The sequence below is a fragment of the Aplidium turbinatum genome, chromosome 10, assembly GCF_918807975.1.
Source record: "Aplidium turbinatum chromosome 10, kaAplTurb1.1, whole genome shotgun sequence".
NCBI classification, from domain to species: Eukaryota; Metazoa; Chordata; class Ascidiacea; order Aplousobranchia; family Polyclinidae; genus Aplidium; species Aplidium turbinatum.
In genome coordinates, this window is record NC_137481.1 from 16,592,144 (window position 1) to 16,664,232 (window position 72,089).

Consider the following 72,089-nt stretch of genomic DNA (forward strand, 5'->3'; position numbering starts at 1 on the left):
TGCGTCCGCCCCGTTAGCTCAGTGGTTACGCGTCGGGCTCAAGATCACGCGGCGCTGGTTCGACTCTCGGGGTGTGCGCTTGAGCAACGCATTTCAGGACTGCTCTCCATTCAGCGGCACCTAGTGAATGGAATAATTTCTCCGCAACAACACTTCAACAATCGGAAAACTTCACTCTGCCAATCTCGGTAACCGGCCCTGCGTCAAGAGCCTCTACAAGTATGCGAACAAGTACCAGGAGTAACTAATCAAGGCTTTGTCAGTCCGAGGATAAAGATTCAAAAACCATTCAAAAACCAAACCATACAATACCCCTATCCCCTCCAGTGCTGCTGTTGCAAGACTGCTCTCCCTTGGAAAGGATATTTTGGAGCCAAAGCAAGCTGGACTTAGCGATCAACATTAATTTTGAAAAAGATCTTTCTGAAAAGAAATTGATGTTGTGACTCTTTGTCAATTGATGTCAGTTAGGCAACAGCTACGAACAAAGTATCATCTTGCCCTTTATCATGTATTTTTTATCTTGTACTTCATAGAAAGAAGAATAGTTCTAGATCAGTAGGCTACTCATATACATTCATTTTCTTTGAAAAGTAACTGTAACTAGTAACTGTAACTGTAACTAGTTACTTTTTAAAAAACGGTAACTGTAACTGAAACTAGTTACTTTTTGAGCGAAGTAACTGTAACTGTAACTCAGTTACTTTCAAAGTAACTAGTGCCCACCACTGACGACACGTCGCAAAGGGGGGTGAGAGCTTCATCAACAACACCATCAGGACATCATCATCTACCAGCTCATCCATTCCATCACCCACCAGGACAAGAAACAATACCTTAAACTGGATAACAAACCTCAATCGTCTTAGGCTACTGTGTGATGTGCAGTCTAACCATAGAAAGAGCTCAACACCTGCTCTCCTGGGCCACATTGAAACGGGCTTTTGCCTGAGGATGGGTTTCTTTTATGTCCGATTTTCTTACTCCATCCTATTATTATTATTATGACTGCTCATCTACTTCAATATTGGAACTGGCAAATTTAATCCACAACACTTTTCATTAGGCTGTCATTCATTACTACATGTGTGCTTCTCTGTTTTTGTTTTATTTTTTGCTATTTGTTTTTTTGGGTTTTGTGGCCGTGCTAACTACCAGTGATGTACGCGCATACAAAAAATATTGACGCCGTCAGCGCAAACGCAAACGTTTGAAAAACTATACGCCGCATACGTCAACGCAACTTGTAAAAAAAGTTGGCGGCGTCAGCGTTAGCGCATACTCTAGCGCATACTCATTTTGTTTGCTAGGTGCCAAACATTCACACGGTATAAACCACTCGAAACAACACACTTTTCAAGCCACTTCGCGATTTCTCGTTACAAGAAATTATCTTTTTGGCCGGAAGGCACATCTGGCATTAAAAATATAAGTTTTTGCCTTTCGAAGAAGAGCTTAAAATACTTTTCCATGTAGGGCCATGGATTTGTATTATCATGCTCCATTTCACTTGGAGATTAGTATTACCGTAAGTTATTCCCTGAATAGGCCTACAATAGTGAAGTGTAAGAAACTGTAGCATATGCCTATCAAGAAAATTCTATTATTAGGCTATACTAACTGTCGCTCCTAGTAATATACTAACTGTCGCTCCCTAAAAATCCATTATAAAAAACACTCTTTTTAAAATAATTCCGTTTGAATAAGACTAATATTGCTTTTAATGCCATAATTCTCTCAGTAAGCTCCATGCTTTTTTCTGATAAGATTTTTAAAAAGTGGGTTAATGGAAGACAAAACTGCCAGACACAAGCAAGTTTAGATTCTGAACTGCACAACTCTTTGTTATTAGCATTCAGGGATAGTTAGCATTACTAGTGTTATTAGCAGTAGGCTACTCAAAAGCCTCTCACAATTGGCCTCTGGATGCATGTTTTGCTAAACTGCTCATCAAGTTACAAAACATATATAATTACATACTTACGCAACAGAATGTATAAATTGTCAAGTAAAAATTACCTTAGCTTGATAGCCTACTGTATGTAGGCCTACACATTACTACGCAGTCTACGCTACATAGCCTAGCCTACAACAAGAATAATCGGCAAAGTAATGTACTACATATAACATACAGAGTACAACATCATGCAAGCAATCACGGTCGGAGACCAAATATTTGAGTTTGTTTAGATACATAGGATGCACTGCTCATTGCCTGAGAAGTTTCTGATTTGCCCCAAAATGCAAGACTTAACTAATATAAATTAAAGTGCTCACAATTGCTTACAAACGCCTTCAACACTGCTTGCCTAAAAAAACTTCACACTACGAAGCCAAGTCATTGTTTACATTTTACATGGAGCGGCATTACCAACCTACCTACTTGCTTGCTTACATTACATTCCTGTTTTGACCCGTAATTTACTAAGTAATTTCTCAGTAGGCCTAAGTTGTTTTAACTAATTCTTTCTTTTTTTCTGCAAGACTTCAGTCTCCAAGTGGGACTCATAGCGTCAAAGGCAGTGCGATATACAAACAAACTCCAGCTGACTGAACAATAGATGACACTGTGACACAACACTAGAACAATGGGCAATTGCAAGACGTTAACATTTTGCAGTTTGACAAAAAAAATTGCAAACAACAACTAAGACATTAAAAAGTATGCGTTGACGCTATGCGCTAAAAAACCGCGAAAACTTTACGGCGCATCCTCAAGCGCAAACTATCCAAAAAAATGTGGCCGCAAGCGTTAGCGCAAACAAAAAGTCTACGCCGCATGTATGCGGCGTAGAATTTGCGGCGCATACGTACATCTCTGCTAACTACTGATATATAGCCTACTACATAATTTTTCATTCAGGCACGTTTTAAACCTTTCAAGGTTTTGCCATCTTTTCCCGTTCGTTAATGTGCTGGTAGGTTTATATCGATTTTTGTAGTTAGTATCTTTTTCGTCCCGGACGCGTTAATGACGAAAAATAAAATGATTGATTGATTCTTCGTTGTGTGTCACACGGCGTAGCCCAGGGCAGGAAGGAACTACGGTCGCCTGCAAAAGTAAAGTTTTATTTATCGTCTGCAGCTCGGTTTTTAGAAAACCAGTGATTAGTGAAATCACCCAAGCATGGTCAAAGGCAGGGGTCACCAAACTTTTTTCTCTGAGGGCCGGATTGCTGCGAGATTCAGCTGCGGGCCGGATGCAAATTGCAAAAAGATATACAACTATTTAGAATCTCCATTGACTTGAATTGAGCACACTAAATAACAAAGTCAGCGGTGGAATAACAAAGTTGTGATGAAAATCGAAAGGTAGCTGGAAAAGTTATCCCATGCTGTGATACACTACAGGGCATCGTGCTCTTGAAAAAACAATACAGTGATGAAACATTGGTGTTTTGAGCAATCAATCATTTTGTTTTTCGTCATTAACGCGTCAAAAATTTGGTAATTTTTTTCCTTAACAGTTGTAGTGCAGCTGTTATTTCCGCAATTTGGTAACCCCTGGTCTAAGGGATTGAGTACTGATTCTCGAATGTCTGACGTCCGTCCCGTTAGCTCAGTGGTTATGCGCCCGGCTCAAGATCACGCGGCGCAAGTTCGACTCTAGGGCAGTGGCGCCGCCAGACCTTCTACATTGAGGGGGCAAAATATTAGCCTACTGCAAGACAGTGATAATGTTTAATTTCTCTTGTTTTCTACTGCTAATGTCTATTGCAGTGGCGTAGCCAGGAATTTTGAAAGGGGGGGAGTTGACGGCCGGCGGGCGAAGCCCGACAGCGTGTTTGCCTTACACGACACTCAGCGGCTGGGGGCCTTCTCCAGAAAATTTAGAAAAATTACTTTGAATTAGGTGCATTCTGAGAGCATTTTCAACAAAAATGTGGGTATGAATATTCCTGTAAAATGGTGCTGTCCGGTGGCATAGCAAAAGGATAAGATCATGTTTTCTTCGGCATTTTTTGGAAATAAAGCTAAGTCTCTATGTTTTCTTATTGCTAATTCCTGGCTAAGATATTTGAATGTTTGGTATTGGCAAAACTCGCTCTTTTAATGCAGTTGCGTTTAAAATTAGGCAACCTTTGTTTTAGAGATATAAAGAGACTGAAAGCACCATTCTCAATATCGTGACGTCACACGCGTGCCAAAGTGGGGGTTGAAACTCCCAACCCCCTTCCCCCCCCCCTTGGCTACGCCACTGATTATATCCTTATTATGAAAACATTGAATGACCCAATGCTGTAGGCCTATGCACTGCCACTACTCTACTAACTTAGAAAAGCAGTCTCTCACATAGCTATACATTTCCACTCGATTCAACGACCTTGCTGCTTACGAAATAAATCCTTAAATAAGACGTGAAAAATCATGCCCTTGTTGCACTCTCTGCTGTTATGTCAAATAATTGCTAGCATTGTCTCGGGTTTTTCCACCATGTGGTAAAAAGAACAGCAGCAAGAAGAACAAAGTTAAAATAAAAAAAAAATATTTTACTCCTCCACCCTTGCAACTTGAGTTGACTTCAGGTTGGGATCCAAATAGGCTATTAAAATAATAAAATAGTCTAATAATAATATGTAATAAGATAAAAAAATTAAAAAGATGATGCCAAAAACATTGGGGAGGCAGCTGCCCCCCTTGCCGGCGCCACTGCTCTAGGGGTGTGCGCTTGAGCAATACACGTTAAGGACTGCTCTCCATTTAGCGGCACCAAGTGAATAGAATAATTCTCCGGCAACAATTAACACTTCATCAATCGGAAAACTTCACTCTGCCAATCTCGGTAACCGGCCCTGTGTCAAGAGGCTCTACAGCCTCTACAAGTATGCGAAATTACCAGGAATAACTAATCAAGGCTTTGTTAGTTCGAGGATAAAGATTGAAAACCAAACCAGATATTGCGTTACGGTCTTCTTCTTTCGTTTGAGACTAGATCAAATCAAATTTCAGGGCAGGTGATGGAGAGCCAGGTGAGTGTAGCTTCGTCCAGCGTTGCTATACCATGCGTTCCATTTGGTGCCTTATAGATCGGACATTCGAGAACGACATGGTCAGCAGTTTGTTCCTCCGCGCCGCATTCGCAGGCCGGTGAGGGAGCCAAACCCCACTTGTGCATGTTGGAATGGAAGCGACCGACTCCGGTTCGGATTCTGTTGAGCTTGACCCAAGTCGGCCGAGGCAGGTCCATACCAGGGGGGCGCGCCACCGGGTGAGGTATAAAACGATGTAGTTTCGTGTCGGTGGCACACCACGCTGCATTCCAATTGTCTTCCATGAAGTGTGCTGCGCTGATGGCATGATCGCTGAATGGATGTAGTAATTCAACAGCAGCTGGCACAAAGAGGTGTCTTGACTTTAATTGCCGGGGAGATTCCTGAGGTGGGATGTTGAGTTTTGCATGAAGCAAGTGGTTAGGATCCCCGGCCCGGCGAGCCAGGTGTATAAGGGCTCCCTTTCGGCGAAGCTCAGCAGGTTGGATGCCTGCGAGGATTGGTAAATACTCTGTTGGAGTTGGGCACAGGCATCCAGTTACAGTTCGCAATGCGTCGTTGATTGGGCTGTCGATGAGACGGGTGTGAGCACTGCGGCACTAGGCAGGGGCGCAGTATTCAGCAGTGGAGTGGACCAACGCCAGGGTTGCAGTGCGCAAGGTGTCAGCACCTGCACCCCAAGTTGTGCCTGCCAAACGTCTCAGCAGGGCGACGCGAGATGTCAGCTTTTTGCGTAGTGACTGTAAATGGTGACGGTATGTGAGTGACCTGTCAAGTGTAACCCCAAGGTATGTAGGTTCTGGGCAGGGCGGCAAAATTTTGCCGTTAACGGTCACTTTCAGGTCACGTTTTGCCTCCCTGTTGTTGAAATGGAAGGCTGCCGTCACAGTTTTACTTTCGCTGAGCTTCAGTTTCCATTGGTGAAGGTATCCAGATATGGTCGTCATGTCTTGGCTCAACGTCATTTCTAATGATTGCCAGTCTTTCGCAGAGTGCAAGATGGCCAAGTCATCAGCATATGCATATTTGTCAGATGTTGTTGATGGTAGGTCATGCATATAGACATTGAAAAGGAGGGGAGCCAAGACTGATCCCTGTGGGACACCGTTTTTGAGTCGCCGCAGTCTACTTGGTTTTCCGCTTCCGGTGGTAAGGGTAAAACTCCTATTGTGGATGAGTTCCATGATCATTTTGACCATGTGCCTGTCAGGGAGTAGGCGGAGTAATTTTGTAGACTAGGCCACGGTGCCAAACAGTGTCATAGGCTGCTGTTAGGTCGATAAATACAGCCCCCGCTTTCTTTTTTGCCGAGAAACTCTTCTCAATATCCTGAGTTAGTAGTGTGGCTTGGTTTACAGTTGACCCCCCGTGTCGGAATCCAGCTTGTTCTTTGGGAAGCAGTGGGTCAATTATTGGTTCGACACGAGCGTAGATCAGTCTCTCAAGGATCTTGAAAGGGATGCAGAGCAAGGAGATGGAGCGATAGCTCTTTGCTTCGTCTAGTGGTTTGTTTGGCTTAGGGATCGCGACGACCAGAGATCTTCTCCATACTTTAGGAATCTTGAGGCGGCGCAGGCAGGACGACAGGAAATCGCATAACCAGGACTTTAGAACATAACCAGCGTGCATGATAAGCTCTGGACATATCTTATCTGGACCAGGGGCCTTACCAGGTTTTAGGTGCTTGAGGGCATCATTAAATTTGCTCCGTGAGAAAGAGCTAGAAATGCTCTCCTGGTCAGGTGTGTTGATCTTCCATAGCTTTTTCACTTCTTTGATAACAAACCGATCGGAGGTACGATCACACGGCTTATAGCCTATATCCCATTTTTTATTACCTGCGATGCGATCTTATTAGCAAGAATGGGACATTGTCGGGGTGATTGTCTTGATCGTCCCGTAAGGTTATTGAGTGTGCTCCACGCTGTACGGCTTGAGTGCGAGAGATCGATAGATTGGATAGTCTCTGTCCAGCGTTCTTTTCTTTTTGCATCGAGTCTTTCCAGAAGAGCCTTGGCGGCTGAGGGTGTTGTTTGACCATCTGAAGAGCTAACAAAAGATTGGTAGAGGCGCTCGCACTCTGCATCCAAGCATGGAGTGTAGTTCCTTCTACGACCTCGAGGGATGGCTTGTTTGGCACATGTTAAGATGGTGTTGCAAAAGTCCTGGTAGGCCTCGTCCACATTGTGACAGTTAGGTGGAGGTAACTCATTTGTGAACTTGTTGGTAAGGAGGCTAAAGCGATTCCAATCGGCTTTACGGAAGTTCCACCGCTTGACTGGTTCACTCGGAATTGGTGTCTTGAGCGGTATTGCGGTAATGAGAGAAGGTCGGTGTTGGGACCGAGGGAACTTCTGCAGCACACGTCTGTCCGGAAGCTGATTGTCGTTGCCAGTGCTAGCAAAGGCCATGTCTGGGTTTGTTCCAGTGCCCCATCGCCCGGATGTAAAGCTGGCTTCGTCTTTGGGGTTGTACAGTGTTGTTAGCTGATGCCCAGTTAGCCAGACATGCACCAGAAGGGCTGGTGATGCGGTATCCCCAGTCGACGTGCTGGCAATTAAAATCGCCAGCATAGAGGCAGGGGTGGGGGTACTCTGGGATGGCCGTCGGAGTGAATGGCGAGGGAGGTGGCTTGTAGATGTTTACGATTTTGTAGCCGTTGACGTCCACACTTAGCCATTCAATCTCTGAGTCTGAAGGGGATTGTTCAACCAGTCTCCAGTTCAGCTTTTCGTGGACAAATGTGGCTAAGCCGTGTGTTCTGCTTAGGATTGACCCAGCTAGTGAGTAATTTGGGATCACTAGTCTATCAGCGCTGTGGCAGTGGGTCTCCTGGAGGATGATGATAAGGGCCTTTTGTCGTTGAGCTATTCTTTGTACGACGTCGATTTTAGCAGTCGTAAGGCCTTCAACGTTAAGCTGTAGGATGTTGGGACTTCTGGCTTCTTTCTTCGAACTCTGGGGCCGAGGGTTTATCCTTTTACCACCCCAGAGACGCCCTGATGTGTCTCTGTTTGGTGTCATTAGCCTGTTTTGTGCAGTTACCGGGACTCACCACGAGGAGGTTGACAACATGAGTCCCTGCGTTACGGTAATAGCCTGCGTTACGGTAATAGCCTGCGTTACGGTAATAGCCTATTAACTTTCAATATCGCACAAATGTTGATCGCAAAAGCATTGCTTTAAACGTAGAAAATAAATCAATAGCTTTTTTTCCTTGGTCTGAACCTTAAAACATTTGACCAGGCTAACACACACAATAGTATTTCAATAAGATAAATTTATGTTATGGAACCGGTTTTCTTCCATTAGGAATCGTCAGCATAACTGAGTCGAAATAAAAATTAGCCTACATCAATAGATGTCAGCTTAATAGATGTTTTAATAGCTCAATAATATAATAATAATAATATAATAATAATAGCTTAATAGCTCAATAGATGTTTTGCTTAAACTATGAAGAGAAGAAAAGGCAGAAATAAAGAAATGAATATGAAGGATTGGAGGTCATGAACAGTTTTAATTATTTAATTAATTTGTAATTTTTCGATTGTTTTTGGTCCATTTATGCTGACATCTATTGATATTGTAGGCTAATTCTTATTTCGACTCAGTTGTGCTGACATCTATTGATGTAGGCTAATTTTTATGTCGACTCAGTTATGCTGACGATTCCTAATGGAAGAAAACCGGTTCCATAACATAAATTTATCTTATTGAAATACTATTGTGTGTGTTAGCCTGGTCAAATGTTTTAAGGTTCAGACCAAGGAAAAAAAGCTATTGATTTATTTTCTTAGTGATATTGCTTTCTGTATTAGGTAGATCGCCCATTTGAGGAAGTGTCATAGTACCAGATCACCTTTTTCAGTTGGTTTTTCCCATTTTTGCTTTAAACGTATTTATATCAAAACTAACCATAACCAAAGCAGAGATTTTGATATCTTTTTATAGATGAAAATAGAACATCAATACTAAACAAATAACATATTCAAAAGGGTTTTAAAAAACAGGCACCAGATAATTAAAGCGCCAAGAAATCAAACAAAAAAAAAAAAAAAATACCATCTGGCAAACCTTGTGGTTTGCTTCAAGGGTAACAACTAGAACATCACACAACTAAGGCGAAAATGAAAATCGAAAAAAGAAAACTAATCGGGAAATACAGTACCGTAGTTAAAACATCGCACTCTCGAGTTTTTTAGCGCTAAAAGTAACTACTTTCAATTCTCTCATTTTCGGAAACCACCATTTTTTCCGATTAGTTTTTTTTTTCAATTTTCTTTTCACATTAAAAACACATTTGTCACATTAAAAACACGGGAAGCAGCTGACTCGATGACTAATATAGTCTTTCGCTGCTTCCTGTCTGTTGTTGAATATATATACAGAGGTGGGCACCCGCTACTTTTAAAGTAGCGCGCTACCCGCTACCGCTACTTGGGCCAAAGTAGCGCGCGCTGCCGCTACCCGCTACCAATTTACAAAAGTAGCGCGCTACCCGCTACCGCTACTCGGGCCAAAGTAGCGCGCGCTACCGCTACTTCTTCCGCTACTTTTGTCTAAAATGACACTAAGAAACGCTCAAGTCCCTAGTGACGCAAAAATGACCTTGAAAACGAATGTTATTATTCGTTTACGGCTTTACGCTGTCATTTTGACGTCGTTATAGAAAACACATTCTAAGGGAAATTTATTGTTACGCATCTTTCAAAAACACGAGCATTTCAAAACGAGAGTCACTAAGTCCTGCCCGCACTTTCGCTTAAACACATCTTTTCCAACAGAGAAAAGTCTTTCCACCGCAGCACTGGAAGGAATGGGGGTGTTGTATTTAATGAACAGATGTTTTAACTCGGTATTCGAAAAGCTCAAGGCACTTGCTCTTGTCCGAAAAAAATGCGTCCACAATTGTTGCATCCTTCTGCACAGACGTTTCACGGGATGGCGCAAACACCTCAAAAAATACATCCTCGGAGTCATGACTGGTGTTGGTGTCACTCTTCTCGGTATCAACCTGGCTTGATGTCTCCCGCAACAGTCAAATTACATCTGTCTTGACTTTTTCTCGCAGTGCGTCAGCATCATCCGTGGAAACGTAGTGCAGAAATTGTAGTCACGACGTCTTGAAGGAGGGATGAAGACATGATGCCATAAGGCATTTCATGTTGTTGAAGCACTTGTTGAATCGTTTCTTCACCCCTTCAAGGACTTTCACTCTCAACTCCTCACAGGTCACAAGATCACTGATCTCGGTCAACTTCTTTCCGCAAATTGTGATGGTTGGAAGCAAGGCTCCGTAATATGCCTTGGACTTGCCCTGGAGAATGTCTAAAGCCTGGCAGATAGGCTTCATCACACGGATATATTCGCCGAAGAAGTTGACGTCAGCTAGAAAACACCGGAACTTTGCAACCAAGCCGATTATATAGCTGCTTGACCACGCCAGTATTGCAAAAAAACAAGCATTTTTTTCAATTTAAATTAAAAAGTAGCGGGTAGCGGGATTGCGACTGAAAAAAAGTAGCGCCTCTCCCGCTACCGCTACTTTGGAATAAAAATAGCGCCGCTACTGCAGCCGCTACTCCAACTAAAAAGTAGCGCCGCTACCGCTACTTTTACCAAAAAAGTAGCGCCGCTAGTAGCGCCGCTACAAAAGTAGCGCGCTACTGCCCACCTCTGTATATATATATATGTTTGTACCGTATACTATTTTTCGCAACAGACAAAATAAAAGGTTTCTCTCTCTCTCTCTTTTCTCTTTCGCCTTAGTTGTGTAATGTTCTAGTCGTTACCTGCTACAAGAGGGTTTGCGGGTGCTTTTAGCAGGGTTTGCGTGTTGTTGAGCTGCATTATTTATCAGGCATTTTTACGGATTGTTTTATTGGGCGAATCGCGCAGAATTATTTTGTCAGAATGACAGTGGTGTTGGACGCATTGTGGAATTAAAACAGCAATCACGAAATGCGTTATTGTAATTTTAATGGAAGTGGCTATTTTTTCACACTTGTTGCCATGGTTACAATCAGGTGTTGCCAGAGTTAAGATAAAAGTTAGGAAGGGTTAAGGTAATGGTTAGAGTTAGGAATAAGATTAAGGTTTTGATCTTTGCCCAGGACTGAAAAATATTTCCAATACAAGTTTTAAACAGCTTTAAACTTTTCTTAAATTAGGGCAGAATTTCTTATCTGGCAACACTATTGAGGGTATTATTACACTATATAACTGTGTAAATATAGCCAAAGCTAATTTTAATATACACAACAATACTATCGAATTATTACACAAGTACTTAAAGTTAAAGTATGAAAATATTTTTGTAATAAAAAAAGAGTAGGCTAACTGTTTAAATATAATGTTTGAGGCCCTTGAAATAAATGGTCACGAATACGCAGATAGACTATGTATAAATTTCATGATAATACGTAAATTAAATATAACTGCCAAGCACCCACTAAAATACACTTTATTTAAAATAGCGTATAAATTGTTTGGCACCACTGTGCAGTGTGCAATCGCTTGCATGGCACTCACCTATGTAATTGCATTTACAAGTATTGCTCTGAAAATTCCCTATTTAGCAACACTATCCCACTATGCACTTTTTTGTTTAATTACATCAAATACATATAGTTATTATTTTGGCAGTGGCTATTTGACCGGCTCCGGTCTTTGAATCTGAAACACTATTTGACCGGTCATGACGTCACTACATAAGCGCTTTTTTCTTTTTCTCTTTCAAAGCAACAGACGAGAAGCGCCGATATAAGTTCTAACTTCAACATGTAATCTTCAACTCAGTCCGTGGCGCGTGCGATACGTCTCCGGCTGCCAATCTAGAGGAGATGAGTTCGATACTCTCCTGAAGCATTCTTTTTTTTATCTAAATTTTGACCCGAAGCGCATTTTTGTGGTCAATTTTTAATTTGAGTAGCCTACAGCCCATTTTTTATGTCTTTTCAAATGTGAGTAATAATGTTAGAGTTTTATTAATTTGCTGAAATTTGATAATTTCTCTTGGTAATTTTCCGATCGTCATAAGTGAACGTGTGTTGCCGAACGACCCTACATTTTTCTCTCAAGTTAGTTATATACAATACTTCTTTAAAAAATGGTTTTACCATTATCATTTCTTTTAAAAGAAGTACCGGTACCGGTATTGTATATAACTAACTTGAGAACTATTAACTAACTTGGACTGTAGGCTACTCAAATTAAAAATTGACCACATAAATGCGCTTCGGGTCAAAATTTAGATAAAAAAAAAAATGAAATAAAAGAATGCTTCCGGATAGTATCGAACTCATTCCCTCTAGATTGGCAGCCGGAGACGAACACTACGCGCCACGGACTGAGTTGAAGAATACGTGTTGAATTTAGAACTTATGTCGGCGCTTCTCGTCTTTTGCTTTGAAAGAGAAAAAGAAAAAAGTGCTTATGCAATGACGTCATGACCGGTCAAATAGTGTTTCAGATTCCAAGACCGGAGCCGGTCAAATAGCCACTGCCTATTATTTTCTATGTCTCTAAAAGCTCTACACTACAGCCTGTTTCACCCTAAAAGGGGGATCATCAGAAGGACCTTATTCAAATAGAATTCAGATTTCTATTCAGATTCTATTTGAACAAGGATCTTCTGATAATCACCCTTTTATGGTGATACAGTCTGTAGAGCTTTTAGAGAGTAGGCTAATAACTATATTTGATATAATTCGCTCTACTTGGCATTGAGCACTTTTTGTAGTATTTATACTAGTATTTGTTGTTTTTGATTAGGCTAATTAAATAGTTCGAATGGATCATTTTGAAAGTGATAAAATGTATGTTGTATGCTGTATGTTGTATGTATGCTGAAACCAAGGGTATGAAGGTGAATCTTGAAAAAACAAAAGTGATGGTGAGTGGAGCAGAAGGAACAGTTGTTGAGAGCAAAGTAGATCCCTGTGGAATATGTGGCAAGAGAGTGATGAGAAATTCAATGCAATGCAAGGAATGTGGAAAGTGGGTACATGCAAGATGTGCTAATGTCAAGAGAGCCGCAACAAGATTGGCGAAGTGTTTTGTTTGTGGGAAATGCAGTAAAGGAAGGAATGAAGTGGAAGGCCATGATGATGAGTTCTGCCATGGCATCGAAACAGTGACAGACTTCTGTTATCTGGGTGATCGGATAAATGGAAGTGGTGACAACAAGGGCAAGATTGGGCTGGGCAAAGTTCAGGGAATGTGGGGAAATGTTGTATGGCAGAAAATTTTCACTAAGGATGAAAGGAAAAGTATATCGGAGCTGTGTGCGGCCTGCAATGCTATATGGTAGCGAGACATGGGTATTGAGAGAGAGTGAACAGGCAATCCTGAGAAGAACGGAAATGTCAATGGTGAGAGCAATGTGTGGGGTGAAAACGAGAAGGGAAAAAAGGACTGAAGAATTGTTGGATATGCTAGAGATGAGAGAGACCATAGACCAACTGGCAAGGGCAAATGGAGTAAGATGGTATGGACATGTGAGTGATAAGGAGGGAGGAAGGAAGTTTTCTTAGAAAGGCACTAGATCTAAAGGTGGATGGGAAGAGGAAACGCGGTCGTCCAAGAAGAACGTGGAAACAACAAGTGAAGGATGAGTTTAAAAAAGTCGGACTGAAGGAGGAAGATGCAAGGGACAGGGTGAAATGGAGAAAAGGGATTAAGACAATTGCTGCGCGGAAACAATCGGCCACCCCCACTAGTGGGGAACAAACCGACGATGGATTATGATGATGATGATGTATGTCTAAATTATCTATTTATTTTGTATTAGGTTAGACTGTACAGGAAGTAACTTTATCTCGCATTAAAAATGAAAATTGCTGTTATTGGTCAGTCAATGTTTGGTGCTGAAACTTACAGCATATTGCGTAAAAATGGTCACACAATAGTTGGTGTGTTTACTGTACCAGATGTTGGAGGGAAACAAGACCCATTAGGTAAGCTGCTCAAACCCAATTTTTTTTTTGTTCTTCTGTCACCTGTATTTATTTGAGTTGTTTTAACATCATGGTGCTCAAAGTTTTATGCATTTTGTTATTTACGAGTCCGCATGAGATGGCTGTATTAGACTTTCAAGAATTTTATTCTTGAAACCAAATTTTAGGTTCGTAAAAGACATGATTTCAGATAGACCTGCAAAAGTTCTTCCTCTTAGCTGCACTAAAGTTTCACTTTGTGCATCTCCGGTTTAGACACGCCTCTTTTGCATGTATTACAATATATTACACAACATATAACAGCAATAATGCAGTTGCAATCGCACTATTTGCCCATTTGCATAAATTTTTACAATAAAGTTCTTGTTTTGCTCAATGTGCATTAAAAGAAAAACTGTGTGCAACTGTTTTATAGCTTATACTTCTTTGGTTTCATATACATGTATTCTAGTTTGGAAATAGTTCAGAGTATATATGTTTTGTGCTTGCTGAACATAAAATTACATTGTATTGTGATACCGTTAACCATAATCTGTGATTGTGCTTACTTTGATCATAATATAAGCCACTGCAATGTTTTAAACTAACATGATATTGGCCAAATAGACATGAAGTTGCCAGTTTATAAGAAATTTACTCCTGATTGACTTTACTACAGTTTGACTGCAGTGAATTTTTTTCAAACTAATAAACCAGTTTATCATCAGCAAGAGCACTGCGATTATTGTGAATGTACAAAATTATATATATATACCAGGAAATTATAATATCTGTGTTCTGACTGACTTTGTTTGTGTAATTGTGTTATCTGTCTGCTTCCACTGATGTTTTGGTCTAACTCAGGGTGGTCCAAGACTGCGAACATGAAGGGCCACATTAAGGTCTGAGAAAAACTTCACGGGCCGCATAGTGAGAAATAATAACGCGTTGCTGAAAGTAGAAACGTTGTTAAATAAAAACTTACCTAGGTTGCGATTTTGAACTTCTTTTCCGTAGATTTCAGTCTGTTTTAGCTACATTCTTACTGTTTGCAGACTATGAACATTAACAAATCTTGTCGCTGACAAAATACAGTTGCAATGAAAGGACTGAGTTTGCTGTTCTGATCGACCTAATGTTTTGCTGCACGCCTAACTCACTTTTTAATCTCTGCTAGCGACTCAAAAAGTGATTTTCAGCTAATAAAAAAGATACGATGCATAACACGTCAAGAAATTAGCAAACCCAAACAATTTATTATTTTTTGCTTTTGCATATAGTGTCGATCTCTGGTTTAAATTCAGTGGTCGACAGACGTAAGCAGGCATCCAGGGTTTCATCAGCCATTCTGTTCCGTGTGTCGCTTTTTAATTGGTTTATAACGAAGAAAGTGCTAGCAACAAAAGCAAAATATCAACGCACGTTTGTGTCATCACAAATCGACATTGATCCCTCATAGTTACCTATTGACCCGATTATGCGCGACTTATTTAGGGTTGTGGTGAGTGTAATGTATTTATAAAACGTAGGTGTATTTTTAAACCTTGGATTTAGCACTGATAGTTCCGGCATGCACAAAGTGTTCGCGGGCCGCACAAAAGCTTCACGTGGGCCGCATGCGGCCCGCGTGCCAGGGTTTGGACCACCCTGGTCTAACTTATATAGCATATTGGATTGGACTGACTGTACGCAAATTCTTCAATTAATTTAGAATGTGCTTTATGTTTTAGCCACTGCAGCCACTCAAGACAATGTTCCAGTATTTAAGTTCAAGCGCTGGAGATTGAAGGGCAAACCTATCCCGGAGGTGGTGGACAAATACATGGCGTGTGGAGCTGAACTGAACGTTATGCCATTTTGTTCTCAGTTTATTCCAATGAATGTCATCGAGCAGCCAAAACATGGTTCTATTATTTATCATCCTTCAATTTTGCCAAAACATCGTGGAGCGTCAGCAATAAATTGGTAAATTGATTCTCATTAAATTGGCGGTAATTCTTGATTGATATTGTGTAAACACCTTTTGAAACTTTTTGTTGAACTATTTCAAGGACTTTACTGTAAAAGAAAACTGTTTGAAAACAAACAGTTTGAAAACATTTGAATTCATTTCGTTGAAAAATTTGTGATATTAATTTTCAATTTCTATTTAGGACATTGATGTCTGGAGATAAGAAAGCTGGATTTACAATTTTCTGGGCAGACGATGGTTTAGATACCGGTCCAATTCTTCTTCAACGTGATTGCGACGTAAAGGCAAATGACACTGTGGATGATCTTTACAATCGCTTTCTTTACCCAGAAGGAATTAAAGCAATGGTAATGGTTACCTATTTACCATAGTTTGTTTGTAACAACTTCTTGCTGCTGTTGTGTTATATTTTAAAGAAACCTCTCCCAAAATATTTCCAGTGATGACAACATTTAGTCCCAACTAAAATAGGTTGATACATATGTAATTTGTATTTAAAAGCATGTTCAATTGATTCTGATTGGTCCTGACGGTATGTCATGTTAACTGGCATAATAAAAAGAATTGTTGCAATAATAATGGTTTTTGCGCCGTTCATTTGAACCAACCTCGCTGTTGGCTCGCAAACAAATCTTACCAACAGATTTGGTGAAGTATATAACGTCGGTGAAGCTTACTTAATAATTTTGTAGCCTTTTTTCATTTTTTTGAAGACTCCACTACACATTGTACTTTTACAAAATGAGAAGAACTTTTTGTTTCTTTGTATAGGCAGAAGCTGTTCAATTGATTGCGAATGGAAAGGCTCCGAAGATCGTTCAGCCCGAAGAAGGAGCGAGTTACGAGCATATCATGAAAAAGGAAGTCGCCAAAATCAACTGGGGCCAACCAGCGCAGCAACTTCACAACTTCATTCGAGGCAACGATAAAGTGCCCGGAGCTTGGACGAACATAAACGGAGAGGTTGGCTCATGCATGTTCTGTTTCAATTTTTCCTTTGGCAGAGTTCTTGAAATCGTATGAGAAATACGTTGCGTGTTGACTTTGCACTTTCGCGCTGGTTTGGTTTGCAGCATTCCGGCAAATTGAAATTTGTTTAGCCTGGCTGAGTAAAATGTTTCCCACTGCAACTGGCATCGTAACAACGTAAGTCTTTCATCAGCAAAGCTAAAAGGTGTCCACTGCATATTGCTTGCTGTGCACAAATGCATTGACAATCAATGAGCATTTCAATGGTGATTGGTGAGGTGTTACTGTAAATTTTCATCGAGCTTGCCATAATCCTTTGCATGCACTTTTCTGGTTTAATATTGCTGTCAATTCATCGTTTCCAGTACAATTTGCCGTGTTTTTCAAATAGTTAGCGACGTATAAAATAGTATTTATTTCTCATGCAATTGCTTACAAACCATGCAATAGCAAGGCAACAATTTTCCCAGACAACAAAATCCGTCATTATTACGTTGACTCAACGCAATAATGACGGATTTTGCTGTCTGGGTCGAAGAATTCCTTGAAAAAATGTTGAATTCAAGTGATAGGGTTTGAGTTTATTGATTCATTTCCTTTTTTTTTTGGCAAGAACTTAGAAGTGAAAATAACAGTTTGTGGATCTGTTGCAGCATGAATACTACCACAGATGGTGGCAGTGAAAATCAAAAAAAAGTTTAATTCGAAAAATGGATTTGTTAGTTTTCGCTTTTTTGCCAAAATTGAAAGCTCACTGAACATAAAGCTAAAATCACTCGAGGATCACAAAACTTGAATATGTAGTGTAAACACTTGGTGAAATCAAAATTGAGTAAAAATCAATCAAATTCGCAATACTATGTTGTATATTTATGTGGTGTAGTGTTGATTATTATAATATTAACGCAGAAATGAATTGATTGCAGAAAGTTACGCTGTATGGGTCAACCATGCATCGTAGCAAGTTGCCAACTGGCACAGAAACATCGATTGAAGGTATGGGACGACCAGCCATTGTGCATGGCAACGGCTTACTTGTGTATGGAAATGATGGCAAAAAGGTGCTTTGATTTTAACACAATATTGAGTTATATGTGATATAAAGCGGAGTGCTGAATATGAATAACACTTGAACAAAGCACTAAAATTCATGAACATTTTTGTCAATATGTTGTATTTGTATATATAACACATCTGATACGTAAACATCGAATGAAAGTTGGTTGCATTATGGTTAAGAAAAGTGGTTGTCCTTTGAACATCAGCGTTTGGGTTCATACTTAGCATATTGGCTATGTCCTACATAGATTGTAGATAAACAATAAATATTACACTATCCACACTGCAAAAAAGTGCTCAATGCCAAGCAGAGCGAATCCCAGAGAGTAAATCAGCTGTTTTTACATTGATTTATAGTCTGCAGACAACAACGCATGAGTAGCTGTCTGAGAATTATTTTGGTGGGAATTGTTAGTTAGTAACTATAATTATTTGATTTATACTGTATTTATGGGTTCCATCAAGAAATTCTTGCAGTTACAGTTTTTTTGTTATTTATTTTTAAGCAACTTGCTCTGTGTTTGCAAGTTATTGATCACGGTGCATGGCAATCCTTTTTGTAAATTCAAGCCAGGCACAGCCCATCTTCATAGTTTCCCTCGTCACGCATAATTCACAGTCGGATTTCTGCTGTTGACAAAAGGATAATATACTGTAGTTGACTTGAGCAGAATCCTTTGTGCTTTTCCTAGTAGTTTTCCGTCAATATGTTGCTGCTCGACCTTTTGAGGAAATTTTGCCCTTTACAATTTCGATGAAGGCTTTTAAATGTTTGCCATCTAGATCAATATAAAAAACATACAATACGCCGATGGGAGAATGATACCAGCCTCGAAGTTTGGTCAAGCCAACGCCTCGGAGTCTCTTGAGCTCACCGAAGAAGAAAATGCAATGCAGGAAAAGCTAAAAGCTGTATGGGGAAGGATTTTAAACAAGGATATCAACCTCGAAACCGATTTCTTTAAATCCGGCGCCGGATCCATGGATGTAGTCAGGTGTGTCAACTTGTGCAAGCGATCATGATCAACATTGGGTGGCAACGCTTATGCGTCTGAGTCTGATGATAAAAGCCTTGTTTGGAACCTTTGTTCGAAAATAGGTTGGCGCATCAGTACAACTACTTTTAGGAACGAAACAACTAAATTCCTTCCTGTTATTGGTTATACTGCTAGTGCTTGACTGACATTTTTTGAGATGTTTTTACTTTTTGCGGTTTCCTAATGACATAAAACTTTTTTGTTGCCTTAGGGAAGCAGTAGCAAATGAGAAAAAGTAAGTTGAAAAACGCAAAATCAGACTGTTATTGAAAATTAACAGTCTGACTAAAATCTTCGAAATCGAATTTTCTTTGTTTTTCAACATGTGAGAATGTTAAAACCTATTGTATCATCTGGGGAAAAGAATAAAGAAAGCGTAAAAATCTAATTTTTAGAAAAATTTATTTAAACGCTCGCCCAAAGTTAGAAAAACCTGGAAATTTTTGCAAAATGTGACAAATCAGGCCGCACCTAAAGATACGGCCTGATTTGTCACATTTTGCAAAAATTTCCAGGTTTTTCTAACTTTGGGCGAGCGTTTAAATAAATTTTTCTAAAAATTAGATTTTTACGCTTTCTTTATTCTTTTCCCCAGATGATACAATAGGTTTTAACATTCTCACATGTTGAAAAACAAAGAAAATTCGATTTCGAAGATTTTAGTCAGACTGTTAATTTTCAATAACAGTCTGATTTTGCGTTTTTCAACTTACTTTTTCTCATTTGCTACTGCTTCCCTAAGGCAACAAAAAAGTTTTATGTCATTAGGAAACCGCAAAAAGTAACAACATCTCAAAAAATGTCAGTCAAGCACTAGCAGTAGCTGTAATCAAAATCTGCAAAATGTGACAACTCAGGCCGCACCTCCAGGTGGCCATGTACTATTACATAACTAGTGAGCAGAGTTTAACTTTGCGGTGGACGCTAGCTGGTATACTGTCTTTTCGCTGCATTTAGTGGTGGTTTGACACTGAAATGTGACTACAATAAGTGCTGTACTGATAAGTCTCAATGGGCCGAAACAGCCTTCTGTTGCTTTATTCCTTAGTTGTCGACACGCATATCTTATTGTCGCTACGATTTCCTTTGTTCCTGCTCAGAATACACACTGATTGGTTGTGCATTAAGTTTTCACCTTGTTTTGTAACTTGTCTAGGTTGGTGGAAGAAGTGAGGCAAGCAGTTGGGGTGGCTTTGAAGAACGAAGATGTTTACATGAACACGTCTTTTGGCCAATTTATACAAAAGGTTGCTTAATCTTGTTGGCTTCTTTGCATTTGTACATGCAACATCTGTGCTAGTCTGAACGTACAATTAAAGCAAATTGATATCACATCTTTACAAGATTCTTCCTGCTTCAGGTGATTCGTGTCTTTCGAGGTCTGGAGGTAGAAGAAGAGCTTGACGTTGATTATGCGGAGCACTCGGCTCTCGGAATGACGTTGAAGATGCCGCATCAACTCTTCATCAACAACGAGTTTGTGGATTCGTCAAACGGAGAGGAGTACTCCACCATCAATCCTGCTAGCGAATCGGTATCGGAATTTGTAACTTCAATTTCACCAGATGCTTGTCTGTTTCTATTCATTGACAATGTTGAATTGTTTATAGTACAAGTCATGCATGATTGTTGCTGATTTAGAGTCTCAAAATTTCAGAAAATGAACTGAACTTTGTTGAACCATCAGCAGATAACAAAGTCACCTTCCTGCCGATATTACGTGTAACTTTTGCTGAAACCTTATTATGTCGGCAAAAGATCATATAGCCACCATATTTTATTTTTACTTTTGCATATATAGGGCTAAATTTAAACTACTTTGATTAAAGCTCGTGAAATCGAAATAGTTCTTGATCTGTTGAATTGAAAGTAAGCAATGGTTTTGAGGAGTCTTTGTAGAACAATTTTTCGCAATAGCTTTCTGTTGTTGAACATAGACTTAAACAATTCACCAAGCGTTAAGTTCGCATACGACTGAAAACAAACCAAATGAAAAGTGATTTATATTGAATAGAATAGGTACGTCCACTCGTCCAGTCGAAGACCGATCTATTGACACAATCCCAGCTTGCAAAAGTTGCCATTTGTACATGAAGACGTAGACGTTGAAACGATGAAAAATGGGCAGGTTTTGTTTGCTGAAATAAAGTATTGATTGACGGATTTCGCAAGAACAAATTTGTAAAAACCGTCGCACACGTGCTTCAACCGCCATTCGGTCTTTTCAAGGGTCTTTGGCATTGAATCCCGGCTTCGTTTGTGTTACAAAATCTATTAATAGACATTCAAACAAAGCCGTGTTTGCTTGCTGTAGGTTATTTGCAAAGTTTCGAAAGCCACCATCGATGACGTGGACGAGGCTGTAGAAGCCGCCAAGGAAGCGTTTGCTGGGCCCTGGTCTGCTATGAACCCACGTGATCGAGGCATGATGATGTACAAGTATGTCATTGCTTTCTCCGCCAACTTATTTGTTCGCTTTAGCTTCCTTATCAAGTTTTTCTTTGACAGTTTCTGTTGGAATAAGTCAAGCCAGTAATGATCTTTTCAACGAGGAATAATTTTACAAGCTCAAGAAAAAATGATACTCTTGACCTTGGAATTTGTAGCTTCCCAGAAAGAAAAATCCGTCATTTTTACATTGATTCAACGTTTGCGGACGTTGAATCAATGTAAAAATGACGGATTTTGTCGTCTGGGTTTATGCAAGTATGCTATAAACCGACTGTGTGCATTAATTTAATTGATACTATTTCACGAGGTCGCATTGTTTACTCAAGGCCAGTGTTGTATTACTAAACCATACACCGAAGTACATTTTAATGCAATGCCGTGTTCGTCTACAGACTAGCTGATTTAATGGAACAGCACCAAGAGGAACTGGCTGCAATAGAATCGATCGATTCCGGTGCAGTTTATACCTTAGCGTTAAAAACTCACGTGGGAATGTCGATCCAAACATTCAGGTCCGCTGGCAAGATAGTAGGCTACATTTTGTATGCTTATTTTAAGTTTCATGCTATCAAATTGAAGCTTGGCTGAGTGTCATATACTCATTTTAGAGTGAAAACATTACTTTTTAATATATTGTGAGTAAATTTGCTGTTTTTGCACGTTATTGCTCTCAGTAAAAGGATCAATGATAGTTTTGGTTCATGTTGAGCATTATTTTTTAACTCTACTAAGTATTGCTTCTTGCTTCAATCAAAACCTTAAAACCAATCTCGTATCTTTGTGTAGTAAAAGTATAATTGATGCTATGTCGACATTGTCTTCGCTTCCCTGCTATCTTTGCACAGATATTTCGCGGGCTGGTGCGACAAGATTCACGGAAAAACTATTCCCATCAATCAGGCTCAACCAAAGAGAAATCTCACGTACACGAAGCGAGAGCCTATCGGGTGAGTGCATTTGCAATGATGGATTGTGGTCATGTAATGTCAGCAATATTGCGGACTTATTTTATCTTACTAATATTATATGGTGAAAGAATTGTGTAAAAGTACATTGCTTTTTGTCGATTGAAATGCGTTTCCGGTGCTGCATTGAGTGAACTGTGCGTGTGTACAGAATACTGAAAAGGTTGGGTATTTGCTTTTCTATCAGTAGTCGCATGGTTCCGATGAAAGCCAGTCAGTGAAAGCATAAAATATTCATTTTTGATGTTCCGCTCACGTTTCGTACATCATATCATTGCGCATCTTCATAAAACCAATTGAGCAGTTTAACAGGAATCCAATCATTCCCATCACCAGATCGATTATCAAACACGGTAACCAGCTTGTCAAGTTACGAAATGTTCAAGATGATAAGACTCCCAATGTATAATTTAACCAACCTTTCATTTCAGTGTTTGTGGCATCGTTATCCCATGGAACTACCCGCTGATGATGCTGGCATGGAAGATGGCGTCGTGCTTGGCTGCAGGGAACACTGTCGTACTGAAACCTGCGCAAGTGACTCCGCTCACTGCATTGAAGGTGCGTCATATCATCACTATGCATCTCGTGCAGAGTGTTGTGCGAAAGGCACACAGTCACGTTTGATCCACCGATGGGAAGTGTAGTTGAAACCCTCTTTATAGCCGAATAGTGGAAGTTCTGGTGGACACCGCTCAAGAACTTTGACAGGACACTTAATCTAAGTCTACAGCACCCGTGCATTAGACAAACATACGACAAAAACAAACTTGACATTTTTGTTGTTGGCAGTTTTAATTTTGAACAAAGTTTCTTCCATTCAGTTTGCCGAGTTGGTGGTGAAAGCCGGGTTTCCAAAAGGGGTCATCAACATCCTGGCGGGTTCGGGATCAACGATAGGACAACGTCTTGCTGATCATCCGGAAGTCAGGAAACTTGGCTTTACTGGATCGACACCAATTGGGAAACAAATCATGAAGAGGTGAAGAAAACATCGTTGTTTCGTCGTAGTGTTTGCTTCAGATTCCATAAATAATTAAATAGACCAATTTCCTATTTTAATTTCTGATTATCTTCTGGCTTTATTGCCACTTCAAGTGAGGTCACCGGTGCAGATTGCAGTCCTCCACATCACTCTGTCAGCAGCATCTTCTTCCTTCACACCCAATATTTCCATATCTTCTACCGCACAGTCTCTTCCATTTTCTTTTTCGGCCTTCCTCCCTTTCTTTTACCAATTTCCAATTGTCTCATTCTTCGACAAAATCTTCGTTTCTCCATACCACGTAATCCAACCATTATGACCTGTCTTTCTCAAACCAATTATACTTTTACTTATTTTTTTGATCTTAAATGATTATTCGAAAGCTTTTATTATGACATTCCAGTCATTTCGTGGTCTTCTTTTCCACCAGTGTCTCAGTTATTTATGCCGTTTGTCGTTATTGTTTGGAAAAAGAAACTTATCTCACTGTCTTCACTCTTGGCATCATTATCCATGCAGTGCTGCCGTGAGCAACCTCAAGAAAGTGTCGTTGGAACTTGGCGGGAAATCCCCTCTGATTATCTTCAGCGATTGTGACATGGACAAAGCTGTCAGATTTGTGAGGAGAACTTTTCTTTGTGTACTTGATCTGCTACTTTCATCGCATCAATCATATGACGTTGTACAGTTTCATTTAGGAATTTAATTCGTGACATCCAACTTTAAATTTGATGTTTTTGTTGTTTAGAATTTATTTTTATTTTATAGACAGACAATCGATAACAACTTAATAACATTGAATTGCATAATTCAAAATTAATACAGAAATGAAACAGATACATAATTTCAAACGTTTTCGGCAAAACTTTCTGCCCTCTTCAGGAAAATATCTTAATTCATCTAAACAAAACAAAATTATTCGTGAAATGTTAATAATAAATGACTGAAAATTCAATAAAACTGCACTGACCTGCGTACAAGCAACAACTGACGAACAAACACAAAAGGTGGTAGCAATCTGTCATAATTATGCGGGAGTGTGGTCATGAGACAAGATAGTGAGCGGACAACATAACATAAAATAAACGTAAGCTAATACAAATTCAACAAAAAAGATGCCCCTTTCAGGCCTCGAAATTCGTTTTTGTTGACGGCGGACAAACGTGTCCGGTCTGAGCAGCTATCTCGGCGGACAAATTAAGTAACACGGCGGACACACCAGTTTTAGCGTCGATCGTCACGCTTAATCAGTTTATCTTGATAATTCTTCGCCATTTGAGAACTATAGCTACGGTTGAGAAGTCTTTTTAAAATTTCAGCGAAGTCACTCTGAAAGGCTTTCATCAGACCAACGACGTGCACCTGAAGAGTGAAAGCGCCGCGTAGCTGCTTAATACGCCGCATAACTAATTAACTTCCACCGAACGAAGTCGTGTGGCTTCTTGCGTCACAATGCTCTGGACACGAGTTGAAAAACTTCTACACTAACGCTACTATTTTCTGTTGTGCAAAGTTTCACTAGGCTTTTTTCTTTAGGTTTATTTTTGCGAGTCATATGAGCGAAAGTGAATTTTCCCTGGGCCTTTTCTTTCTTACTGTAATACCAAAACTAAACAAATTTTGCTGCATCTTGCTGTAATAGCCTGCTCGTATAATCTAATTTGTAACCAACCTTGCCTTATCAATATTACTCAGAGATCAAGGCCAGACATTGTGACGTAAGACTTGAACTAAGTTGCGCGTGATTAGTGTAAAAGTACCGGTACTCCCATCGGTTCTTAGCGAATAATTCACCTTTGTTACGCTGATTCAATGTCACCAATCGTTGAAGCAACGTATAAATCGAAAGTTTTCCTGCTTGAATGGAAGCTAAAGGATACAGTATTAACATTTTCTAGATGCGCGCTAGAATGCGCGGGAAATTATATATTCGCAACAATTGTTCGTGCTATGCAATGACGATTTCTACCGCTATTTCTCGGCGGACAAATATGACCGATCTAGATGGTACTTCCCGCGGACATCACATGCTGTGACGGCGGACATGACCGCCGTGTCCGCCGTGAATTTCGAGGCCTGGCCCTTTAGCGAATAATTGTTTGTTCGCTAATTATTCGCTAAAGGGGCATCTTTTTTGTTGAATTTGTATTAGCTTACGTTTATTTTATGTTATGTTGTCCGCTCACTATCTTGTCTCATGACCACACTCCCGCATAATTATGACAGATTGCTACCACCTTTTGTGTTTGTTCGTCAGTTGTTGCTTGTACGCAGGTCAGTGCAGTTTTATTGAATTTTCAGTCATTTATTATTAACATTTCACGAATAATTTTGTTTTGTTTAGATGAATTAAGATATTTTCCTGAAGAGGGCAGAAAGTTTTGCCGAAAACGTTTGAAATTATGTATCTGTTTCATTTCTGTATTAATTTTGAATTATGCAATTCAATGTTATTAAGTTGTTATCGATTGTCTGTCTATGGTTTTTAAAAAGTACCTCTCTACTAAAGCTATGCTATTTTTATTTTAAGTTATGTTTTCTTCGCAATAGGGTATGAGCTCCGTCTTCTTCAACAAAGGAGAGAATTGCATCGCTGCAGGCCGCCTGTTTCTGGAAGAGTCTATCCACGATCGTTTCGTTGAGAGGATCATCGAAGAGGTTAAGAAGATGAAGATCGGCGATCCGTTGAGCGCCAGCACAGATCACGGCCCACAAAATCACAGGTTGGAGTTGAACCGTCAAGTACCTCATTAGACTTGTCTGGATCAATGTGATTGATAGGCTGGTAATCATCATCATGTGCCATCTCCGAGCCTTGTGTTGGCTGTCATTTGCTTCCACACGGCACGTTCTTCCGCTAGTCTTTTTGCTTCTCCGATGCTTGACCACTGACCAGTCAGTTCACTGTTTTACATTATCCCCATCTCCCCAAGGTTAATAATACGAGTTGACGAAGCATCGACTTATTTTTTGAGAGCTTGTAATAGAAGTTGAAATTTTTGCTATGAGTCTACCACCGCTGTTTTATATTTTACTGAACCACATGTGAGTAACAGCACTGGCAAAACCGGCTCATTGCCTACTGGTTTGAGTGCCCGCCTCTGTGTCGGTAGATGTGGGTTTGATTCCCACTCGGGTCATACCAAAGATTTTTTAAAAATGGTACAGAATTTTATTTCTGCTTGGCACTCAGCAGAGGAGTGGGTTTAGGTACTAACGTACTTCCCGACGTTGTTCGCAACCGCTGAGCACTCTGCTGTTGGTGTCGGGGCATAAGCCCGCTCCCCTGCGGATTAAATGCAATTCAAGACGCTCTCAGCGTTAGTCCTGGAAGTTCGTCGGACCATTCAGCAGGCGACAACTCAGCAAGTGTTTTAATTCTGCAATTTCGTTTCAGCTACTGCCAAGTCAGCAAATTTACGTGCTCACGTCGGACTTGCTTGGTCATCGCTTGCCAAACTGAATTTGATGACTTGTGGCATGCCAAGTTATGGCTTGCTCAGTTTCATTACTCAAATGCTGCTAGCCCAGTCGTCACTTGCTCAGTTGTCGCTTTCTCAGTTCACAACTGCTGACTTGTTGGAGACTCGTCCTGAAAAGCCCAAATTGCTCAACAAACAAACAGCACTGGCAACAAAATTGCTTGAATTGTTCTTTTGTCGCTCTTAAACTATAATAGCAAACCTTGTATATTTTGAAGTTGTAAAACTTTAACGTAAAACTTTATTCTTGCTCTTTCACGCCAGAGCCCACTTAGAAAAGTTAATTGAATATTGCAACATCGCCGTGAGAGAAGGTGCTACACTGGCTTACGGAGGCCACCAGTGCGACATGCCCGGCCTCTACATGACTCCCACAGTCATCACCGATGTATATGATCATATGTACGTAGCTAAAGAAGAATCATTTGGTCCAGTCATGGTTATTTCCAAGTTTACCGAAGGGTAAGTAAAAGTCTATTAAAATGATAGATATTCCTCAATAACCAAGAATTTATCGCTTTCGCTAAAAACAAACACTTTTCCTATCTACTTAGCGCGTATACATTGACACAAACTCAAAAGACAATAATTCTTTGTGTATTAAAAGTTATTTGCTGTTCACAGAGACATCGACGGCGTGTTGAAGAGTGCCAACGCCACCGAGTACGGCTTGGCCTCTGGTGTCTTCACCAATGACATCAGCAAAGCTCTCTACGTCACTGACAAGCTAGACGCTGGCACCGTTTTCGTGAACACGTACAACAAGACAGACGTGGCCGCCCCGTTCGGCGGCTTCAAGCAGTCTGGTTTTGGTAAAGATTTAGGTATGTCATGATTTGCTCGGTGTAGACTTTAAGGAAAAAAATATCAGGAAATAGTAACATTTTTCAAATCTGACAATGCATTGCTTTAAATGTGTGTCCAGAAATTGTATTCATTTTATTGACAAGCCCTCTGGTAACGATTAGTTGTATGAACAAGTTTCAGCATTAATGTGAAAAAAAAATCTTTTCTGCAAATCTCTCGAAGGCAAATTTTTGTTCCAAAACTTTTGAGCGCCAAGAATGCCAATGCTAACAGCCACGCTTGTTTTCAGGTGAGGACGCTTTGAACGAGTATTTGAAGACTAAGACGGTGACTCTAGAATATTAGTCAACTGCATATAAAGTGAACACGTTCAATTATTTCTTTCGGGGCAATTTTTCGTACCGTTTTGAACCAAATTTGTGAAGGCTACGTTGTACAGAAGTTACTTTTCGTCAAACTATGTTTTTAATTTTATGTTGCTATAGGCCTGCACAGTGCACAACTGCACACACAATTACAGCATATGAATATTAATGTTACAGCGTTTTATATTGACATTGGCTATCATGTTTTTTAATTCTTTCTAATTTTCACATCACCAATCATTAGACCTCGTATCCAATCTTTGTTGTGTGTACTTCCCATTAACGAACGAAATCTGCTTCCCTTTTTAAGCTTTGCTGTTGTATCACTCTTGGCAGTAATCTTGCACTATTGCGCGTAAACTAACTAATCCACCATCGTAACGTGCGCTTGAAGAAATATGTTATTTCAGGTAATAGCTTGCGTCTTTTTACCGTCATGCAACGTAAACTAACTAACGCACCAGATTTATCTTCGTTTGCAATATTGACTGGTAGCAGTGTTACTAACCTCGTTTCTGTTTGTTGAGATGTCAATATTGTAACTTTATTCCCAGTTAAATGTTTGCTTCTTAGCAGGTGACTTATGCAAGGTTATGCACGGTGTTTTTGCTCAGAGTTTTTTATCGTTTTCATTGATATTTTTGTCCAAATCCTATCGCAGGCTTTTGCTAATGTTGGTGTTTTGTTGTAACCATTTCTTCAATTTGGTGCGAGAAACAGTTTCCAGCTTATTTCGTGTGTAAGTATTAGCTGAAGTAAACAAACTATTCTTGACTTGCGTGTACAATCTGTCGACTCACCGAGGGTTGGAAGTCGTTAGTCAAAAAGCAATGACTATTTCACTATTCAATAGTGCCCAAAAAAGCAATGACTTTCCGCTATCGATACTTAAAAAAAGCACTTAATAGCAATTACTAAACATATTGTATTTTATTGTATTTGCGTTTTTAACGACCACAGTGATGCCAGGTTGTCTTTTGAAAACAAGCCAGTGAACCTAAAAAACAGGCAAATCAACACAAAAACAAGCCCAATAATTTGAATCCAATACCAATGAGCATAAAGCAGACAGTTTAGCAGTTCAAAATTTTCAATACAATCTTTGCAGTCCATACATCACGTTTATTTCAAGAATGACATTTGTTTGCGCCATTCCAAGCAATAATTATCTTGAAAAGAAGGGATACAATGTTAACTACAATCAAAACCTCGCAATTTCAGTGTCAAAAACAAGTTTAAAAAAGTCTGACTGGCCAAAAAACAAGCAGCCCGCAAACTAAAAAAAAAAAATACGCAAACTCGAAAATACAAGCCCAAACTTGCCGGAAAACTGCAAGGTGGCAACACTATAAACGACTCGCACTGGCAAGGTTTTTCGGAACTTTGTTGCTGTAAAATTTTCCTTAATCCTTTAAAGTTCGAAAACCGGAAGGGGACTAGGTCGGATAGTAATCCGAAAACTAAATCTCGTAAATTCGTTTTGACGACGAAGTAAGTGAACAACAAAAAATGATTCAGCAGTTATCCTAAGTATCGATTAGTGAAAAACGAATAATGATTTCGTTGCTTGCATAAAAAACCAGTGAATAACGCGCATTCGATATTTATTTTTAAAAGGAATGGGTATCAGCATTCGATATCCAGAAATCAACGAATAACGCTATCGAATAGTGGCAACCAGTCGTTACTTCCAACCCTGGACTCACCACATTAAAATGTGATTTAGTTAGTGATAAAACTTAATGGAGTGTTTTAACGCAGGTAATCTATTTTGTTCATCAGCAACATTAGTTTGTACTTGTGAAGTAATAGGCTATCATAGGCCTACTTACTCCGTGGGCTAACTGCAGTAGATTATCCACCCGTGGCTAAAAAAACGAATAGTTACTGAAGGAAGAGTACCGTATAGACCAGGGGTGTGCAACGTGCGGCCCGCGGGCCAAATGTGGCCCGCGAAGAAAAATTATGTGGCCCGCGAAGATGTGCCAATTTTGAATTGTGTGCGGCCCGCGAAACATGTTTATACGGTAATTTAGTTTAGTCTGGTACGTTTGAACAATTCATTGTGGAGTGGAATATTGTAGATTTCGCACCTTCTGTTAACCATTTTAGAAGTCTCCCACCGGCCACCGCCAATCCATTGTATTTAATTTTCTATTCTGATGTCTCTGGATTTATTAATATTCAATTGAACACTGAGAATATGTCCTTATAATGTTTGTAATGTATTGTATTGAGTTTAAAGTTAACCGTTGTTATTGCGTTCATAAACGTAGTTGCACTGATGAGAATTTAATATTCGAAAACGCGTTCTGCAACACTGTTTTTTGCACTCTGTAATGCCAGATGCAGATTTATCTGTAGCTTTCCATCACGCATTGAAGCGGTGATCTGATCATGAAATTTTCTACGGTTCGAGAAAAAGTTTTCTCTGCCTATAAAACGTTGAATGGTAGTTTAAAGTAGTAGGGAAAGAGGAGATCGATATCTGCTGGCAGAGCCAAAAGCAGAGCCCTGGCAGAGTCCTGGCAGAGCCCTGGCAGAGCCTTGGCAGAGCCTTGGCAGAGTCTTGGCAGAGCAGGGCAGAGCCCTGGCAGAGCAGTCTGGCAGAGCCTTGGTAGAGTCTTAGCCTCTGTCCTGGCAGTATTTCTTGTTTGTTTATTTTAATGTGAAATTGATATTATTTCTTGTTTGTTTATTTTATACGAAATTGTTATTATTTATTTCTTGTTTGTTTATTTTATGTGAAGTTGATATTATTTATATCTTGTTTGTTTATTTTATACGAAATTGTTATTATTTATTTCTTGTTTGTTTATTTTATGAGGAAAACAGTCCCTTCACTATGGTACGACTGGCAGTACAGAGCAAGAAGCAGTGTGACAAAGCAGTGAAAGCTGGGTATCATTTCTTGTTTGTTTATTTTAATGTGAAATTGATATTATTTCTTATTTGTTTATATGATGAGACAAGCTGAGTCCTAACAGAGCAAGAGTCCTGACAATGACCTTAGCGTCTGGTAGCAGTGTAGAAAAGTAGTAAAAACTGAGTATTATTTCTTGTTTGTGTATTTTATGTGCAATTGAAATGATTTATATCTTGTTTGTTTTATTTTGTGAGAAAGGCAGTCACCATACAGTGCCAGGTCTGGTAGTACTAGTACACAGCAAGAAGCAGGATAACTAAACAGAGAAGTGTAGCCAAACAGAGCAGTGCAAGCCAAAAAAGCAGTGCCTTAAAAGCTGAGCAACGACATTATATTAGTTCCACCGCGTCATCGTTCATCGGTGTCACAACCATTGCGTAATCTTAATTCGTCTGGATAAATGAAAAAAGAAGTTGGTACTTTCCCTACTCATAATTTTGTAGGAAATTTGTTGTTAATTACTTCCTTGCCTAGGTATGTTCACAGTTGCCTCAAATTATATTACAATATTGATTTTAATTCATACTCTTTAACCTTAGAAGATTAGTTGAACTAAAGTTTTATTTTAGTTTCATAAAAAAATCATCATCTAAGGTACATTTGTTAGTTAACAGCTTTTTGATTTGTTTAAGTTTATCGTAATCCAAGGTTTTAAAGGGTTCCTTTGTCACTTATCATTTAGTTTTGGGATCCATTATTATCTGTAACCTTTCGCAGTTGCCTCAAACTATATTACAATACTGATTTTAATTCATACTCTTTAACCTTAGAAGATTAGTTGAACTAAAGTTTTATTTTAGTTTCATAAAAAAATTATCATCTAAGGTACATTTGTTAGGTAACAGCTTTTTGGTTGGTTTAAGTTTATCGTAATCCAAGGTTTTAGGGGATTCCTTAGTCACTTATCATTTAGTTTTGGGATTCATTGTTATCTGTAACCTTTCGCAGTTGCCACAAACTATATTGCAACTCTGATATTAATTCATACTCTTTAATTTTTATCCTTCTATATTCAACAGTTTAACCCAAAGACTTAACAAATCCTATATTCTTTCATCTTGTTTTAGTTTATATACTTGTATTGGTAAACCTCCATTAGGTCTTCGTTTAGTGAAGGTTAGCGCAACAACGGCTTTCGTTAAAAGCTTGATACCAATTGTTTGTAACTGCAGTAAACCCTGAAATTGTTACAACCCAAGGTTTGCAAAAGTGATAAATTTGTCGCAATGACGTAAGTTTAAGTTTGTAGTTTTATTTGTATTGTTGAAAATAACTTTTTTTGTCTTACTGTATGATGCTAACAACAACTAAGCACTGACATGATAATATAACAACACGACTTGGTAAACGATCACTCTCTTTTACAATAGCACCTATAGCCTCCAAGACATTTTGTTTTTTGTAAGAACACGCAATCACACCAACAAAACATACCATAAGTCTACAAAAATTCATGTATTCTGAGTTGATTTTTTTTTTTTTTTCTTATGAAGTTGTTCGGTTCAGATTTTGTAAGATACTTGCCTATCAAGTGTCCTCAGGTGTGATTCTACATGAGGTGATCACAAGAGATGTGTTTGAAATTATCAGGTGAGACACTATCGATCTATGACATACTCAAGTGATTGTTACCAATAGGGTTTTTAGATAAACTTCTGAGTGTTGTAGTCATTTCAAGTTTTATTTTAAATTATTTGTAATGATAAAGAGACAAGATTTTCTAAATATGAGAAACAAACGCAAGTGTAGACAATCCCTTTTGCATAAAGAACCACACAAATGAACACCTAACACAAGTCACATATAATGCTTTTATAATGATGATCAAAACAATCAATTTTTAGCACAAGGTTTACAACGCATGATTTGACAAGTGGACGACTTTATAACAACTGCAAGTTTACTTTTGGTGACAGAGCACAGAGTACGTGTCCTTAATTAAATTTTCTTTACAAATTTATAAGAAATTTTATAAGTTTTAGTCTGTAATTTTATTGAGTAGACCTTTATAAGTTTTAGTTTGCGATTTTGTAAAACAAAAGATGAAATGTGCGGGCATATGTTGAAAGGATCGTTAGACCAGATGCATCGATTGGTTGTTGAAGGTAGGGTAGAAACAGAAAGGTCCAGGGAAAAAGAGACGAACATGGAGAGCTGTTGTACAGTGTACACCTTGTCAAGCATGGAGAAGCTAAAAGAATAACATAGCCTAGGTACTAACAACTGAAAGTTTCTTTTTTGTAACAAAACACATATTGTCCTTTGCTTCAGTTTCTCTTTTAGTTAAATTTTGTAGAATAAAATATGAAATTTAAAAGACATATCTTGAGAACATTGTCAGATCAGGTACATCAATTGTTTGTTGGAGGTAAGGTGAACAAAAAGATGCAAGGGAAAACGGAGACGAACTTGGAGAGGTGTTGTACAAATGTGAGCTGACTTGTCAAGCATCGAGAAGCAAAAAGAATAACAAAGGTACTAACAACTGAAAGTTTGTTTTTTTTTCAGTTCAATTTTGTGAAACAAAAGATGAAATGTGCGGGCATATGTTGAGAGGATCGTTAGACCAGATGCATCAATTGGTTGTTGAGGTAGGGTAGAAACAGAAAGGTTCAGGGAAAAAGAGACGAACATGAAGAGCTGTTGTACAGTGTACACCTTGTCAAGCATGGAGATATGTTGAGAGGATCGTTAGACCAGATGCATCAATTGGTTGTTGAGGTAGGGTAGAAACAGAAAGGTTCAGGGAAAAAGAGACGAACATGAAGAGCTGTTGTACAGTGTACACCTTGTCAAGCATGGAGAAGCTAAGGTACTAACAACTGAAAGTTTCTGTTTTGTAACAAAACACATATTGTCCTTTGCTTCAGTTTATCTTTTAGTTCAATTTTGCAGAATAAAAAATGAAATTTAAAAGACATATCTTGAGACCATTGTCAGATCAGGTACATCAATTGTTTGTTGAAGGTAAGGTGAACCAAAAAGATGCAAGGGAAAACGGAGACGAACTTGGAGAGGTGTTGTACAAATGTGAGCTGACTTGTCAAACATCGAGAAGCAAAAAGAATAACAAAGGTAGGCTAACAACTGAAAGTTTTTTTTTTTTTTTCAGTTCAATTTTGTGAAACAAAAGATGAAATTTGGGAGACATGTTGAGACGATTGTCAGACATCACTTGGGTGTTGAAGGTAAGGTCGTCGTCATCGTTCGTATGAAGCAAAAAGTTTGTGGTCGGTCGAAAGGAAGGACTTGGAGCCAACTTTTCGTCAGATCGTCAAGTGTACGGATGACTGTTATTCCGTTGGGAGGGGAATAGATGAGACGCCTAAAGATGATGTGGTTGGCTGTTTGTTCCGTGGCACTGCGCTAACACACAGCAGAGTCCCTCATACCCCAGGGTGTCAAGCAAGCATTGAAGTGCCAACTCCCGTTCTTAATCGTAAGGCAAGGTGAACGAAAAAGATGCAAGGGAAAACGGAGACGAACTCGGAGAGGTGTTGTACAACTTGTCAAGCATCGAGAAGCAAAAAGAATAGCGTAGGAACTAACAGCTAGAAGTTTCTGTTTTATAGCAAAGCACAGAGTTGTCCTCCAAATATATTTTCGTTTCTAGATTTATAAGAAATTTTATAAGTTTTAATTTGCGATTTTGTAAAATAAAAGATGAAATTTACGGACATATTTTGAGAGGATAGTCAGGCCAGCTACATCAATTGGTTGTTGAAGGTGTGGTGGAGGAAAAAAGATGCAAGGGAAAACGGAGACGAACTTGGAGAGATGTTATACACCAGTGACTGACTTGTCAAACATCGAGAAGCAAAAAAAAAAATAATAGTACAAACGTGACATGTGGAAGCAAGTGACAACCAACCTTCGGTTCAAAGACGACACATCACGATGGAAAGTGATAACAAGGTTTATTAAATAGACTGGACAAGGAGAGGGTATAAGGTGTCGGTCTTAAAAACCAATTGGTTAACGTCCGCGTGGATTCGAATGTCACATCCAGCATTGATGACCATTCTCTTTCACTTCATTTAAAAAACTTTTATTTTTAAAAAGCTTGAAATAATGCTTTATTACGAAGATAAAACGGTTAAAGAATTTTGCTTCCAAGTTTCATTATTTAAGAATATTGTGCCCAATATATCTAACTTACAAATCCACTTAAAGCAAAATGTAGTACTAAATGTTCAAAAAACAGTTATTATAACTAGGTTATCCTATAAAATTATAGCTATTTATGATATATAATAAAATATATTAAAACTTATATAAAATATATATTCATATTATACCTATTCCTATGAAATATAGTAATATCTATATAGTATAATATACATATATATCTATATATATATATATATATATATATATACATATCAATATACTATAAATACTATAGTTTTTTGAACATTTGGTTGGTTGCCTTTTGGTCTCTTCACTAAAATATACAACTTTATGAAGAAATTCCGTCTCTTCATACAGAAAATAAGGATAGAGTTGAAAGCGGAAAAAGTACATTGCGGTTGTTTTAAAGCGTTGGAACATTTAAATGCTACTGACAATTCGAGTAGTTTTCTCATGTTTACACGAAAGTTAATTACAAACAATCTGATGGAGTTTATTAGGTGCAAACTATGTCTAAAATTTTAGGAAGACAAAATTTTACTTAAGTAAAACAAGCGTATTGTAACCAGTTCGTATTTTCATTCACACAAGCTGATCATTCAACAAGTTTAACAATTTAAAGTTACACAAAAAGATTAAAATAGTCACCAAAGAATACAGTGACATTAAAAAAAATGATCCTTTCCATGGTGTAAATACGTGACATTTATCGAAATCTAAAAAACCTTGTTACAGCATAAAGTTGAAACAATGTTGCAATCAATGCAAATACAAAGCATGTTCAGACTTGTTTCAAAAAAGTAGATTGTGTCGAGTGTAACAGTACAGATGATGCTTTATGATCGGAGAAGAATGAGGAAGGTTTATTTTTTGCTTAACAATTATTTTTTGTTATTATTTGCAAATGAAATACAATTAATGTGTAGACCGAAATTGTTGTCAAGTTTAACGTTGATACCCTGAAGAATAAATATAATAAAACTTAAGAAAGTTATTTGAAAGGTATATGGGTATCGTACACCATTTTAAACTGAGTCTTTTCATCCGACATTTTCAAACAAAAGATAGATTAATACTGCTACAATCATAAAAACTCAAAATAATTACGGTTACAAAAGGGTTGCCAAAGACATAGCCTATTATCGGACAAAAGTTTAAGAGCAAGTCGTTAATTTTCGTATGACAACTATAATTTTATCGGTTTCGTATCGCTTTCTATAAACATTGGTAATTTTAATCATGTTAGTTTCTTCTTAAGTGTTCTTTGTATGCGTAAGATATCATTTGATATACAGCCTACATGAATGAAAGGTAACCTATGAGTGGTGTGGGGACTGTTCTTATTGAAAGCTAACGTGAGGTAAATCCGCACTTTCATAAAATATCTTGTGATCTGTAATTAATGACATGTATAAGCTTTCTCTAAATTTTATTGGTACCGGTATTAGCCTACATTTTGCTTTAAGTGGATTTGTAAGTTAGATATATTGGGCACAATATTCTTAAATAATGAAACTTGGAAGCAAAATTCTTTAACCGTTTTATCTTCGTAATAAAGCATTATTTCAAGCTTTTTAAAAATAAAAGTTTTTTAAATGAAGTGAAAGAGAATGGTCATCAATGCTGGATGTGACATTCGAATCCACGCGGACGTTAACCAATTGGTTTTTAAGACCGACACCTTATACCCTCTCCTTGTCCAGTCTATTTAATAAACCTTGTTATCACTTTCCATCGTGATGTGTCGTCTTTGAACCGAAGGTTGGTTGTCACTTGCTTCCACATGTCACGTTTGTACTATTATTTTTTTTTTTGCTTCTCGATGTTTGACAAGTCAGTCACTGGTGTATAACATCTCTCCAAGTTCGTCTCCGTTTTCCCTTGCATCTTTTTTCCTCCACCACACCTTCAACAACCAATTGATGTAGCTGGCCTGACTATCCTCTCAAAATATGTCCGTAAATTTCATCTTTTATTTTACAAAATCGCAAATTAAAACTTATAAAATTTCTTATAAATCTAGAAACGAAAATATATTTGGAGGACAACTCTGTGCTTTGCTATAAAACAGAAACTTCTAGCTGTTAGTTCCTACGCTATTCTTTTTGCTTCTCGATGCTTGACAAGTTGTACAACACCTCTCCGAGTTCGTCTCCGTTTTCCCTTGCATCTTTTTCGTTCACCTTGCCTTACGATTAAGAACGGGAGTTGGCACTTCAATGCTTGCTTGACACCCTGGGGTATGAGGGACTCTGCTGTGTGTTAGCGCAGTGCCACGGAACAAACAGCCAACCACATCATCTTTAGGCGTCTCATCTATTCCCCTCCCAACGGAATAACAGTCATCCGTACACTTGACGATCTGACGAAAAGTTGGCTCCAAGTCCTTCCTTTCGACCGACCACAAACTTTTTGCTTCATACGAACGATGACGACGACCTTACCTTCAACACCCAAGTGATGTCTGACAATCGTCTCAACATGTCTCCCAAATTTCATCTTTTGTTTCACAAAATTGAACTGAAAAAAACAAACAAACTTTCAGTTGTTAGCCTACCTTTGTTATTCTTTTTGCTTCTCGATGTTTGACAAGTCAGCTCACATTTGTACAACACCTCTCCAAGTTCGTCTCCGTTTTCCCTTGCATCTTTTTGGTTCACCTTACCTTCAACAAACAATTGATGTACCTGATCTGACAATGGTCTCAAGATATGTCTTTTAAATTTCATTTTTTATTCTGCAAAATTGAACTAAAAGATAAACTGAAGCAAAGGACAATATGTGTTTTGTTACAAAACAGAAACTTTCAGTTGTTAGTACCTTAGCTTCTCCATGCTTGACAAGGTGTACACTGTACAACAGCTCTTCATGTTCGTCTCTTTTTCCCTGAACCTTTCTGTTTCTACCCTACCTCAACAACCAATTGATGCATCTGGTCTAACGATCCTCTCAACATATCTCCATGCTTGACAAGGTGTACACTGTACAACAGCTCTTCATGTTCGTCTCTTTTTCCCTGAACCTTTCTGTTTCTACCCTACCTCAACAACCAATTGATGCATCTGGTCTAACGATCCTCTCAACATATGCCCGCACATTTCATCTTTTGTTTCACAAAATTGAACTGAAAAAAAAACAAACTTTCAGTTGTTAGTACCTTTGTTATTCTTTTTGCTTCTCGATGCTTGACAAGTCAGCTCACATTTGTACAACACCTCTCCAAGTTCGTCTCCGTTTTCCCTTGCATCTTTTTGTTCACCTTACCTCCAACAAACAATTGATGTACCTGATCTGACAATGTTCTCAAGATATGTCTTTTAAATTTCATATTTTATTCTACAAAATTTAACTAAAAGAGAAACTGAAGCAAAGGACAATATGTGTTTTGTTACAAAAAAGAAACTTTCAGTTGTTAGTACCTAGGCTATGTTATTCTTTTAGCTTCTCCATGCTTGACAAGGTGTACACTGTACAACAGCTCTCCATGTTCGTCTCTTTTTCCCTGGACCTTTCTGTTTCTACCCTACCTTCAACAACCAATCGATGCATCTGGTCTAACGATCCTCTCAACATATGCCCGCACATTTCATCTTTTGTTTTACAAAATCGCAAACTAAAACTTATAAAGGTCTACTCAATAAAATTACAGACTAAAACTTATAAAATTTCTTATAAATTTGTAAAGAAAATTTAATTAAGGACACGTACTCTGTGCTCTGTCACCAAAAGTAAACTTGCAGTTGTTATAAAGTCGTCCACTTGTCAAATCATGCGTTGTAAACCTTGTGCTAAAAATTGATTGTTTTGATCATCATTATAAAAGCATTATATGTGACTTGTGTTAGGTGTTCATTTGTGTGGTTCTTTATGCAAAAGGGATTGTCTACACTTGCGTTTGTTTCTCATATTTAGAAAATCTTGTCTCTTTATCATTACAAATAATTTAAAATAAAACTTGAAATGACTACAACACTCAGAAGTTTATCTAAAAACCCTATTGGTAACAATCACTTGAGTATGTCATAGATCGATAGTGTCTCACCTGATAATTTCAAACACATCTCTTGTGATCACCTCATGTAGAATCACACCTGAGGACACTTGATAGGCAAGTATCTTACAAAATCTGAACCGAACAACTTCATAAGAAAAAAAAAAAAAAATCAACTCAGAATACATGAATTTTTGTAGACTTATGGTATGTTTTGTTGGTGTGATTGCGTGTTCTTACAAAAAACAAAATGTCTTGGAGGCTATAGGTGCTATTGTAAAAGAGAGTGATCGTTTACCAAGTCGTGTTGTTATATTATCATGTCAGTGCTTAGTTGTTGTTAGCATCATACAGTAAGACAAAAAAAGTTATTTTCAACAATACAAATAAAACTACAAACTTAAACTTACGTCATTGCGACAAATTTATCACTTTTGCAAACCTTGGGTTGTAACAATTTCAGGGTTTACTGCAGTTACAAACAATTGGTATCAAGCTTTTAACGAAAGCCGTTGTTGCGCTAACCTTCACTAAACGAAGACCTAATGGAGGTTTACCAATACAAGTATATAAACTAAAACAAGATGAAAGAATATAGGATTTGTTAAGTCTTTGGGTTAAACTGTTGAATATAGAAGGATAAAAATTAAAGAGTATGAATTAATATCAGAGTTGCAATATAGTTTGTGGCAACTGCGAAAGGTTACAGATAACAATGAATCCCAAAACTAAATGATAAGTGACTAAGGAATCCCCTAAAACCTTGGATTACGATAAACTTAAACCAACCAAAAAGCTGTTACCTAACAAATGTACCTTAGATGATAATTTTTTTATGAAACTAAAATAAAACTTTAGTTCAACTAATCTTCTAAGGTTAAAGAGTATGAATTAAAATCAGTATTGTAATATAGTTTGAGGCAACTGCGAAAGGTTACAGATAATAATGGATCCCAAAACTAAATGATAAGTGACAAAGGAACCCTTTAAAACCTTGGATTACGATAAACTTAAACAAATCAAAAAGCTGTTAACTAACAAATGTACCTTAGATGATGATTTTTTTATGAAACTAAAATAAAACTTTAGTTCAACTAATCTTCTAAGGTTAAAGAGTATGAATTAAAATCAATATTGTAATATAATTTGAGGCAACTGTGAACATACCTAGGCAAGGAAGTAATTAACAACAAATTTCCTACAAAATTATGAGTAGGGAAAGTACCAACTTCTTTTTTCATTTATCCAGACGAATTAAGATTACGCAATGGTTGTGACACCGATGAACGATGACGCAGTGGAACTAATATAATGTCGTTGCTCAGCTTTTAAGGCACTGCTTTTTTGGCTTGCACTGCTCTGTTTGGCTACACTTCTCTGTTTAGTTATCCTGCTTCTTGCTGTGTACTAGTACTACCAGACCTGGCACTGTATGGTGACTGCCTTTCTCACAAAATAAAACAAACAAGATATAAATCATTTCAATTGCACATAAAATACACAAACAAGAAATAATACTCAGTTTTTACTACTTTTCTACACTGCTACCAGACGCTAAGGTCATTGTCAGGACTCTTGCTCTGTTAGGACTCAGCTTGTCTCATCATATAAACAAATAAGAAATAATATCAATTTCACATTAAAATAAACAAACAAGAAATGATACCCAGCTTTCACTGCTTTGTCACACTGCTTCTTGCTCTGTACTGCCAGTCGTACCATAGTGAGGGGACTGTTTTCCTCATAAAATAAACAAACAAGAAATAAATAATAACAATTTCGTATAAAATAAACAAACAAGATATAAATAATATCAACTTCACATAAAATAAACAAACAAGAAAAAAATAATAACAATTTCGTATAAAATAAACAAACAAGAAATAATATCAATTTCACATTAAAATAAACAAACAAGAAATACTGCCAGGACAGAGGCTAAGACTCTACCAAGGCTCTGCCAGACTGCTCTGCCAGGGCTCTGCCCTGCTCTGCCAAGACTCTGCCAAGGCTCTGCCAAGGCTCTGCCAGGGCTCTGCCAGGACTCTGCCAGGGCTCTGCTTTTGGCTCTGCCAGCAGATATCGATCTCCTCTTTCCCTACTACTGTTTAATCATGCAATTATTTCTAAAAATGTATGGTCACATAAAAGGCATTATGAACAAAGTACGACTTTGGAAAGCTCACATACAGACAGGACATCTTTTCCACTTTCCAACTTTGAGAGACTATGGAATGCATCCGGAGAAGAAAACTAAATTTGAAAAATTGTTGTATGAATTTTTGGCTCGTTTCAAGCACTTCAAATCTCATGAACATTTGTTTGATATATTCTCTTCGCCATTCAACACGGACATTGACAAAGCACCAGCTGATATCCAACTTGAATTGATTGATCTTCAAGAGAAAAAGGATTTGAAAGCAAAGTATTTAAAAATGAGTCTTGGCGATTTTTACCGAAAACATTTCAACTAAGATGACTTTCCACATTTCAAAAATCCATGGCTTCAAAAATGGCACTTTTTGGCTCAACGTATTTGTGCGAACATTTTTTTCTAAAACGGGCGTCATGAAATCTCCCTATTGATCGGTTCTGACAGACCAACACTTGGAAAATGGACTTCGAATTGCGATCACTTCCATTAAAGGAAATTTGGAAAAAGCCGTCAGGAAAAGAAGCCAGCTGCAAACTTCTCACTGAGCTCGTTTAAAGACAGTGTGACAATAAATTTGAATAGCAGTTTTCTTCAGAAATTTATGCGTCCTAACTTATTATTTCTAGAAGGAGATAACCCCTAATATAAGAATAACATGAATAACAAGAAAAACTACTCTTTTGTGCCTGCAACTACTAGAAATCATATGTTAAATAAACGTGCGGCCCGCGGTTTCACCCAATTATTTATATCTGGCCCTCCTGTAACAAAGGTTGCACACCCCTGGTATAGACCAATTTTAAAGAAACTTCTTCGTGTACCATGTCTGTTCCAGGCTTAGGCGTTCATCCATACTTCTTTTCATTCATCCCGGTGTTTGACTATTAAAAATTGTTACTGTTGGAACATGAAAATGATCCGTGAGGTTATTGAGAAAAGTGAGGGGCTTTTTTCCACGAACTCGTTTTCCTTTGATCTTTCCACAAAAGGCAGTGTGTTTTAATTTAATCATTTTTCACATTTCCAACAGTTGTTCATGTTCAACTTGATCGAAAGCCTTTTTACAGTCCATAAAGCAGAGATCGACCTGCATTTCAATAGGTCTTTCACAAATCGTTCGGAGCAGAAATATTGCATGTTCCTTTATCTGGATCAAAACCAGTGGCGTATTTAGAAAGTTTCCTTTTGGGGGGGGGGGGGCAAGACATTGTGTCAGTCAGCCGCGTGGCGGCTGGAGGCCAATGGGGGTCTCGGAGTAGCACACACGGGGTAGTCTCAACGGTAGTACACAGAAAGCTCAAATTTGGTGAAAATGGATGGCTGTTGGTTCAAGTTTTTTCTACTTGGGTTAAAATTAGACTTCTTTGAATAGAGGAGGTATGCCAAAATGTCATATGATGCGTCAGAACTGAGGGAGGGGGTGAAACCGTCACAATATCGTCAGGTAGTGGGGGAGGGAGTCCATCATCAAGAGCGAATCCGCAGAAGTAAGTTACTGTTCCAATCAATGAACCAACAAAAGATATCAAACACTTCAGAACACGAACAATAAGTTAGTCCTTCCGACCTCGAATACCTTTTGAAAATTCTCGGCGATTTGCAATGACAATTTACAGTTTAATGCAATGGCTGCGCTAGGCAAATATATTAATGAATGCATCATACTCCGGTACAACACCCCTTGTTTAAATGCATCTGAGCTAGACCATCCAAACGTGGCTCGGTTATGGTCGTGCGATAATAATTTTTCAGGTAGGCTACTGTAGTGAACTGAAACATCGCTCATTGGAGGCAGTTGTAACTGGAAGCGTAGCAAAGATTCGATGTAATTTATGGATAATCGGATAAGTTCCTAGTTGTTCAGCAGCTTGACACGCATCCGCAAGAGTGGCAGGTTGTTTATCCACAGAAACTGCAAGCCAATTCGCTCCCCATCGTCGCAATTCAATAGTAGCTGCAAAGCAATTGCTTGGTTCTACATTCAGCATTTCATGGTAGAAGCCGAAAATTTCGTCGATCGGGCAGTCCTCATCTTCATGAATCAATGAAGGCAGAAATGTGCTGACTTTAAAAGCTAGCGAGCAGTGCTTATTGAATCTCTTGTGAATTTGTGCCATGCAATTGTCAAGAAAAGGAAGAAAAACTGTTTGTTTGAAATAGATCTCCCCAGTTTCAGCTGGTATGTTAGGTCGATGTTGTTGTCTAGGTGCTCTCCGGGGCATTCGAATTTCTTTGCCAAAAACTGAGCAAGCCTTGCCAAAAAGTTGGTGAAAAATCCTATTATCGCCCCTTATGTCCGCCCAAAAATAGCTCAGTGGTTAAGCGCCGGCCTCAAGATCACGCGGCGCTTGTTCGACTCTCGGGGTGTGCGCTTGAGAAACGCATTTCAGGACTGCTCTCCATTCAGGGGCACCTAGTGAATGGAATAATTCCCAGGCAACAAGATTTCAACAATCGGAAAACTTCACTCTGCCAATCTCGGTAACCGGCCTTGCGTCAAGAGCCTCTACAAGTAGGCTATGCGAAACTACCAGGAGTAACTAATCAAGGCTTTGTCAGTCCGAGGATAAAGATTCAAACCAACCAACAACACAGTTGCATAGCTTCTAACCAGGGCCCGATTAACCATGAGCCACACGAGGCACAGGCCTCAGGCCCCCTGGTTTTGGGGGCCCCCATTTTTTTACATTAGTGCCGTAGGCGTAGGTAGTGAAAGTTGTTGTGCCAGTGTGTGCACACTGCACAGTTGTTATTTTTGGGTAACAATTTCAAATTGTGTAACGATTTTGCACTAACAGTTGAGCACTCCTGATCTATCTGCATCGAAAGCGATTGCCAATAGGGGCAAGGCCTATGAGAGGGGGGCACGGAGGGTACGGCGTACCCTTGATGGCCCAGGACTGTGATTGTTGGAGGGCCCAAAATTGTGATTTTATACAGTAGTTCACGCGCAAAAATGTTTGGTTAAAATCATCTTAAACGACTAGATTCAAGCATTAAAGTTGTTATTTTTTAGTCCCGGGGGGCCCGTAATGCAGAAAAAGAGCAAAAAAATTAATTGAATGCATTGCGCGCAAATTAGGGGCCCAATAAAGTCGTAATTTAATGCTTTACGTGAAAAAATATTTTGTTAAAAACACCCTAAACTAAACCATAAATTGTTGGTTATTCTTCTGTCCGGGGGGCATAGTGTAGCAAAAGCAGGGTTAAGAAATACCCGTTTTTTTAAAAAAAAAGCCCAACCCGCTAGTTTTTTTTTAAAGCCCGGGTGTTTTTGGGCTTTTTTGTGTTTTTTTAAAAAACTATTAGAAAAAGGTAGTTTCACGCTTATTTCACTTCAAAATTAATTTCGGAGCAGGAGCGCAGCCGGAGTAAAAAAAAGTGACTTCGTTCACCTCTGCTAAGCATGTGGTGAATGCAAAAGTTAATCAAGAAAGGTTATTGTTGTACCAGATACATATAACACTCAGTAACGTTAACGGATTTAACATTTTTTATTAAACACACAAAAAAAACAAGAAAGAACTACTAAATCCAACGTTTTTGACACCACATAGTGTCCTCATCAGGAATAATTATAGGCTACATTTAAGAGAAACAAATGAATAAATTTGAAAATTTTACATTAAAGCTGTACAAGCGACACCTCTCAACAGCACCATCAACTGACGCACGAATTCAATGCAGGATACACAAATTGGCGAGGGGCAGATCACATGATATGCACAACACTAAACACTAGCCTAAATAATAGTTTTTATTGCAGCCTGATACTATTATTGCGCACAGATGTCCAATTCTGCAGTAAAATGTTGTATATGGTGTGCAACACGCCTAAGCAAACATCTCGAGTTTTGCCCATAACAATGGGGGTCCGGAGTGAGTAGGGGGCCCAGAATGACTCTTCGTACCTCTAGTGAAAATTTCTCTGAGGCCCTAAATAGGGGCCCCCATGGCCACCTGGAGATGCGGCCTGATTTGTCACATTTTGCAGATTTTGATTACAGCTACTGCTGGTGCTTGACTGACATTTTTTGAGATGTTTTTACTTTTTGCGGTTTCCTAATGACATAAAACTTTTTTGTTGCCTTGGGGAGCAGTAGCAAATGAGAAAAAGTAAGTTGAAAAACGCAAAATCAGACTGTTATTGAAAATTAACAGTCTGACTAAAATCTTTGAAATCGAATTTTCTTTGTTTTTCAACATGTGAAGATGTTAAAACCTATTGTGTCATCTGGGGAAAAGAATAAAGAAAGCATAAAAATATAATTTTTAGAAAAATTTATTTAAACGTTCGCCCAAAGTTAGAAAAACCTGGAAATTTCTGCTAAATGTGACAAATCAGGCCGTATCTTTAGGTGGCCATGGGGCCCCTAAACTTAGCTGTGCCTCGAGCCCCCGTGAGCCTTAATCAGGCCCTGCTTCTAACATTCACCATTGCAGAATTCAACCTAGCGTATGTATATTGTGTAGGTCCTTGTAGGAGCTTAATTATTGTGGTGCTGCAGCTGCACCACAGCTGGCAGCTGCAGCAGCACCACAGCACCATTAGACGAGCAGCCACTGTATGCAGTGTATACTAGTGATTGCTTGCTTAATTAAATATTTTTAACTTACTTTTACTTAATTTTTAACTATAGCCTACCCTTCCCCCCTCCCCGCGCTAGGATGAATCATCTAAGCAATTATGTCTTGTGTTACAATTTTTTTTTTTTTTGCAAAATTTGTATAGGCTATATATTTTTTAACCTGATCATTAGGGGAGAGCTATCGCCTTTTATCCCCCCCCTAAATACGCTACTGATCAAAACCATATAGCCTATGGTTTTGATCAATATATTGTTCTTTCAAAATTTCAGAATAAATCTTTCTTTTGTTCTGAATAAAATTACTTCCATAACATTAACATGACCATGAGGCTGCTGATGTAAAAGTTTATTTCATTAAAATAACAAATTTGGAATAAGAACCACTTTTTAAAGTGATCAGTCGGATATTTTAGCAATAGTTCTGTTAGTTGAGCGCCAGACTTTATGCAGGAAGAAATCGCAAAATCAAGTAGCTCTTGTTTGACTCTCGTGGTGTGCGCTTGAGCAATAGGCTACTGCTTTCCGTTCAGCGGCACCAAGTAGATGGAATAACTTAATTAACAGACAGCAATAGCCTACTTCGATGGTATGAAACTTCCATGATGATAATCAAAGGATTTCTTTGTCTAAAGATTCCAATCGATCCCCAATGAAATATAATCTTTAGTTCCTATGATACGGCAATCTGCCCCGTTAGCTGAGTGGTTACGCGCAGTGGCGTTAGCTGAGTGGTTACGCGCAGGGTTACAACCTCCCCCCTCCCCTTTGGCACGCGTGTAACGTCACGCTATTGAGAATGATGCTTTCAGTCTAAAAAAAATTGCCTAATTTTCAGGGTTGCAAGTATCGGTTTCAAATCGCTATTCGATAGCGCTATTCTCTACTTTTTCAATATCGATTACGTCATAGTCTTTTCTTTTTTCCGCCAATATCGTTTATGGTTTTTCTTTACTTTTTTTTGACTGAATCGATATTCTTTATTCGATTGTTTTGCAACTTTTTTCAAGCCTTCAATTCTACTTAATAACATGCGACCGACAATGATATCATAACGTATTTTTACTCTCATGCGAGAAAAACAATGTATATATAATTGAACAATACTGATCAAGCGGAGTTGAAAGGATAAGCATTTTGTTTGAAGTTATGCATGATTGAGCAGAAAGGGAACACTGGTAGGCAGTATAAAATCAGATACTTGATTTGTATTTTTTTAAATTGCGTTTAATATCGATTAGCCTAAGCTTTATTCTCTACTTTTTGGGAGGCTATTGAAATCGGATATTTCTCTACTTTTTTGGGAGACTATCGAAATCGGATATTTCTCTACTTTTTTAGGAGGCTATCGAAATCGGATATTTCTCTACTTTTTTGTTTGACTATCGATATCGATTTATCCCCTACTTTTTTCAATATCGACTTGCAACCCTGCTAATTTTATACAAAACTGCATTAAAAGAGCTAGTTTTGCCAATACCAAACATTCAAACATCTCAGCCAGGAATTAGCAATAAGAAAACATAGAGACTTAGCTTTATTTCCGAAAAATGCCGAAGAAAACATGATCTTATCCTTTTGCTATGCCACCGGACAGCACCATTTTACAGGAATATTCATACCCACATTTTTGTGGAAAATGCTCTTAGAATGCACCAAATTCAAAGTAATTTTTCAAAATATTCTGGGGGAGGCCCCCCGCCGCTGTATCGTCAAAACCCCCCCCCCTTTCAAAATTTATGGCTACGCTACTGGTTACGCGCATCAAGATTAAGAGGCGCTGCTTCGGCTCTCGGGGTATGCGCTTGAGCAACGCATTTCAGGACTGCTCTCCATTTAGAGACACCCACGGGATGGAATAATCCCCCAGCAACAACACTTCAGTAGCCATCGGAAACTTCACTTTGTCAATCTCGGTGACCGGACCTGCGTCAGTGGTTCAAAACCTCTACAAGTAGGGAAAGTGACCAATCGTACAGCAGCATTTTTCTGTCTTGTGGTGCTTTTATCGTCCTAATATTTCCGTCATGCAGTCCACATTTTACTGTATACCAGACCACGTGTTTTTATGACAAACCACTAACCAGCAAAGAATGTAGATATTGTGATGAAAACTGTTTTTACGTGACCCTCAAATTTTTTTCAAGTTTAGTGAGGTTGTCTTTTTCCTCCTGCCAGTGGCGCCGCCAGACCTTCAACATTGGGGGGGCAAAATATTGACAATGCAAGACAGTAGCATAGTCGAAATTTTTGAAACGGGGGTTGACAGCAGGCGGGCGAAGCCCGATGGCCCGTTCACCGAAGGCGACATTTAGCGGCGGGGGGTCTGGGGGGCCTCCCCCAGAAAAATTTGAAAAATTACTTTCAGTTTGGTGCATTCTGAGAGCATTTTCAACAAAATTGTGGGTATAAATATTTCTGTAAAATGATGCTGTCCGGTGGCATAGCAAAAGGATAAGATCATGTTTTCTACGCCATTTTTTGGAAATAAAGCTAAGTCTCTATGTTTTCTTGTTGCTAATTCCAGACTGAGATATTTGAATGTTTGGTATTGGCAAAACTCGCTCTTTTAATGCAGTTTGGTTTAAAATTAGGCAAACTTTGTTTTAGAGACATAGGTTGATTGCTTTTTTTTTGCGAGATTATTAGGCCTACAGTTTTATTATTTATCAATTTTCTCCTTGGTTGATTCAAAAAACGATCTTATTCCGGTAAGTCACTAACTTTTATGGTCTGAAGTCAACCCAAAGTTTACAAAATGTAACGTCATAGAGGTCATACATCTTGATGAGTGTCAAACAAAAAGCTTTGAGACAATGAAGTTACTTTAGGCTATTTCTGATATATTCAAGTTTTGTATAACGAATAGCTGTTTAGATGTTAATCTAGATCGAACAAGCGATCTCAGCAGTTGCAGATGGCTTGCATCCTTGCACAGTTTGACGAGAAATTACATTATAGGCTAAAACTTTTCTTGTAAACAATGTATTAACATCCGTAAATTCAATTTGAAAGGTTGAAACCCCCGAACCACCCTCCCTTGGCTACGCCACTGGTGCAAGACAGTGGTGTATTATTTAATTTCTCTTGTTTTCTACCAGGGCTGGAAAAAATGTTTAGCTTCCCGAGAATCTGTTTTTTAGAGAAAAAATTTCCCGCGGCTTACAATCACGATAATGAGAACCTTATATTTTACTGATCTCAGGGGCTGACGTAAACCTTAAAAGTCATGTCGACATATTCTTGATGCCCCCCTTATCGAAAATTGTTTTTTGTAATACCGCTTTGAAGGAGGATTACGACTATGAACAAAAGAATAAATTTTAAACTTCATTTTGAATTGAAAAGACATGACGTAATGTCTTCCAACCTTAGTTAGGCTATATATTTTTTCATTACGCAACGTCTTGTAGGAATAAATTGAAAATCAGTATGATCACTCAAAATGAAAGCAATGGGACTACGAATCCTCACTAAACCAATCAATCAATGGTCTTGTTGGACTGAAGATGACAACCTTATATTTTACTGATCTCCAGAGCTGACGTAAACCTTAAGGCATAGATCTGTTGACTCAATGCAAACCCTTTGAAGGTTGGGGGGAGGGGCTGTCAATTCAACTTTTTTGTATCAACAGTTGTATCTCTAAAACCACTGAGGCTGCGACTACGAGATTTCTTGACTTTTCCTAACTTTTATTCACCTCTATTGAGCTGAAATTTTGAGCGAATAAAGGTTATAAATTGAAAGATATAAGGCATTTCTCAGCACATCCTCTGAAATATTTTATATTCTATTGTGAAACATTTTCCCACCAGCTGGATGAAAGTAATTAATTTGGCCCATGTCTCGTTAATCCTAACTGTTTCACAGCGTGAAGGGCATTTGCTGTATGTAAAATAATGTAAAAAAAATTAATCACAACATTACTATGCACGTTCTTCATTACTCTACCAAAAAATAATGTGTAAACTCACGCTACAAATTACACTCATAAGTGACCTCAACATTTCAACGTATATGAGCAGTTCTAAAATTCACATAGTTTTAATTTTCGGATATGCTCAGCGTGAATAATTTTACAAAGTGAATCCCAAATTTTGAAACCGTGCCAAAATAACAAAGATATCACTCCTAAAGCACTAAAGCATAAGAAGAACTGACAGCCCTCCCCCCCCCCAAACTGAGCAAGACTCCAGGAGCCCAACCTTCTAAGGGTTAAAAGTCATGTCGACTTATTCTTGATGCCCCCCTTATCGAAAATTGTTCTTTGTAGTACCGCTTTGAAGGTGGATTACGACTATGAACAAAAGAATAAATTTTAAACTTCATATTTGTATTGAAAATACATGACGTAATGTCTTCCAACCTTATCACATTTTTTTCATTACGTAATATTTACCACCACCAAACCACTTTTGACGATCGAATTTGTTAATTTATTATTCGATAAAATGTTTAGATGTCACGTCATTACGCCGATTTGAGATATAATTTCATTCATGACGTTGTATGGATAAAAACTTTTACAAGTTTTATACTCTGCTGAGATTAAAGAAGAAACATAAATGATAAATATTGGAGAAATTGAGTCTCCTTTACAACTTAAGAATCGAACAACTCAAAACTGCTGAAACAAAACGTTTTGTTTAAGTGAAAGAATCACTGCAAGCAACCAATGCCAAAATGCGCGCGGAAGAAGTCATGGGAGTGTGAGGTATCAAAAATTTAACAGGTTGTTATTTTTCTACATCAATGTGACGTTAGTTAAAACTTTAAAAAGTCTATATCTTTGCTTCTGTAGAAAATCTTTTTATCTACTGTACATTTTAGTCATCAAGGTTTTCCATACTTTTTTTTAAAGAGAGAGCTTTTACCTCCCCCCCCCCCCCCCCCCGTGCAACTTGAGTTGACTTACTTGAGGTTGGGATCCAAATATTAAAAAAATAATATTAATATGTAGCCTATTAATAAAAAAAAAAATTAAAAAAATGATGCCCAAAACATTGGGGGGGCAGCTGCCCCGCCTGCCCCCCCCCCTGCCGGCGCCACTGCCTCCTGCTAATTTTAAAGCAAAAATTGTGGTGCTTTTTTAAAACTCTTTATAGGATTTTTTGCCAATGTTGCATTTCACATACCGTACATTTTTTGTTATAGAAGTTGAATCAATTAGGCTACTTGTAGGCATGCCGCATAAGTGAATTTCTATAGGTTGCTCAAAGCTTTTACACAATCATGCTCCACCAAGCATTCATTACAAAACAAATTTATAATTTTGCTTTATGCGCAAGATGTTGTCAAAAACGGATTTGTGTGCCTCCGCTCAATAAAAACACAAATGCTGATGAAGAACAGTGGATACCTCACACCAATGCAAGCAGCAGTGGAAAAAGTCATTGGCAACTTCATGGGAAAGTTAAAAAGGAACTCAGCCGTTTCATAACAAACAGGCAGAACTGCAGCCTTCTAATAAGCTTATTTGTGGTTAATAAAGGTTACTCAATATAAAATGTCAATCAACTCGCATAGTTATTTACACCTTCAACGACGTCGAATCAACGTAACACCAACAGGTTTTCTTTATCCAGATTCGGTTATTGTGACGCAGCGAGATCCTTTGTTGATAAAACTGCGGAAATTTATAAGCCAATTGGTTGAAACTGCCAATCGCTGAATAATGGCTGGCCACAGCGGGTTTCTGTTATCATGGGCTCTAATTGTACATCGCAGGGCCATTTCACCATTTTGCGTCGATGTAACCTCGCTAGTAGTCAAAACAACATTTTTTTTCGCTTTTGAATCATCAAGAGTGTGACTCACCGACTGCTGAAAATGTGGTTTAAAAGCAACAGAGCAAAGACCGAGAATAATCTTTGAAGCCAACACAAAGTCATTTTACACTGATACAACGTCTACACACGTTAAATCAACGTAAAAATGACTGGTTTGCTATTCTGCTGACGACTTTAATCCACAGTATCTGCGAAATAGAAGCGACGTTTCAGTAATTAGCCCAGCGCCGAAGGTGGAGAAATGTCGTCACAAGCTATTGTGTTATCAACGCCATTGCGCTAAGCCACCTCGTCACAAGATTATCTTCTACGAAAGCGGTTTCCAGACTCCACTTGTGTGGCATTATTGTCGTAATAGCCTTCAACGAAACTGATCCAACAAAATTTTTATCAGCTGTACGCTGAGGATGAAGAAATTATGTCTTAGTTGGGAATACAGCCTTTTGGTGACTTGCTTGCTGGCGTGCTATCCTTGGAAAATTCGATTTTTCATCTAAAATTAGATTGCATTTTTCATAAAAGAAACGTGACTATACGTTTGAATAACTACAGTTGAACCGGATTTCTCGTGGGAAAAATACCAAAGCAAGATGTGTTAGATAAAAACAAGTTATGATAAAACTTGTCTCCGGTAGGCGAAGCTGTCATAATCTGCCAGAGAATTTGTTTAGAAATCCTTCCACTTGATTCAATCATGATGAGTTGATCAGGTTGACTTTTTAATTTTAACAAAGTGGGGACGTTAGAAGTCGCGGTCGAACGCTGAGATAATTTGTCAAAGGTAAACAATTTTTGTAAACGCAATCATTCGATGATAGCATTTAAAAGTTTCAGAAATAAGCCTGTTAACTCCGTGACGAATCACTTTAAGCATAAACTTTTATTATAAACATACGAAATCTTTCACGATTCATGCCGTTCACCTAAAATGCAATAAAATAATCCGTTCCACAACACATAGCAAAAGTATCATGTTTTTTTGTCTTTTTTTCAGCAGTTCCAAAGTGTTGTTATGTGTAAAGCACGAAGATGAACGTTACTATAACGTTGCAAAAATGCTAATACCTTTTTATCACCGATGACTATGTCGGGCAGTTGGACCAACTATGGCCGCCGCATTTTGACAGCAAGAATTGTTAGTATTGCAAAGGATGCTTTAAAACTAACAAAATTTTTTAGGAAGACAAGAATGCATCGAAGACCTCACAAGGCTTATAACCCAGTGCTGGAGGTAAGCGATTTTATGACGACACGCCACAACAACGTGTTTCAAAGTGTTGACTTTCATGATCGGAACCCAGCCGAAAAAAGATATGTTTTTACATCGTTTCAACGTCAAGCGGCGTTGAAACGGTGCAAACATGTCAACGTTTATTGGCTGAAAACGCGAATACAATGGACAAAGCAACCACGCTCGAGCAGCATAAATCGACAATTGAAGAATATAAAATGAGCATGCACCAATGGCGGAAAATAAGAAATATTAAATAACATCAAAAAGAAACAAAAGAGCTCGAAAGTTGATCAAAATTTTAGCGATATCGGTATAGACAAAATCGAAAGGCAAAAGCACGTGAGGATGAAATCACAATGATGAAAAACGCACATGGTCAGTTGCTTTTCACCGAAATCATTTGAAAAAATAACACATTATTCATGGATATGAGGTCGAAGTAACGTTACCAGACGCTAAATCGACTTAAAACAATAGAAAATCAACAAAGAAACCATGTTTCGCGATCAGGCGATTGACACAATAAAATATGAAAACACGGTCAAAGTTTGACAAGTTAATCTCTGGTGAGACGGCTAGTCTTCTAACTAAGCGGTATCGGTAAAGGCAATGCAAGAGCGATAAACTTTTGGTATGATTAGAAAATTTAAATTTCAAGCGGGTGACAGCCGAAAATAAACAAACCTTTAAATGCTGCAGGAAAGCGTCAAGGGAGAATTGGCAGTGACCTGCGCTGTAAAACATCAAATTTTTTTCAATTTTACGAGTCCTGTCGGGTACAAGACAAGAAAAAGATTTAAAAAACTATTTTTTCCAATCTAAAAACTTGGTTTCGGCTACGGAGGGAAGTTTTGGATTGGCAGGATGGCGTCAAACACGGAATCTGGCAGGATGGAAATTTCAAGGCCTCTGTTCGGCCATCCATAGGTCTTCGGCAGTTGCATCTAAAAGTAAAGTTGATTGATAGATTGTGGGAATGGATTAATAAATTTAATTAAAATTTTAAATCTGTTACATACTTCAGCGCGACAAAAAGATTTCAAGCCGTGCTTGAAAGATGCAGGAAATCGTCCCCTCGCAAAGTCACTGAAGTTTTCTTCATTTTCAAATAAAATTGGACAAAATCTTCATAGGTTGGCGGGTTATACGAACCATATATCAAAATGCGACCATTTTCGTAGCCTCGATGCTGATACAAAAATGGTTTCGTGATGACGATGCATTGAAAAGGGAGCCTGTCCTTTATTTAGTGGCAAGACAACTGACGAGAGCGTGTTGGTGCACGGAGAGTCGACGTGGTCACGCTTAAATGCTTTAAATACGCTTTTTCAACTTTCTGCCTGGCACTTTAGCCGTCGGACGCCAACACAATCCGATTACTCAAACGGGAAGGGAATCTCGAACAACAAAATGTCAAGAAAGCAAAACGGACTCACAGAATCGATTGAAGTCAGCTCATCCAAATCGCGTATGAAGGTTTGAGCTAAATCTTCGGAAATAAGAACTTGTAGCCAGGAACCACGGGCGGCGTATGGGGTCCTTTCATTTACAAAGGCGCCTTCCACTCCTGTTTGGTGACAATGGTTAGCAAATGACCAACGATGCTTTCTCAGTTAGGAAACGATGTGAAAAAAACGTTTTGCGACATTGAAACGATGTGACAAGAAAAGAGTGTGCCAAATGGGTTTAAGGAATTGTAAATACTCACACAAAGACGCTATTATGTCTGAGCAACCTTCATAAGGGTTTAGGTGAAAAAACAGATGCTTGTTCAAAACTGAAATTGATTTTTCTATTCAACTTTTCCACTTACTAAAAATATAACATTCAAAACATAGATTATAGAGAATAACACCGTAATAAAACTAGACTCACCTGTGGCTACAAACGTGACAGTAGAATCTCCATTGACGCTTGTGAACGTAAAATGTCTCCCATGCATCACCCTACCTTTGCAGGCCAGCGACAGTAAGGAACCAGCTTCTAAATTAAACTTGAGCTGGACAGCTTCGATGCTTCTCGTGCACACCAGTTCATGTGGAATTTCGTTTTCGGGATGTTCTCTGTGCCTTCAATGAAAAGCGTTTCAACAATGAAAACTCAAAAGTACGTAATATCATGGTACCACATAGACGTGACGCAATATGAAAAATAGCTCGGTGAAATAATGTTTAACGTGAATTGGTTACTTCAGGAAGCATGACTGACCAAGTTGTCTTACAGAAAGGCAGTTTTCAGGCTTTCTTCAGCCATCAAATCCGTTTTAAAATTGTTTTCGAAAACATAACTAAGATTCTTCAAAAAACACAACACAGCGCAAACCGATCCATCCACAGATCATTTTTTGTACAAACACTTCAGATGACGTTGAAGCTAAAGACGTAAACATTACGTAAGTGGGTGATGGGCTGAGCTATCAGCTTGTCATGTGTATAATCTTCACTTACTCTGATTGATGAGCCTGATAGGGGAGAACCTGGTTCTTTGAACGCCCCAGTCCTTCTAGAAATGCATCTTTGATTTGGTTTGAAACTGTGACAAAAATAATACAAAGTCACATCGACTGGCATTGACAATATCGCCAGAAAATTAACCTTTTTTACAACAGTAAGTTAGCTCTGAAAAGTAAAGACAGCATGTCAGAAGAAACTTTTTTCATTGAAACTTTTCAAGTTCAACCGACCTTCTCTAGAGATCATAGGAGGTTTGTGAATTTCGTTGTCTCCGTTGTCATGGAAATGCGACTCCGGTAGTTCCGTCCATGAACATCTTGCGCTGACCCCACTCAGGTTCGAGCCACTGAGCCGAATTCCTTCGTCAACACGGTCCTGCGCCGTTGCAATGACGTTAGATAGACGTTTGGGTTGGAAAAGTTTCACACAAGGATTCGCGGTGTTGGTTGAATGATTCGCGACCTCCGAGTGTCAAGGCCAATCAGCAAGCCAAAGTTTAGTTGTTCACATAAGCTTTACGTTGTTTGACAAAAACCTGTTGAAGTTCTTATCACCATGATTTATCGAAAAAAAGTGATAGCGCTTGATCGCACATGTTTGAACAGAACATACTCGTTCGTACAGCAACGCAGCGTTTAATTGCGTTAGATTTCAGTAACTGAACATTAACACCTCGGACAGCAAAATCATTATTTTCACATGGGCAGAGAAAAATGACAGATTTTTCTGTTTGGGACGTGTGTTTCAACGAAAAAGCGATAAAACGAGACATGGGATAAATAACCTATCAGGCAAGACACGCATGAGATAGAAAGTAGTTTGCGTTTGGAGCGAAACGCTTGTTTTAATTGACAAGATAATTTAACAGAACATGAGCAATAAAACAACAAAGAGTTTTAATTACCTGCAACGAAGGCTCGAGCTCAAATATGGTCTCACCCCGTCTCATGTCCGTGACAAGCCAAGGGCCGCCAGAACTAGAAAGAAAGAGAAGATTTGAGACCAAGCTTTGACAATTATTGTGTTTTTAAAAGCAGGCACAAAGCTCCTGTAAGGCCAAGTGGCTTTGCACGGTTTTAAATTACCGACTGTCGGTGAACTCACATAGAAAGAGTCTTTAGAAGATCAACAACGCCAGGCCCGTTCCACTGTTGAGCCGCTTGAAGCTCTTCCGTGCAAACGCCAACAACCTGAACAAAACAACACAGCCTTGCTTGAAAGAGCTGCCAGTCGCATTTCAAGTCAACCGTTTAAAACATGCAACTTTCAACCCATTTAGATGACTGTGAAACGAATTTCGTTCTTTACAAAAGCGACCGCTCCCTAGAAATGAAAAACTAAAACCGAAAAGTGCACTTTAATGTTAAACAAAAAAATTTGCCTGAGTTTTACTGGACATCAGGGAAGTGATCTTGAGAGTATTCTTAGATGATACCACGGTTAGTAATGAGCATAACGAATGTTTACATGACTGCTTAAACACTGAGTGCTTACTTTTAAAACAGAGCTGTGTCCATGCAGAAAATCAGTTAGTTTTTACACCGATTCAACGTTTGTAAACCTTGAATGGATGTCATTGGCTGAATAAGCTTTAAATTTACGTCTTCAACAACGTGCGCTTTCAAGTGCACACGACCCAAACAGCAAAATTCGTCATTTTTACATTGATTCAACGTCTGCAGATGTTAAATCAATGTAAAAATGACAAATTTTGCTCTGTGGGTTGTTACTTTGATATTTGATTTAAAATATTCATATTCAATTCCATTAGTTCATACACTGTCTTCAGATAGATCGATGCGGGTTTGTCTTTCTACACCTGACTAAGAATAATATATAAAGAAAAGGGCAAGTGAGCAGAGCTACTCCTATAAATGAACGTTGGAGCGCACACTTCAATGCCACAATAAACAAACATTTGACACTTCAGTGCAAATGAACTGGGTTTTGACATTTGACTATTCTACGGTGACTTTCATTTCAAAATTCAGTAGTCATAACAAAAGCGTTTCTGATACCACTTAAATTCGAATATCACTGTTTATCAAGTGTCTGAATAAAAGCATGCTACTACGTTCATGTGGTGCAAATTGATAAGCTAAACTATCACGAGATACTGTAAGTGTAAGCGATAATAATCTGGATTTATTTCGCCGACAGGAAAAACATAGTTTAGTACTTTGTCTGATCTCGCTCTCTGAAGAAGTCAAGCGTGTCGGATTGATGAGACGTAAGAATAAATGCAAATAATGGCTTGAAAATTGTGAGTAGCGTAGTAGGTTGCACATAGCTCTACTCATGGCCACCTAAAGATATACGGCCTGATTTGTCACATTTTGCAGAAATTTCCAGGTTTTTCTAACTTTGGGCGAACGTTTACATAAATTTTTCTAAAAATTAGATTTTTACGCTTTCTTTATTCTTTTCCCCAGATGACACAATAGGTTTTAACATCCTCACATGTTGAAAAACAAAGAAAATTTGATTTTGAAAATTTTAGTCAGACTGTTAATTTTCAATAACAGTCTGATTTTGCGTTTTTCAACTTACTTTTTCTCATTTGCTACTGCTTCCCCAAGGCAACAAAAAAGTTTTATGTCATTAGGAAACCGCAAAAAGTAAAATCATCTCAAAAAATGTCAGTTAAGCACTAGCAGTAGCTGTAATCAAAATCTGCAAAATGTGACAAATCAAGCCGCATCTCCAGGTGGCCATGCTCTACTCAAGTTTTTCATGTTTTGTACTACCAATTAACTCTTCAAATAACGGCTTTTGTGTGTTAGTTAACCATGGTTTAGAAAATTTAGCATCAGTTCAGAAGAACGTATGGGAACTTGTGTAACTTTTGCATTGTGTATATTAATTGCATATTTCAATCATGTACCTATGTTCTTGTTACTGACAAATAAAACATTGATTGATTGAACGTCGCCTGCTTTTAAAAACTGGTTGAGGCCGAGATAAGAACTCATGTAAATTTGACCGCCTACTGCCGATTTGTTTAAAAACATAGTCTGAGATCATTGCCCTTCATTTTCAAAATTTAAAAGTTATGCATAAGATGTTCAATGCAACAAGTTGTTACTAAATGTTACTGAACATATAACAAGTGCTAGTTGGTGCCTCCAAAAACAAATCACGTCTGTTTCAGAAAAAGCGATTTCGGCTGCTTGCATAGATATAACATCCATTGACACCAAATCACGTAAAAGTACCATAGTATTGTCTGAAACGCGTTCCTTCCCGTTCAAATATGATGAAAGATGGGAAGATAGCATATGACGTCAACGTGCGATACAAGCGCAACATGCTCTGAAGTAAACGTGCTTCAACGAATCATACAAAATGGTAAACGGGAAGAAACGAAAATCAATACCTTCCCAGACAGTAAATCAACCGTTTATTTTGCATAATTCAACGTTTGCATATGTTGAATTAATGTAAAAACGGTTGATTTTCTGGCTGCAGGTTTTCGAACAAAAGTAAACCAAACTTCCAAGTGCAATTGAGAAAACGTGAACTTACATTACTAGACGATCTACACATGCAAAAAAAGACAAACAATTTGACGAAAACCGTGTGACACCTGAATAAAGTTGATCGTTCCCATGTTGGTAGTAATCGTGGGCAATTGCGCATCGTCTGTCATTAACATATGTTGTATTCTTGATTCACTGCTATCCAATGGAGCATGCCAAGAAACGTGGTCGCCACTATAAAGCGCGTTTCCTAAACAAAGATAATTGTGTGACAAAACACACACCGACTGAAAATCTTCAAGACTTTGTTAGTTCTTTTTAAGTGATGAACAGCATATTTTGCTAAATAAATTTCAAAGATATTTTTAAGTACATTATCAGATTCGTTGATGGAATTAAAGCCGATAACACGCCAATGAATCAAGGTTTCCGACTAAGTGCTGCCAACCTGATTGAAAGACGTATCGTGCTAACGCCTGGAGCAACTCAGCAGGCCAACTGGGTGGTCCCGTTTCTTCGGGCTCGCGTTTCAAACGCATCGTCAATTCAAATCCAAATCCACTTGGTCCCTCCGCTGTTCCGCTGCTGATGAAAAGACATTTTTTATTGTTGTTGTCAGCAAAGGTGAAGATATTTCTTGCGATGTAACGTTTTGTGATGTTAAAGTACGGAATAATCCAGTAATTGAAGGGGTAACGAAAGAACGAGGGTCAAATGTGATGAATGGTTTTCAACAATCTTAAAAACACAAGCACAACGGGTAATAAATTAGTTTCTTGAACTTTCTTGGAATAACAACAATGTCGGGTAAAGAATTAACCGACATTATTCACACCAACGGAGCAGTTAACACCAGGTGTTCGATAAAGCCCAAATACTCGAGATACAAAGAATAATCTAATACAGCGGTGGCTTACGAATGCACTCGGCCATCTCCATGTAAATCCGAAAATCCAAACGTGATATAATGCCAGTGCTCTGGAATATTCCTTTCTGGATCCCCTTTGTTATAGTACATGGATACATAGTCCAGAGGGTCAGGACCACCTAGCCTGCAAAAAAGTCACTGGATTAACGCCGTTCACGATTAAAATTGAAAATAATAACAGTTGAAATCCGGTAATATGTGTATGGTTAAAAACATAAAGCTTACCTGCACAACAACACAACTATCTCTTCAAGTTGAAAGAAAGAAGAATTTTAAACAGAGGTTTTATAGAAAGGATAGATTGCTATTATACCTCAACTCAGTGGCAATTACATGCTTAAACTAAACATCGCCTACAGGGCCTATGACGCCATTCAACCATGGTGGGAAGCGACTTATTACTGTAGAAAGAAAATATTTTTCAACGATATATGAACAGTTGACGGATGCGTACGGTTCATTTGGGCTGTAGCATTCAAAATTTATTTCTTGTATAACTTGTCACCACACAAGTGGAGACTTATTTTACATATTTAAAAGTGGAACTTAATGACAGTTTAATCGCGCTGATAAATGGCTCAACGCTACCCAAACACAACTTAGCTTTAATGGTAAGCACACCAGCGCTAACAAAAATTCAACATCATCAAACGAACAACATCGTTTCACAAGTATGATGTGTGATAAATAGCAATCACGAACACAAGTGCAGTCAGCTTTAAAGTAAATATAAAAATAGCATGTGAAGATGATGTATCAAGTAAAAAGTAGTAAGCTAGTATAAACCGTAGCTAATCTTTCGCTAAATGTCAGTTAAAGTAGGATAAGATACGGAAAAATGATGATCAAAGCAACTGTCTAGAAAATCTCAAACGACAAAAGCAGGTGATAATCATCTACCTAACTTATGTGTCACAGCCAACCAAAGTTGATCATTCATCACAGTGCACAACTTTTAAAATATAAATGATAAAACATAAGCTTGAGCATGATAATAATAATGACTAAATTCTTACCAATACTTTATGACAGCTGTGACTTGCAGCGGATTGGGTTGATCAGGGTAAACATTCCTGCATGCTTGATATATAGCATGCAACCCAGGAGGAGGATTTGGGACCATGCTCCTGGGAGGAGGAAGAACAGGCGGATGCGGTAACCTTGTATTCAATTTTTCACCAGATTGGGTGTACGTACCAGCCATAGACCAATTAAACGGATGGCTTTTAAAAAATGCATGAACTTTATGTAAAAAACATCCCATACCTAAACAAAATGGATGAAAAACAGCATTGTAATAGAAATTCAGTGAAAGTGGTTTCTTATTCATGTCTAGATAAAAGACTGTGCCTTATTGGACTAAAGTAATCCCTTTCTCTTCTTTTTACTGCTGTCTACAAAGAAATTAATATTATTGGGCAAAATAAATTTTCAAAAAATTAGTCTTATGATAACAACCAAACTATGCGACAGATCATATACATTATTTGCAACTCTTAAGCAATATGAATACAGTAAATCTAAACTGTCAAGAAAATGAAGTATCTTCTGACAGGTGTCAAACCCACAACAATGCTTGATATGAACGACTCGGTTACATGTCTTGTAATGCAAAGAAATTTATTCTCACACGAGTCAGTTCAATCATATAGCTAAATATCGATTTCGATCAGCTAGAAGCTAGATCATCTTCAGTTAAGCTTATTCAAATAGAATCAATTTGAATATCTATTTCTATTTGAATAAATTTGAATTTCTATTTGAATAGGCTTAACTGAAGATGATCTAGCTTCTAGCTGATCTAAATCGATATTTAGCTATATATGATTGAACTGACTCGTGTGAGAATAAATTTCTTTGCAAATCTAAAATGTTCATTTCTGCAACATGATAAGATGCACAAGCATTGCTCTGCTGGTCAGACTATGAAATTCTGAAAACCAGTGATCGACAACACTAAAAAAATGCTGAAGAAAAAAAAGTTATGGGTAAGTAGCAAAAGGGGTAGACTACGGCACATTGACTGAGAAAAGATAACAGACCTCAGACCTAATCTGAAATAACAATAGAAAGTGACAAAGTTGATAAAAAGTCAAGTTTCTGGCTTTTTTAGAGAGACCACTAGTTCGTTCCTACTAGTGGGAATGGCCGATTCTTTTTTTACAGCAATTGTTGTCACTCTTATTCAGTCCAACTTTGCCTCATTCTTCACCTGTTCTTTTTTGGACGTCCCCGTTTCTTCTCCCCATCTACCTTTAAAGGTATTATACTTTACAGGTACGGTATCTTTAAAGTCAAGGCCTTTTAAAGAAAACTTTCTTCCTCCTTTTTTGGTACATGCCCCTACCATCTTATGCCATTTGCACTTGCAAGTTTGTCCAATAGTCTCATCCTTCTCTAACATATCCATCAGATCTTCAGTCTTTTTCTCCATCCTCGTTTTTACCTAACACAATGCTCTCAATATTGCCCTTTCCGTTCTTTTTAGAATTGCAATTTCACTCTCTCCTAGCATCCATATTTTGCTGCCATAAAATATTGCAGGCCGCACACAACTCGATAGACTTTCTCTTTTTTTAACAAACATCTGTTTCTGTATAATGTTTCCTTACATTCCCAGAACTTTGCCCAACCCAACCTTGCCCTTCTTGCCACAGCTGCTTTGCATCTACCACTTCCATTTATTTGGTCAGCCAAATAACAGAAATTTGGCACTTTCAAATTAATGAGAGAAACTCTGTTGGTGACCCTCAACTAAATCTTTTCTTTTATCACATTTCCCACAAACAAAACATTTTGCCAATCTTGCTGTAGCTCTTCTGGTATTGCCACATCTTGCATGTGCCCACTTACTACACTCTTTGCGTTGCATCGAATTTCTCATTACTCTCCTTCCACATACTGCACATGGATCGACTTTGCTCTTTACAACTACCTGTATACCTTCTAAAGAGCAAAGTCGATACATGTGCAGTATGTGCAAGGAAAGTGATGAGAAATTTTAAACTTAATTATAACTAGAACACTTGACAAGTACTGGCATACTCTATGAACAAATTTGAAGATTGAGGCATACATTTAAATATGATTTTCAAATGGAATTGTGTGTTATATGCTATAAATATTAGGCATAACGTTGAAAGATAAACACCAGGTTGCAATTGATTTTATATCTGACCATCAAAGCAAAAATTTTACTAGGTAATATACAGCAGTGGTCAATGAATAATAGAATCAACAACACATAAAGTTTCATAGCATAATCACAGGAGACTAGCTTAATGAGACCAGTAACATAAGTCATTTAGAGAATAAATATTATATTGTTATACTAGCACTGCCAGTAAACCCTCTAAACAGCACAACCTCAACATCCAACACAAGAAATAACCAAGTCCTGTGGGTTGAAGTCAATCAAAACATGTCCAAAATAAAAAGATTTTGATCAAATAGCAATGATTATTGTATCAGTAACCCCGAAAAAGCACATGCTTTAACAAATATACATAGCCTCAAATTGCTAATGCAGCATCAAATTCATTCTTTGCAATAAGGTGAAATTGCAACAAAACGATGTTGTGCAAAAACAGCTGTCAAGTAAATGAGTGCATGAAGTTTCACATAGACATCACAGAACCACACAACAATGTGGCATTATATATAAACTCTTTTCTGCTAGCTGAAGAAAAAGTCTCTAGACCAAAATCAAACTGTTGGTCTCATGAGTGACGATGCAGACAATAGAGTGCAAAAATCTTTAAAGAACTGAACATGACAGTACACTTTTTAAGACGATCACGCAACTTCCGGTATGGCCTCCAAAGAAGATACCGTAGTGACCTGAGCTCTGCCAATTACAAGACTGTCCACTATGGGACAATTGGGACATGTGCGACACCAAAAATTGCACCTAAAAAAACACATGCAAGAACTACAGTACCGGTACAGAAAAAGTTAAACAGACAGCATGATCAGCACACTCCACTTCTGCCTGAAAGAACAACTTAGCTCTGACATCTCTGGTTATCAACAACAGTGCAGCACAGACTTTAAGTTTAAGATCATCACCAGAGAGAATGACACCATACAGTGGCGCTTCAAAAAGGCCATCCTATTAACCAGTCAAGGACTAAGATCAACAATCGTGCCCAGACAGAAAAATTGCGACACATAATCTATTAATCAACTGATTCACATATTACAGTGATTACACTTGACAGCCCGCAAACTCAACATATGGCCAATCATGACAGCAGCTTCATGCCGGAGCCATTATAAACAACAGTACCGGTACTCCAGTACCACTCATCATTGCACAAGATTAAAGAACTGTGTTCCAAAAGCTTGCAAAAAAACTGATGTTACCACAGCGAATCCGTAGCATTAGGCTGAAACAGATCATTTTCTCAACACCCGTGGATTAAATGCACAAGTTTCATGTTTCCCAAAGGAATCTATGTTATTAGACCACTGTAAGTATGTTACTGTGTACTACAACAGTAGTACTGCAATAACAACAGTACAGTCATGCCAGCTGCATAGCCAAGTGGTGAAAGACTTGGTTTGACACTAGAAAGGATCCCAGTTCGCTGCTCAGAAGCGTGCAGCTGGGTGTTTGACAAGACATTTAATGGTACGGTAGGCTATGCCTGAAGGGAAACTTGAAAAATGGCTTTTTTCCCTATCCATTCACCTAATTTAAATCTACCACTTGTGGCAAAAAATCGCTATGAGGAAAAAACACAGTAGGTCTGCACAATGCACATCTAAGCATATTACCTCACAGAAAACAAACCTCAAAATGTAGCACCTTTTCTATACTGCATTGTGGTGGGAAACTTAAAACCTTCTAAATGTAAAACCCCATAAGTTCCTTTGTCTTTCCTGTCAAATCTATCTAACCCCAATGCACCTAACTGTTGAACACAGATTTAAAATTCTGGACAAGTCGTTTATGCAAGGAACAGGTTTGGTATTAGAATCAAATCTTTAAAAGACAGGTCAGAGTCTACACACTGTAAATATTTATTGAACAGGTACGGTAGCCTATTACTATCCTACAACAGTACAACCTAACTTAATTCATAATCAATCTCCATAACAGAGTAGGCTCGCCAATTGTAGGCTACAAACAGGATTACAGGTAGCCTATAGCGACTGGCTTAAGATCACACGCTGTTGGTTCTGCTCTCGGGGTGTGCGCTTGAGCAACACACTTCAGGAATGCAATAATTCCCCGGCAACAACACTTCAATAATCGGAAATCTTCACTCTGTCAATCTCGGTAAACGACCCTGCGTCAAGAGACTCTACAGGTATGCAAAACTACCAGATATAACCTGTCAAGGCTGCGTCAGCCGAAGATAAAGATTCAAAACCAAACCAACTAACTTATGGCTGTAACATGATAGCAGTCTAGAGTAGAAAATATTTCAGTACAGAAGAAACAAACCAGATGGACCTACGGTACCATTATTAGTCTAATTCACAACTTCAGAAAAAAAAACAAGTAAACCCTGCTTTCGAACATTACAGCGGCTGAATCTGATTGATCAGACACATTCCTTTTCTCACTGGTTCAAAAAGCCAGACGAAAAAAAGCGAGTGGCTGAGAAGCAAATGTGGCAAAGACCACACATAGAGAAAACCACCGCTTCGGTGCGTGCGTGAATTCGCACAAAACATCGCGTAGGTGCAATAGGAAAAACCAAATAATAGAAAATAGACTTTCGTAAGTTTACTTGAGGACGGCGCTCCACCTTTTTTGCGCTCTTCTCGTTATAGTTTTCTTTACTTTCTTGAAAACTCTTGCGCCTTTCACGCTTCGATACGCTTAAATAATATAGTTTGCGTCATTCATTCACCCAGAAAGAGTAGGTCATCATTAACGACAGCCATTTCGACTTGTTAAACATTAAAAAAGTCATTGTTTTTATTCTTTGAAATACCAAAATGTAGAAAAAATGTGATGGGTGAAAATTATCGATATAGGATGACTTTCATAATTACTAGGAGAAACCGTAGTATAGGTAGGCTAATCGTTTGTAGTGCCTGGTCAAATTTATGAAGGCTATCCGTGTTAGACTGCGGGCCAAACTTGCATTTCTGATGAACTATCCCTACAACAACAAAAATAATTTGTTCAAATCAACGTAAACGTTTTAAAATTCGATTTAACCAGAGCTTTGAAGCTGACTTGCATTTCCATAAGCACTCTATCCAGATAGCCTATAGGCAGGGACGGATTTACGGGGGCCAAGGGGGCTCGCACTCCAAAAATTTTGTGGGGAATTGTTGAAGTTGTATGTTTCCTCATCAAATGGTTTGATATGCTTCTAAACAGCTGATATTAGTCCCACGGCGGACTTAACTTATCCCGGGGGGGAGGGGGGATTTTTTGTTATTATTATGGTTGAAATTATCCATCGATCAGACTCCGTTATTTTTTTCATACAACTTCAAATAGCCTACATTTTAATAGCAACATTTGTTGGAGCTGACTCAGCTGAAACCAACGCTGAACCCAGGGATATCTTGACACTACCTGAACCAAATGACGCCAGTTGAAACAATCTGAAACCTTGAATGGCTGCTTTATAATTTTTAGTTTTCATTATAATTTCAATCAATTACCGTAACTTATATGCCTGCAAACATACAAATACCCAATTGGTCAAGGACACTGCATACAGGGTTTTAAACCAGATTTCAAGTTTACTTTGCATGCTCAGCAATTTTTATTCCAGCAAATTTTATTTTTTAAACATTCACAATTGATGAAAATGGCTGTTTTAATGTCTATTTTATTGCATATCGTATATGGCGTAGTATCATTGTTCATATCTGTTTATCTTTCTTTTTAATTGATTCACATCGGGGGGGGGGGGGGGGGGGGGGGGAGTTAAAGCAATTTGTAGTGAAAAAGTAGTGAAAAAGCGTTACATGGGGGAGGGGGGATTGAAAAAAGCGTTACGTTGGCGTTACATGGGGGAGGGGGAGTCAAAAATTCGGAAAAAAAGCGTTACGTGATATTTGAACGTTCCCTTAAAGTATCAGGTTTGGTGGCCGTGCTTAACTATATTTATTGATGCATATACCGCAATATTAGATCCTTTCATGCACGTCTTAAACCATTAAGGTTTTGCCACCTTTTCCTTTTGTTGGGTTTTGTTATCGTATTTCTTTTTCCCAATATCATTTCTTTTGCATTCTGACAAAAAAAAAAAAATTGAATTGAATATTAGATTTTGGGCAAATCGAAATTTGAGGAAATAATCTAAATTAATGATTTTCAAAAGCGGTTGGTTCAGCTCAGGAAAGGAAATTGCATTTCCTTCCAAAATACTTTAAATAAACATTTCACACTCCGTTACAGCGTCATTTGACAAAGTTTTACAGTTAATTTAGGCTGAAAGTAGGCAACTCTTCGAATGGGCAATTTTAAGTTCTTTTATTCAAAATTTCTGTGAGGGGCAAACTTCTCATCTGGATGCTTCGCCTTCAGTGATTCGTTGCCGGGCTCACCCACATGTGCAAATCAGCTTATTCGCCTCTCCCCTCCGGAAGTGTTTTGCTGGCTTCTCCCCTGGTTCGGCTGCTAACTTATAGTGGTGGAGAATTACGTAACTGATATCTTTTGCAAAAACGAATGACATTGTAAAGTCGACAAATAAATAGGCCTACCCTTATAAGTTCCAAAAGAAGCTGTCGCCAAACAGCTTATTGTAAACCTACAAAGTTGTTGTTTTCCAAGCTAAAGGATGTTTTAAATTGGTCACGTACAGAATACGCGTTGGTGGAAACTATAGTTGGAAAGAAACGTAGGAAAAGGTTTATTCATAAAATCAATAAGAAACTAAGAGGTAAAAGGTTGTAGGGGTATTTTATGATGATGCACAAGATAAAACAATTACATGTACAAATTTTATGCTTCATAATGACGTACAACATGGCAATGATTCGATGGAAGTAGCCTAATAATAGACGAGTTACATTAGGGAAAACATGAAATGATACAGTGGAGGCGCAAAATATGCGGAATGCTGTCACAAAAATGTGGGGGAAAATAAAGACCTAAAAAGGGCAAATTTGAAGCACAGAAGAAAGCAACCAGTGGCAAAAGGTGCAGTTTATGAATAGGGAGTGGGGGGGAGGGGGTAAGATGAGCATTGAGCTCAAGCAGATGAGCTTTGAGATGAGCGATGAGCATTGAGCTCAAGCAGATGAGATCAAGCAGATGAGATGAGCTTTTGAGCAGATGAGCATTGAGCACCTTTTTGCTCAAGTCGCTTTTGCAAAAAAAAACGTTTCGTTTTGGAAAAGTTTGAAAGGGTGGACTTGAAGCACTGGTAAATTAGCTACATTTTAGATGCAGTTTAATCACCTTGTGATCAATATATTATTTTTATATTACTAGTTACACGAGTAACTTATTGATTAACTTACCACAACAAAATTTTTATGAGGTAAATTGAGGAATGACATGCAATTTTCCATTGTTAAAGCATTCCCCTGTCAGTCTGTTTTTAGTCATTGTGCTTTAAAACATAATGCTGTTTTTTTTTATCCAGTAAAGCTACAAAACATAAATTTAACAGTTTAAACATCAAGCAAACGAAGGTTGTTTCTTTTGAGGTAAGCTGAGCAACTGCTCCAAGATAGGCAGTTAGCATTGCAGTGTTTCAACCTGCAGAACATGTGGATCTCATAGATCCTGAAACTAAGACATTGCAATGGTTGCAACAATTGGAAGGTGTTGCCTGAATTGCTGCCTCATGAGCAAGAAGAAGAAGAAGCATTGCACTTTACCCCAACATGATTTTTGCGACAAAAGTAGTAATATTTAAAAAACTACAAGACTAACAAATCTAAACTTTTTATTGTAGGCTACATCCTCAACTTTTATACTTACCAAAATAAAAAAACAATTTGATTTACATAGTGTAATATCACACGTATTACAAATGTTTCAGTGTTTTGCAACAGAAAAAAGTGAGAATTTTCGACTTAACTGTTTGAAGGTTGGGGGGGGGCTGTCAATTCAACTTTTTTGCATCAACAGTTGTATCTCTAAAACCACTGAGGCTGCGACTACGAGATTTCTTGACTTTTCCTAACTTTCATTCACCTCTATTGAGCTGAAATTTTGAGCGAATAAAGGTTATAAATTGAGAGATATAAGGCATTTCTCAGCACATCCTCTGAAATATTTCATATTCTATTGTTCAAAACTTTCCCACCAGTTGGATGAAAGTAATTAATTTGGTCCATGTCTCGTTAATCCTAACTGCTTCACAGCGTGAAGGAAATTGGCAGAATGCGTGGATCTTTTGTTCTCACCACGGCTTATAAGCGACGTCGATACAGGAAAAGCTTCAACTTTGATACGATGATTTACCGTCGCTTGCGGTTGAAATTGCGTAAAATTAAACATAAGACTTGGTGACAATACATCTAGCGCGACAATTGTTTTTCGCAGAAAATGATGTCCTTTCAATCAAACAAAGCATAGGCTACAACGTTATTGCAATGACTCAGCGTCATTTGGAGTAGATTTGATATAAAATGTGAGATAAGTATTGAAAGTGATTGGCTGGTTTCTTTTGATTGCATTTTCCTTTCTCGTGACATATTCAACGTTGTGGACTGGTTTTAGATTGTACTGTTTGGGCCACAACGCTTTTTTGAATAATTAGAAATTTAGCTACTGTAGAAGCTGCGCTGTAACATATCATGATTTTGGTTTCAAATCTTTCCTTTTGTCCGACACACTATCAAAAGCAGAAAAGGCGTCGATGTTCCCAAAGCTTCTCACATATACTTGTAAACATTTATTTCCAAGTCGACATGTAAAGATTTGAAATGCAATACGCTTCTCATTTGTGTAGGATAAACCAGAACATCACGCTTTTGTGAAAAGGACGATCGTTCCACCACGTTTATACGTGATGCAGCTTAGTTGAATCAATATATTCGAGGCTTCTTGTACCAGGTTCACTGTCACTGATAAACTAAACCACAATGCAGTACCTCCCAAAGCAATTGTAGCGTAACATTTCCATGTGCTATAACTCGTCGTAAATTGTGAAAACTTGTATATTTACTTGTCAAGTTGTCTCATGTGAAATATAAGTTTACATAGCAATGTCACAATGAAATATTATCTCTGTTTATCAAACTAAAGATATGAACTTATGCGACGTCTTGCAATGTTGAATCGACGGAAAGGCGGGTAACTGCCAACCTGAACTGAAAATGCATGAAAGAAATCGTTTGTTGTCGAATGGACGTGACGTCAGAAAACGGTGAATCGAGATAGGCTAGCGGCGAGAGATATTTTAGTTAGATAATGACACGCGGCAGCGCGTTTACATTGAATAAAAATACCTTTATTTTATCCATTTCTATTTCCATTCTTCCTAGTTTCGTCTCACAATAACAAACAGATGAAGTTACGCATATTTACTAAATTATTCAATAAACAATAATGCATCATCCAGCATTATGTCAGCGCTGATTGACTAGACATATTCACGAGTTGTGTGAGAATTGTATTCGATTAATCGCATTATTTATTGTAGGTCACACCTGCAAAAATTCAAGTAATTGCAGACTCTGCCTTCATAAGTGTAGTTTAGAAGTAGCCATCTCATATTGAGCCAATCGAATCAATGTAAAATAGAACGCTTTTACTTGATAGCGCGTGTGATATATAGGTTTTATCTAACAACTATTTTCAGTTACATTGAAAGTGAATGAGTGAGCATTATGCAGTCTGTGACAAGGACTGGAAATGTATAATCAGAAAATATAATATCATAAAGTATATTGCGTTATGCAGGCTACATCGAGTAATTTTTATGAACATGGTATCATCTTGCAGGCAGGCGTTTTTATAGGGAAACAAACTTATTCCATAGTTTGATTTATGGCACTTATCCAACTGTTTCATAATGCGAATAGCTGTTTTAGTTCAATTTAGAAAAAAATATAACTTATAACCGCAGACAGATGCAACTTTTTTCATGCTTTAGGCAATCGGCAGTACGGTGAACCATAGTGGTACATAACATACCCCATATGCGGATTAATTGCAAGGGTCAACCCAAGTAATGGAAAGGTTCTTTTTGAATTATGGTGATGGAATTCTTGTAATGCTATTGAACTTCATCTTGTTATGAAAAACTTATATTGTTTGCATTTGCAAGAAATATCAAACTTTTGGATTTTTTTTATCACTGAATTGTCCGTTAGTAGAATGTTTCTTTATTACCTTAGTTAGGCCTATTGGTAAGTCAGGAAAGTATTTGTTGATGTGACATATGAGGATATTCTAAGAGATCGAGTTATTTTGTAAATAATATTTGATTTTTGGACACCATCAAAATTTTACACAATACACAAATGCGCATCGAGATATAGTGCTCATAGTTGGGAAAAGTTAGATTGTGATAATTACAACTTGCCTAAGTACGCCTACAGCAAGGGACAATCAAAATAGATGAAACCGCATTCATGGTAATATAGACGTTTTGCAAACTTTTTTTTAATTTTCAATATAATAACAAGAATGACAGCTTATTTTCACTAAATATATAAAAAAATATCAAAAATTATGGATGAACAGCGCATCTATATTTTTCGGTTTAGGTTCAACAATGCATTCTAGCCGTCAAAATGATGGAATATTTGGTAATTTTGTTGAGACATACCATTGCCCAATCGTTGAATTTACATCAGAGATTATTTTATTAGATAAATTATCAGCTTCATGCACATGGTTTCATTCAGCGTTATAATGTTGTTTTTCAAGCCACGTGGCGTTCATGGTCATAACGCAACATTGCAGAAACAGCCAATATTGATACCAGGTAGGCCTAATAATTATTACGCCGCTTTCGTCGAATCTACGTCGCTAAACGACGAAATTGTGCAAACGCCTGTTGGATTTCCCTTCTACGTGTAGTTTATCATAAACGTGAAGCATTGCTCAAGAAGCTAATCTGAATCATCATAGATAACCATAGCATTCATATAGTTTCATCATCAGTAAATATGTAAAGTGCACTTCACAATTTTTGACAACGGTCTGACAATTTATTGTATTGCAAAGTTTTGGTTTATTCTTGACTTTTATAATTCTGTGTAAAAGTTTTTTTCTAACTAGTTTCTACGTGACTAACAATTTGTTTCATTATACATTTTCTTTAGTATTTCAACGCCATTATTAAAAAAATTACGTCCTTTTCACTTTTAAATAAAACATGGCAAGGCAAGGATTCAGTGCTGAAGAAATATTGCAACATGTTTTACTGGATTCTGACGACGAAAGCCAGGCGGATGATTTGGAGGATTTATGGCACTCCGATTCAGATGAAGAAGCGGATTCTTCT

The 72,089-nt window shown here is 38.2% G+C and overlaps 2 protein-coding genes across 3 annotated transcripts; one reads left to right on the top strand and one right to left on the bottom strand.

Annotated features, from left to right (window-relative positions):
• Positions 1–13,797: 13,797 nt before the first annotated feature.
• On the top strand, positions 13,798–31,117 carry LOC145779112 (mitochondrial 10-formyltetrahydrofolate dehydrogenase-like). Its single transcript, XM_082590684.1, has 18 exons — positions 13,798–13,951; positions 15,661–15,895; positions 16,084–16,249; positions 16,674–16,865; positions 17,798–17,932; positions 18,714–18,925; positions 20,124–20,214; positions 20,328–20,501; positions 21,282–21,406; positions 21,811–21,930; positions 22,264–22,365; positions 22,815–22,944; positions 23,208–23,365; positions 23,888–23,987; positions 25,919–26,091; positions 27,115–27,312; positions 27,475–27,674; positions 27,947–31,117. Exons 1-18 carry the CDS (start codon positions 13,825–13,827, stop codon positions 28,000–28,002), a joined length of 2,694 nt encoding a protein of 897 aa, XP_082446810.1. The 5' UTR covers positions 13,798–13,824; the 3' UTR covers positions 28,003–31,117.
• A 21,357-nt stretch (positions 31,118–52,474) lies between these two features.
• LOC145778026 (suppressor of fused homolog) lies at positions 52,475–60,958 on the bottom strand. 2 transcript variants are annotated; one of them, XM_082589417.1, is made up of 11 exons: positions 60,714–60,958; positions 59,687–59,821; positions 59,218–59,351; positions 58,877–59,019; positions 56,395–56,480; positions 56,195–56,267; positions 55,521–55,665; positions 55,285–55,369; positions 54,713–54,906; positions 54,274–54,404; positions 52,475–53,781 (listed from the first exon to the last, which is right to left on the bottom strand). In XM_082589417.1, the coding sequence occupies exons 1-11, from the start codon at positions 60,899–60,901 to the stop codon at positions 53,674–53,676; spliced, it is 1,422 nt and encodes a 473-aa protein (XP_082445543.1). In that variant the 5' UTR covers positions 60,902–60,958; the 3' UTR covers positions 52,475–53,673. The 2 variants fall into 2 exon arrangements, with proteins under 2 accessions (XP_082445543.1, XP_082445542.1); XM_082589416.1 differs by having other exon boundaries at positions 59,218–59,354.
• Between the last annotated feature and the right edge of the window lie 11,131 nt (positions 60,959–72,089).

Coding starts and splice junctions, on each gene's coding strand:
- LOC145779112 (XM_082590684.1), top strand. CDS start 13,825: ATGAAAATTGCTGTTATTGGTCAGTCAATGTTTGGTGCTGAAACTTAC. Junction 16,250..16,673: donor CAGAAGGAATTAAAGCAATG/GTAATGGTTACC, acceptor TTCTTTGTATAG/GCAGAAGCTGTTCAATTGAT. Junction 27,313..27,474: donor ATTTCCAAGTTTACCGAAGG/GTAAGTAAAAGT, acceptor TGCTGTTCACAG/AGACATCGACGGCGTGTTGA.
- LOC145778026 (XM_082589416.1), bottom strand. CDS start 60,901: ATGGCTGGTACGTACACCCAATCTGGTGAAAAATTGAATACAAGGTTA. Junction 59,355..59,686: donor GGAGATGGCCGAGTGCATTC/GTAAGCCACCGC, acceptor TCTTTTCATCAG/CAGCGGAACAGCGGAGGGAC. Junction 53,782..54,273: donor AGCTGACTTCAATCGATTCT/GTGAGTCCGTTT, acceptor CTTTACTTTTAG/ATGCAACTGCCGAAGACCTA.